General features: G+C 40.6%; 1 long non-coding RNA gene across 2 annotated transcripts; it reads right to left on the bottom strand.

The window, feature by feature from the left end:
- Positions 1–37,974: 37,974 nt before the first annotated feature.
- On the bottom strand, positions 37,975–46,370 carry LOC112947110. 2 transcript variants are annotated; one of them, XR_003249340.1, is made up of 4 exons: positions 46,052–46,370; positions 43,895–43,998; positions 39,785–39,888; positions 37,975–38,064 (listed from the first exon to the last, which is right to left on the bottom strand). It is a non-coding gene; the product is annotated as an uncharacterized LOC112947110 (long non-coding RNA). The 2 variants fall into 2 exon arrangements; XR_003249341.1 differs by lacking the exon at positions 37,975–38,064 and having other exon boundaries at positions 39,748–39,888.
- Between the last annotated feature and the right edge of the window lie 25,719 nt (positions 46,371–72,089).

Here is a 72,089-nt window from a genome sequence, read left to right as displayed (position 1 = left end):
GCAGGGAACACCTGAAAATTAAATATATGATTTATAAATACTGAATTATAATCAATTTTCGTAAAGGAGATTCATTTTCTCTTTTCAAAAAGCGCTTGTTCTGGATTGATTTTAGTTTTTTTATTTGTTATTTGGTTTTAATCCCAAGGCATAAAAAAGAAGGTTGAATGTGCTTGATGCTGAGGGATTCATGTGCTGTGTGACTGTTTTTGTGTCCAGCCTTTGTCCGACAGTGCAGGTGCAGATGGAGCCTAGATTCAGGAGCTCCATTAAACCATGGGCTTTCAGCAGGCAGTTGCACTGCAAAGCCTGACCCTTGCTGTGTGTGTGGGCCCGGGCTGTGCCGCGTCATTGCGCCTTTTCCCAGCCTGTTGAGATGCTGGGAAAGTAGCTATTTGCATCTTAGTGGTGCCATCTATGTGCGAGCTTATTGCCGTTTAAATATGGCATGTAGAGTGGTACAAGGAGTGTTACTGTTTTCCAAAGGAGSAGATTTATAGGTCTAACAGATCAGGACACAGTCTTGCCTTTGAATTGTGCATTGGCTAGAATGCAGATCATTCAATTCAAGCCATGCCTACCAATCAAAACTATTTTGATGATTTCCATTTTTTTTTTTAAATTTCAAAATACACTAGACTGCAAAAGCATAGCACACTCAACGTACATAACAGAATAATGACTTTGCTACTTACTCCTGTATAGCCTYGGGGTTTCAGACACTTATCTTGGGACTAATTCAGTATGAATTGCTTAGAATTGAGTACAACCAAAACTTTATAAAAACACTTAGTATTTCAATTATCATTTTTGTTGACAATATCTTTTGTCCATTTTTACTATTTTAAAATTATCTCATTTTTCATAGAAAAATGGTTATTTGCATAGTATGATTAAATGTATTATTTGTAATAATCAATTTCTAGTAAGGTTGCCTAGTAGAAGGATTGAAATTAATCTTGGGCTCTAAAGGAAGTCTAAATCATCCTATATTATCGGATTTATAGAGGCCTATATATTCTGTATCTAAGAGCTTAAGAAGTTAATATAGATATGACAATAAAATGATGTGATTCAGTTAGTGCACAATGCATTATTTTGCATAGCAGTGTTACAGCAAGGAAGTTACTACTGGACCAATGGAAGTAAAAGTGTTTGCAGTACGTTGCAACTTCAGATGCTCCGTCAGCAGATGAATGCCTAGATTCTCAGCCAGTCCTTTTTGAGCAGTCACTTGTCATTAGCCTGTCTGATAACTCACAGGTTTTTGTGACCGAACTACAAATGCCGTTATTTTGGAGACTGGAAAATGGACATTGGTGTTATGAATAATAATAAAAAAAAATGCTCTTACCTAAATTGAAAGGAAAAAACATGTATGTTCAGAGACCCGTTGCCTCGGGCAATGCAGTGATAGTTTAGACCACTGCAGTAGAGCTGAAAAGAAAAAGTAAAAAGTAACAGTTCTGGAACATCTTGAAGATGTATTTTGCTCTGTTTTGCTTTAGGGATTAAGAGGACATCATCCTGGTTTGTGCACAGCTCTGTTTACTCTGGAAAAAGCTTGCTTTGTAATTTGTGCACCGTGGTTTTGCACTGGCTAATAGTATTGCACTACACGGGTATCTTTTACTTTAAAAGGAAAAAAATAAAATGGGCGTCACAAGATTTTTTTTTTTAACTAAAATGTAGTTTAATCACCTTTTTAGATACTTGAAATTTTAAGCCATTTTAATGTAAGGACTTCTTAGTTACTACAATGCATGAATGAACCCATTGTCAAAACTTCATTCAGTCTRATATGACATCCTTTTAATGTCTGTGTCATCAAATTAAGATCAACTGCAAAAGGCTGATGAATCTATTCAGTACTTTCCAGGGAAGACATTTTCATTCTAATGGGGGGAAAAAAAAACACTGTACACTCGCACTGTGCCTCCCTCTACTTCTAAAATTCTCCTTAATATGGAAATAACTTGTGGAATTTGTCAAATTTTCCCTAAACTATGAGATAAAGCCCATACATAAACAATAATATCCTGTGGTACTTGGTACCAAATTAACTGACTTTTATTACYGCTGAATAGAAATGCCTAGTCTGGCTGTTTTTCAGAGTTCATGCTTCAAATTCCAGAAATAACAGTTTTGAAGTAGACCACTTCAAAGGTGCCCATTCATCATCAGAAAACCTTTTGACTCTTTACTGACTGTTGATCTTCAAACTCTTCCAGCATCTCAATTCCTTTGAAATCTCAAAGGAGGCACATTCTGTGTAAGGAGGGAATTTTGTGCAGCTTCATTGATTAAGTCACCATTTTGTAATTGAGATGTGTTTATTCCTGGAAGATTTGGGTTACTGCGGAGGGGCAATAGTTAGGAGATATTGCAAGAATATTTCATACCTTTGCCTGTGGGCCTGTGCCTGCCATTCAGTGCTGCTTAAGTAAACGAATGATACAGACAATATCTATACTGCAGCTGACTAGTAGTATCACTTATCATTAAATCTTCAGGTACCTGTGAAAGAATTTTTTATGTTCTGTCAGTTTTGTGCTAATGGAAACGAGCAATAGATGCAATGATTATTGCCCAAGTGGTAGAACCAATGTCCTTTCCTTCAGACTACATACATTTCTACAGTTCTGCAATAGTAACCTGCCAGTGATGGTCATAATCGTTCATACTTTGCTGTTATGTTATATATAATGTACCTCATCTGCTCATCTTCATTTTATTTGTCTTCATCCAGCTCCAATAGTAATTACAGTGGCACAGAATGAGTTCCCTAGTTGTCTTTCATTTTTATCTCTTGGAAGGCTGTATTTCAATTCAATTTCTTGACTTTCCGGTAAATGTGGGGTAATATGGAAAGAAGGTCATGAAACTACAGAATACTGTAAAGCAGAAGTGAAGTTTCTCATTGTTGGTAGAGGGAGGCTGTGCRGACACCTGCACATGCTACTTAGAGGTGATGGCAGACCCCGTAAATTTCATTCCTCAGGAATGAAAGATTTCCCTGAAAATTGTCTGTGCACTGCAGCACATGCAGGAATGACAGTGAGACTGTGGGTAGGTGGTGGCAGTTCCTGAATCCTGCCTGTTTCCCTCATCTCAGTCAGTTCACGTGTGGTGCAGGCATCACTCCAGCCCCAGCCTAGTGTTGGTGCTGCAGGGGAGCAAGTGTGGGTGCCTTCCTCCCACACTGCCTCAGTGTGACTGCTTCCTTCTAGCACTGCCCTTCCTCTGCAGGGAGATGGAAGACTGTTCTTGAGGGGCTTCCTTCCTTTTTCTCTGAGAAACCACAGAGTTCAACTAAACAGTCACCAAATGCTTATTCCAGACTTTCAGGGTTGGTAGCGTCACTCGCTACCGCTACTCGTCACTAGCGGCTACTCTTAATTCCACTTGCTGTTAAGGACTCTTTTCTGAGGATTTTACCTTTTACCATTTCTGTTATTAACGTGAATTTTTTTCACTTTCCCAGCCAAGAATTAACCTGCATAGAAAGGCTTGTGCACCTCTGTGATACTCAGTATGAAAAGTATGAAATGGGAAAATTGTACATTTGTTTTACTRTGCATTTGAGCAGGGATTCCTTATTTAGAGAGCATACCTCTTCTTTTTGAAGCATTAATAAATCTAACTGTGCACTTCATTTGCTCTTTGAAAGCAAAGCGGTATCCTCGAGACACGAGTGGGTTTTATGATACAGGGTGTGGAACAGCCTGTATAGATTAAATTCTTTAGCTCTTGTTTCTGTTATTTTAATGTCTTCAAATTTGTTTATTCCTTTCCTCAGCTGCTGATGCCTTCTATTCTCGTGGGTATTATGACACATCAATCTATTTAAATTTCAACACAGCAAGATGCAGCCAAGAAATTAAAAAGTTCTCTTTGGTGCTGGARGTCTCTGTGCACAAACAGGACACTACTGTTTCTCTGGCTGTTCTGACCAGTGTATGCAGTTATCCTAGCTTCAGACTGAGGATGCTGAGATTGCTAGTAACCAGAAGAGGGCAACTTTTTATTCAAATAGATGTATTTTTACACACACACACACACGCGCGTGCGTGCGCACACACACACACACTTTTTAACAGAAAATATTTTGTTGTTTTAGTAGAGAAATTGTTTATCCCAAGTTTCTCGTGGAACAATGTTTTGCTAGGCCCACCTTTCCATGAGGGGATCCAGGCAGAGCATCATCCCTCTTTCTTCCAGCAACTATGCTGCAGTCCTAAGCACTAATTAAGCTGAGCTCTTCTTTTTAGATCCCCCTTTGAAGTCTGGTTTCGCCTTGGGGAGAGGCTGGTGAGGTACCCAAGAGTCCTGGAGCTCTTTTTAGGCTCATATAATGGGGTGCACAAACCCTGATTTTGCCACTGCAGAATTATCGCACTGGGASCAAAGGAAAAGGCAGGTTATGGAAAATAAATTAATAATCTGCTACCCCTTTTCACCGTTATTACATGCTCACAGTGATTCATGCTCAGTCTGCCAGGCATCTCCGTAATCACCACGGCAGAAGTAGAGCGGAACCCTTTGGTAGTGCCCAACTGCTGGAGCTGCCAGTTGCAGAACAAATCCCATGGAAGTTGAGTTCGGAGGATGTGGTATAGGAGTGGAATTTCACATTGGCAAAGTTTTCACGACTTTTCAGAACTGCATTTGAAGTGCCATAAGTCAATTTTCTGTCCTGCCTGCTCGACCTGCCCCTTTTATTTTTGCTGCTACTGCTAGCATAGAGCTGCTGGGAAATTTAGAGGTGAGAAGTGTAGAATTGGCTTAAGCAGGCACCACTGTAATATATCCAAGTTATATATTTTTATGTGTATAACATAGAAGATTACCTTTTCAATACAATCCTGAGTGATTAAAATTCAGGGTGAAAGAGCTGCCTGTTCAGAGAGATTCTGGGCTGCTCAGCACAAATGAATTACCATCTTGTTTGCTGCTCCTCAGGCTCTCTTTAGAATTTTGCTAAGAACTGTAGAAAGTAACCTAAAATACAGAACTTGGTTTCTAAAAATGTCCTATATGTGCTGTGGGGCACGACAGAAAAGAGCGGGGGAGGGAGACGAGAAAAAAAAAAAAAGGAAGAAAAAAAAAAAGGTAAAATTTAAATATTCTTAAGATTTCTAACCTTGTCCTTCTGGCTCAGGAGATCTTTGTGTAATATCTACAGTTGTGTGGATAGTGAGGTAACTATAAAGGCAATGTACTGTCCAGCTAAGAACTTTATTCTTGATGAATGTTATATGTGTACTTTGAACATATTACTTTTTTTTTTCTTTTTTTTTCTTTTTAATTCCCTGGACTTCAATAACTTTGCTATGAATGATCAGAAGCTATAATCTCACTATCACTTATTCCCTACTTTTTCCTGTTATGAAATGCTTTTTCTATGATAAGGGTCACATGATTTTTTTTATAAATCTATATAAGTCAGCCTTTCTGCCAAATTTTTGTTTCAGTAATGAGAATTTAAAACAAGTATCTTCATTCTGTCTAATTACTTCCTTGGATGCTATAACAACTTTCTGAAAATTGTGCCAYTAGAAAGCATGAGTCTGAAGAGCCCCAAATTGGTAAGCACCGAGTATGCCCCATACCTGAATTGCTGTTTTATTCATTGTTAATCTGTAGGAAAAATAACCCTCAATACAGGTTTTGAAWATCTACTTGTAGCCAAGAGCTCTAGTGTGTGGAGAATTAAATGCTAAGAAGGATGGCTACTTAAAATAAGTTGTATGGATCATATTGGCAAAGATAAATAATAAGACTTGAAGAACTGGAAACAGCTGAACTGCCATTCAAATAAATTCTGCAGTAACGACACTACTAACTTGAAATGTTTGTTTGCCTGGATCGTGCAATGCAGAGCTGGTGTATTCCTTCAGTTCAGTATCAGTTTCAAACCTCTCATCTGCATTTGATGCTAACTGATACAGTCCTGTCTCCTGAAACGTTTCTCACGCTACCAACGTGGTGCTGGCTGGTGAGAGGAACAAGGTTTCTGCTTAGGTATCTTCCCACAGACACTATTGTTAAAATGGAATAGCTTTTCACTTAGCTACTGACTTGGAATAAGCAATGGAAATGTTTTCCATGTATTGGGTTCATTAAGTCTGAAGCTCATTGAGGCTGGAATTGTGTCTTCATTTGGGTAGCTCTGCCGTGCCGCACTGTGCCTGTGAACAGTGTCCTGTTTTGGTCGTTTTAATAACCAGCAAGCTGAGACACTGAGCAAGCCCAGGCTGGTGTTGTGAAGCCAAGCGAGGAGAGGGCAGCGAATGGGCACTGAGAAGGGCCCTACTGCAAATGCCCCCTAACCTGCGGGGTCCTTTCCATGTGCCCCTTTAGGTTTGTTTGAATCTCTGCTTACCCCTTCGATGCAATGTGACATGTTTCTAAACAGCTGGGAACAGCAGAGGCAATAGTTTATAGAGCGGGGTGGGTAATATTTGCAAAACCAGGTGATGGAGCCCCTGCATGAGGATTAGTCCAGTTAATGGGCTAATCTATGTAGAAAGGAAGTGCCCTATATATTTAAGAGGTCTGTTTCTTGCTCTCGTATTTGATTGATGGATGAAAGCAATAGGAAGAATTTCAGAGAAGGCACATTTCAAGGTCAGCRTAAAGAAAACATCTCTCCAAATATTTCCATTAAGCGTAAGACAATCTATAAAGCTTCTGTATCTGTGCCTTAATTCTGTCTTTTGCTACCTGTGCAAATGTGGTCAATCTAAAATAATTTGTCCTTTTTTAATGATCACTTTATATTGAGTTGTTATCAAATTATATAATTTCTCTCATACAGAAAAATACACGTCTGTTCGTGCAGTTATTTTCATTATTGTGCACTAACCCTTAGCATGAGAAGTTCATTTCTTATCAGCCTTGTTTTTCTTGCATGACTTCAGTAAAAATGTGTCCTTCCTTCTATTACAAAGGGTGACTATTAAAGCATTTTTGTCAGAGTTTTACAGGTGATTTACCATCCTGTTTCTCTAAACTGAGCTGAGAGCTAATATTCTTTTGTACCTACTGCCTTTCTCCCACTACTGTTTTTATGCTGTTCCTTCATTCTGACCTATTTTTGGAATCTGCATTTCATCCCCCTCATTCTCAGCCTGAGAGAGTCAGCGAAAGAAAGGCTGGCAATGGTAGAGTATTTGAGGAATGTGGTATAAAGGAGGAGGTTCAGTTTGGGAGAAAACCCAGTATTGATAATCTCACAGATTTTTTTTCCATATTTCTTCCATAACACATTTTTGTAGCTTCAGGATGCTGCTACAGAGCAACTGTCTAGTAATAACATCTTTATTTTCTTAGTTTCCTTTAACAGCAACCCACCAGAAGCTGTTAAATGGCATGATTGTTGATGTTCCAAGTCTATGATTTGAGAAGGGAAATTATGCAAAGATTAAACACAGTGATACCAGGCAGGTAACTCAGGAGGAAGACAAGGAAAGGCAATTTTACCTTTGCAGACTTGAGCTGAAAACAACCAAGGAGTGTGTGCTTMGTGTTTTCATGGGGGACAACTCAGTGAGGAAGCTGAACCTTTAACAGTAGATTTTTGTTGCTGTTGTGGGTTTTAACATTCCCGTTCTCAGCAAGACTAAGAGTTTGCTGCCGAGGGTTTGCTGCTGAGGTGTGGGTGCCCTCCGTGYGGCTGGAGCAGCTCCGTGCTGCTGTAGCATAGAGCCGCCTGTCGCGGTCACCGCGGGTGCTGGAGCTGCGCCAGGCTGCGTGCCCTGGGGACAGCGGCACCCAGAGCAGCGGACACTGAAGCCGTAGGGTGCTGCTCTTCTCGTGCGGGGGGTGGGGAAATGGCATGCAGCTGGGCGTTATTTTGAAGAGAAGAAGTAAGTTTCTCGCCATGAACTACCTTTGTCGAAGTCACAGCGCGTGGTCTGGGAAGTCCAAATGCAGAAAGGCAGGACTTTCCCCGCTCCACCTCTGTTTACATGTGACTTTGATACTGTATAAACAGCACCGAAGCTCCAGGACTTTCTGAACTGCTGTCAAACACGTGAGGTCTCTGTGAAAAAACGAGGTTGCAACTTGAAGAGTATATGATTCATGGATTTGACTTGTTTTTCCTTCTATTTTCTCTTTTAATAAGAGAAAGGRCATGAAAAAATTATCAAGGGCAGTGATGGGAATAAATTGATAAGAATATTTTAAAGGGTATGACTAGATAAGTATGTGGTTTATAGGCATAAAATCTACTTAAGAAAGCAACTTCTCTCAGCAGACTTGTTTTTTCTTTCCATGTTTAACTAGTCTGTATTTCTCACACATTTAAGGAACATAATTGACTGCTACTCTGAAAACAGGAGCTTTTGTCTTGTATGTTGCAGTGTGATCTTTAAATTGCTTTGCTTCAGTCTGTATGGTGTTCTTCAGTTGGAACTTTCAATTTATGTTTCTGCAACTCTCTTACCTCCCTGGTGTATCTATCCTGTGGCAGTCGCTGGTTGCATAAAGAGAAGCCAGCASTAAGAAGGAGACTCTGCTGAGGCTGGCTGAAGGAGCTCACCTTACAAGCATGGGCCTTCCAACTGGAAGGAATTKGTTGTCGATGCCCGAGGCTGTTGCTTCTGTTTCTTGCTTCTACAACTCCACTTGTAAATGAGAACTATGGCTACATTTAGACTTGCATTTTGCCAGAGGGCCTTTGTATTCCAACAGGAGGAATCTGTAGTCTGAACAAATCTCTGAGTATCTTATATACACACACATACACACACACACGTATATATGCACATACATATAAGGCTATAATATATGATTCTGTGATTCAGTATTCTTTTAGATTTGTTCTTTGTAGACAGCTATTTCCTGTAAAATAAAGTTAGTTATTATTTTCAACTTTTCAAATATTTTATATTTGAATATTTTATCTCCTCTTGCAATTAATAATTTCAGACTGTCTCCTRTGCTAAACCTTTTCTCTGCCTTTTGTGGTCTTCATATACCCTGTCCAGCAGACTGGTCACAACTGTTCGAAGTGTCTGACACAGAACAGCARTTGCTCTCTGTTCATGGTGGAGCTGAAGTTACATAGCAGAAATTGAGATTTCTCTGTTTTCTGGGAGTTGGGAAAATGCAGTAGTACATCTTTGAAGTATGGATGTCAAAGCAGGATTCAAGTTCCAGTTTTATAAGACGGTCTTTAGTATTTTAGGGGCAGGATCTTGCAGAATTGCAGTCTGATGTTTGGAGACTTTCTGTAGCCTGTGTATTTATATACATCATCCTGTGTAAAAATTGAGTCAGAAGTAGCAGCACTTCCTAGCAGATTCGTGCTGTGATTATAAAAGGGGATAACCAAATTGTAGCTGAGTCAGCAAATGGTTTTGCATTAATGGTATGAATAGSATCTAAGCCAGCAGTATTCATAAAAATAACTGGTTATCTGTGCATGWGTGGAACATGTGAGAGTCTGTGTGGAGGCAAATGCAGCTTGGAGATGCTCTGAGTGCACTCCTCTAGTGGCAGTGAAGGGAGGGTCTAAGGTATATGAAGTAATCATTTCTGTTCCCATTATCACTCCATTTTATGCTTCTCTATTTTCAAAATTTATTTTCTTATTTCATGAAACTTGAATAAATCACATTTTCAGTATTTGKTTTTTTTCTTTCTACTTTTATACATAGGGCTATTTTTGTAGACAAAAAAAAAAAAGTGCGGTATGGATTGTATGAGCTATGACAAAATTCCACTGCAGTGACTTAAGACATTTTCACTGTGTTTATTTTGTCTCTGGAGCCACTGGGGTTGTTGCAGATTCAGTATTAAGTCATTTCAGTCATTCACTCCCTGGCCTGCCTCAGATCTTATACTAAATATTTACAAGACAGAGAGCTTCTCCAAATCTTCAGAAGATTTGGAGGACAGGCACAAGCTCTGGAGATGAGCACAGGATCATACRGTGCTGGGGTTGAGGTGGCTGTGTTTCAAAAGCTGGACTGTGGGCAAACGGGTGTTGGGCATCTCCACGGGTGGAGACTCCCCAGTCTGGGCAACGCGCCCCTGTGTTCAACCACCTTCACAGTGCACAGGTCTTTTCTTATGTTTAAATATGTTTTAACTGTGGAATGATAGAGATCCTGGGTCTCGCTTTTAAGTCTCTTCTGTAAAACTAGTTTTTTGCTAGCATCTAAGGGGCAATTGTGCTCTTTTCCCTCAGTTAATAACGTGGAGRTTTATGTGCTCTCTCTCTTCTGTGCATAAATGTTGATTGTTATATTTCTTACTGGGAAATTTCTATAATAGTATTTTTTCCTGAACCAATGTATGTTTCTAGCTCTTAATATACATAAAATATTTATTACTCCTTGTGACATCCTAATAAAGGATTAAAATATTATTATTTCCGTACTTGTGGAGAAAACAAGAGGAAAATTAGTGATCTGGAGAATCATACAGTAACTCACCAGCGGATGGGAATGAAATYTGTGAGTCTTGATTATCTCTTCAGCTGCTCTAACTTAGAGCCAAGCAAACAAAATCAAAACAAACGCTGCCAGTGAATTGTACAGACTCTTGTCTTTCCAAACATACTTTGCAAATAAATATGAACTTATGTACCGGATATCAGAGGATCGTGGCATGTTTTGGCTGAAATTATCTAAAAATAAGTGATGARCTATAAAAATATCATATGTTGTTGTATATGTATATTTAAAAGAGTGGACTGTTAACATAAATAAAATTTATGTATGCAAATATTTATCTTGGAAGTAACACAGACTTGTTTTGAATGTAAACTGGAGTTCTGACTACTATATAAATTACTAATCCAGATTTATATTTTAAACTTACATCGTTTCCTTTTTTCCTGTATCTGTTGCACATGGAGAGGTGAGTGAAATAGTTTCATAAGAGCATTTTTTTTCCTCTGCAACTCAGAGCTTTTTATTTAGGGAACCTGCAGTTAAAACAAAACCCGTTAGATGGTGCCATTCTTTAACCAGAATTTTGTCTTCGTGTGGTTAAAACTAGCTATGTGTTATATCTGGCATTATCTTAAATGACTAAACCTATTCTTCTAGCATGTTGACTTGTATTGGTCAGCCTTAGTCATTATGCGCAAAACCTAAACGATAAATTAAACCTGTAGAATTTTTTTTGTTTCAGTGAGAGGATTGCACCATCCTGAAAATTCAACAAAAGAGAAGCCAATGGCAGGGCAGATTTACTGCCCTTTTTTCAGCTGAAAGCCATGTGCAATCTAAATGATTTACTTGTTTGCTAGCCCTGCATGGTGCTGTCTCCCGGGTTATCATTCACTTAAATGGCCAATGTAGTACAATGAAAATGATAGTGTGGTTACAAATTCACAGCAATTTACTGGTTAGAATCTGAAACTGGTAAATTATTTAATTTCCATTTTTTCAGTTACTGTTCAAGGTTGAAAACTTGGACATGGAATGTTAAAAAATAGAACAGAATTTAGCATCTTTGGAAGCCTAGGTTGTAAAACTGGTGATAAAATGGGAGACTTTAATGTGTATGTAAATGTAAAATACCTAGGCTTTTGTACAGCGCTTGACTTACTGCTGTGTGACAATCTGATAAAAAATTAACACTCTGCAATATCAATAAAGCCCATCTTAAATGGATTAAGTACTGGCTAACTGACAGATATCAAGAAGTAGTTGTTAATGGGGCGACACATTTGAAGAGGGGCATCTCTACCACAGTTGTGCAGAGAACAGAGGAGACCTGACTCCATACAAAATTTTTGGTTGGGAATAATGGATATAAAGTCATTTCTAGTATCTAAGGGTGACAAAAAAATTGTCAAGATGACAGATCATGAGGTGGGTTACTCATAACTCAGCCCATACCTGAGTTATGGCTCAGTTTAGTTAGTACGGGCAAATGCAAAGTGGTAGAGTTCAGACAAGGGGTATAATATGTATAAAATTATTCAAAAGTGAAGTTTAATGATCATCCTAACACACCATAAGATATTGTTGCTCTTGAAGGAAGTGCTTCCCTGCCCTTCCCAGTGGTAGTGGCCGTGTTGTCATCCCAGGCTAGGCTAAGCATTTCTTGGGAGGTTGGTTTCAAGTTGGGTCAGTTCCCTGATCTGGCTGAGTRTGTGGCCTCATAAGCTTCTGGCATAGTTAAAACTGGGAAATGACTAGACTACATACATATATAATAACTATAACTATATATATATGTCTGTATAAAATATGAATAGTCATGCTGCAGAGTAATGCAAAAGAGTTAACATCTCAACATTGAAATGTTGAGACCATTGTCAAAACAGCGATGGCATTTCTGGTTGTGWTTTTAAAAGGTTTTGTCTGAAGACTAGTTCAATGACTGGATAAATCTTTGATGGAAAGAGACTTCAAGTTCAATAATCTATCATCTGAAAAATGTTGAGGAAGGGCTTGATTACASTGTGTGTAAAAAGCCAACTAATGACTGGTAAAATTCACAAGCACATGGTATGTCTGTCTGAATCAAGATGACTCTTAGCAGTGCGGTGACTGCGTGTCCCCCCGGACATCGGTACCGCAGGGCTGGCTGCAGCAGGATGTGCTCGTGGCCGCTGGACGCCATGTGGAGGGTCTCTGCAGGTATCTCATCAGAGTCCTGATSCAGTCAATCAGAGAGCTCCCTCTCCACCTTGCATCGAGATGGGGTGAAACTCCTGCAACTTGTTTGTTCTAGTGCTTTTTCTAGTTCCCTAGTGGGAGTGATTGAGGGCTTTCATGTGCTTTCCACCTAATCCAGAATATAGATACTAATGCGTTAAGAAAGAGCCTATATATCATTAGCTTATATAACATCATAAACTTATCATCATAAATTTATTTTGTTTCATCTTCCTTTGACCTTTGTCTTGGCATTGAGACAATAGGGCACATGGTTACTGCAGTCTTTTCTTTCTCGATATTTCACATTCTATGAATGAGAGGATACATTCAAGATAGCATTATTAGGTTTTAYTTTCCTTAAAGCTCTAGGAAAATTAAGTTTTTTGTAGACTGGTCCCAGATTTTTTTTGTCTCTTTTTTCCACCTCTTTGGTTACCAAATGAATTACTAAACATCATAAATGAGCAAAGATAGGTCTTGAAATAGAGAAGGGGGAAAAAGAGAAGGAAGAAACAGGTCTCATATTGCAGTGGATATATTAATTCACAGCCTTTCACCTCTAGAGATGTTGCTTGTCAAGCAGCCTAGGTSAGATGAAGTGAGCAGGGTGCTCCTGACCTGGGGACAGGCAGGCATTTGTCCCAAGCATGGGCCGGCTGGAGCTGCAGGGCTTTACTCTGGTGGCCACCTCTGCCCGAGGGAGCTTCGGGAGCTGAGCAGGGCACGCGGGCGGTCAGACCGGAGCCGCCGTGGCCGGYGGCATCGGAGCAGCTTTCGTGGGGCACGGAAGCCTGTGCCGTTGGCACGGGCTGAGCGTGGCCAATGCTGCCAGAAAGTGCTGAGCTCTTCAGCTACCTTGCTCGAAACGTTGGCTTTTATTCTGTTACGTAACCTGAACATAGTGGTGCCAGAGGGAGTCRCAGAACCAGAGAGGCTGCTGCTAACAGCGACTGGTGCTTTCGTTTGCCTTTGGCCTAGGCCGTCTGGGTTACAGGCAGTGAGCTGGGTGAATGTGTGCTGGGCGACCATCAACTTGCCGCTTGTTGTTYTAAGCCTTAGAATCTAAGATACTCTTAAAATAAATGTATTATAGATGCAAGGGACTGGTTACTTCCAGACTTGTGTCAGATGCTTTAATTGCATTTAGATTTTTGCAGTTGTCCCTGATTTTATCCCTCTACAGCTCTAACAGCTTATGTTCCCCATGTAAGAGCACAAAGAGGAAAATTATATCACAAAGCTCTAGTCCTCTGCTTATATTTTTCAAGATTTTAAAAATCCACAATAAAGAAGTGTATTGAATACTCGTCACGTGTATTTTCTAACAAGCATTTGTCTGTGACATGGTTGTCATCTTTGCTTAGACTCTGCTTGCTTGACATAGTAGTTCAGCATCTGCTGGTCACTGCAGAATCCTATTAAATAAAGACAAGACTAAAATTTTGCCTCAGCTGACACCAATCATTGAAGCATATGCTGTAGAAACACAAAATGTAACTTTTTTTTTAATTAGGTGTTTAAAAATCAAATACTCATCTCAGTGGGGCAGTGGGCTTAAGGCAATGAAAACAACACATTCTTTGTCGGCTATTATTCTGTTCACAATTTTTTATACTGTTCAGCTGCGACATTTGTTGCAAACTCTGCTAGGCTGTTAGACATTATTGAAAGTGTTCTAAGACTACATTTTTTAGAGCTAATGGATTGTCCTGACCCATGTGAACATGCCAGGTTTTTACTCTAAAGAAGAGTTGTTTTGCAGAAATGTTTACTTTTAAAAAAATATTGTTATTTAAAATGCCATGGTTCCTTCAGATTTTTTATTTTGAAGTGAGGCTGTAGAATTGTAGTTGCATTTTGTTAATATGACGTCTGTGTGACGTGATCTCTAGTAGTATTTATGACCTGTGAAAGTCAAAATGGATGAGAGCACCAGCCGCTGAATGTGCTGCTGCAGTCGGGTACAGCTGCTCGTGCAGGGAGGGGAAGCAGAAGAAAAGAGTCCAAGTAAAGGCAGCACCGGTCTCTGTGTTGCACTGTAGCCACTTCCTCCTTTCTCTCATCTCAAATGAAAAGTAGTGCCTCCAAACTTGGAATTCCAGTGATTTTCAGAAGAATAATGGTTGCATCATCAGGAACTTGTATTTATTCTACTTCAGGTGCTGGATTTTCCACAATACTTTGTCACAGTTTCTAGTACTACGAGAGCAGAAAGCAGAACAAAATCAGCAGTGTGTCTTAATAATCAGAAGGGCAATGGGCAGGGCTGCATCTGCTTGGTTTGGGGTTGAAAAGATCATACTTGTTCTCAGTGGTTACAGCTTCAGTGTCTGGTATGGTTGAGTGAGTGAAGTTGTCTTTATTGCTACCGTTGATAAGTGAATGAATAGAAATGACTGGGCTAAGATTGACTTTTATTGACTGTAAAAATATGATGTAGGAAAGCATTATATTCCAGTACATCCCAATAGACCAGAAGTGATTTAAGGAAAAAGAATCTCCTTTACACTGGATTTCTAGTGACAGCCACATATGCCATTTGTAAGATCTCTTATTGAAAAAAAWATATGAATTTAGGGGGTGGGAGGAAGTGCTGTACAATTTTATTGGTAAATAAGATCGATTATTAAATTACTGCTGTATGATTTAAGGGCAAACTTCAGCTTGATGTGCTCATTCTCCTGACACAGTGAAGCGGGGAGTACAAATGTGCGTGTCAGAGCCACTGTCCAGATTGTGCAGTAGCCAGAAGGTGTCTTTTGTGACTGTCTGTTTATAATGTAACAAAATCAATAATTAGCAATCTTTGAAGAAAATCCTTGCTGACTGCATTTCTCTTTTCTTATTTTTTCTTCTGCTGACTCAATCCATCAGTTTTTATTTATCTAGATAGAAAATTCAAGCAAATGTACAGGGATGCATGTCTATTGTGAACTATTATGATATTAGCATAGAGATATGTTTGAAATGGAAAAAAATGCCAAAGAATGAGTGATTTGTGCTAATAGAGATGTTCTAGAGAAAAACAGTAGATCTATATTCACATTAGAGTTATTTAATCTGTTAAAAATTGTTACAAAGAGCAAATAAATATGAACAGACAGAATGTGAGGAAATTACTTATACTCTATAGTAGGACAGATGTTTGGGTTTAATGAAATAATACTTACAGAGAGGAACTTCTCTGCACRTATAAACCTCTTTACAAGAAGTTTATTCACTGGCTTTTTTTCATCAAGGGTTTTACTGGCATGTACCCAACACTGATGGGAGTCTGTGGATCAAAGCCCAAGAGTCACAATTCCCTAACACAGACTGCAGAATTTATTTCACACGAGCARCACGTGTTGGGAAACCCCTGAAGCCCATTTCATAGGTGCATTGCAGGGTGTAGGCAGGAGAGAGGACTCRCCTACTTACCAGGCCCCATCTGAACCTCTGAAGAAAGATGGGGCATGATCCAGTTCTTCTTCATTTCTATTTCAATGACTTTTAATGGATATTCACAGTGTTCATTTTTTTCAAAACACATTTGTATTATTTTGCCACCAGAATATATTGTACTGGGAAAGTAAACGTGAAGCATTTGCCAGGAGCTGCTCCAAAGGTGCAACATTATGGAATAACTTTTCCGCAATTTACTGGAAGAGTAATAAAGCCATGGAGGATGGCGCCTTTTCCCAGTAATATCTTGATATAAAAGAAAAATACTGTGAACATAGATACCTGTGGCTCATGCTAATACAGAAGTTCTGTAGACATGAAAATTTTTGAACCATTTTATGCATGCTGGAGATAAAAGCATGATGTTTTGGGCATTTATGTGGTACAACTGATTACTCGCAAGGAGTTGGGAACATATAAGCCACAACATCTGTCCCATTGTTGTCATTCTTGAGTAYGGAGACAGCCCTTCCCCTAAGTGATTCCTGAACGTTGGTTGCTTATTAATGGGAGAAGTTAGTGTGTTGCTGGGCTTTCTGCATGTGTTTATGTGGAGCCCTTCCTCCAGGTGGAAATAAGAAACAGCCCTCATAAGAAAATCAGTGCCAACCCAACACAGTGCACAAAGACATAGTGCTCCAATTGACAGTGGTCCTGGCTGGCAGGATTTCAATCTGAACAGAAGAACCCTTTGAGAGAGATTCTTCTTCTACAGAATACTGCAAATGCCCTATAAATAAAATCCCATGAGCCCTGTTTTTATTTTGGACACCAGTTAAAAAAGAGGGGTTTTTTTGTTTTTTGTCTTTTTCCAGAAAGTGTGGATCAGTCATATAGGAGGCAGATGGTCATAGTGGTCATACTCCCCTCTTTGTAACTGGCTCTTGGTTTTGGCATGCTAATGATTTCTTGTTCCCCAAAATAGCTTTACAGACAGGGTCAATTATATTTTTGGATTGTACAGCATGTAGAGCAATTAGTTGCACAAGGCAGTTGGTTTATAATAGAGAACACCCCTTCTTCATAATTGGCACCTTTCTAATATCCCATGTATAACGTAGGGGCATATCTTTACAAACAGCCCCTTGTATTAGCATGCAAATGCACTGGCTCCCCCCGAGTAGTTTTGCACACAGAGTCGATTATGTTTTTGCATTGCAGGATGTGTGGACTAATTARCTATAGCTAAACGGGGCACTTGGTCTTCAGATTTTGAGGTCTTACTGCACTAAGTGATTTTGAGAGACTTGCAAGGGCAGACTAGTAAGTAAAACTATAAAAAGGGATTGTGCTGGCTCGTCTCACTTGGATTTGAATGAAAAATGAGAAATTTTATGGTTATGTTGTTTCTTTATCCTTCCCTGGCTAGATCCCTCTGAAGTKGGAAGGGTCAAATGCCACACACAGCACTGCAGGTCCGGTGAAACTGCACGTGGGCTCTGGTAGCTGCGAAGTATCCCAGAGCCRGCGCCATCAGTAGCATATTTCAGATTCAGATAGTAGTTCAAGTGTAGTGTCTTGTTATCTGTAATACAATCAGAAAGTTAACTGATTTGCTGGTAATAAAAGCAGGCACTTTGGCTGACAGTCTTAGGAGTTTTTATTTTAAACATAAGCATATCTGAACTATTTTCACAGGAGAGCAGAAAAATGAAGGGAAGAAGGTTTTCATACATGATATTTTAAGAAGAGATTTCTCCTGAAAGTATTCTAAATTGAGCTCTAGCTCTGCTGAAAAGTGGTGCTAAATCTAGAGTTGAGTTTGGCCTGAAGTTTTATAAATTTCTATTTCTTGTAGAAATAGAATTTCTATTTCTTGTAGAAACAAGGCATCAAATGAAGGAGCAGAGAAAAGAGTGAATTTGCTGAACTGTCTATAATTTTATGGCAGAATAGTCATCCATAAAATATTGGCCAGCAATACAGCGTAGTTGTCACAACTATATCCCAGTCTGCTTAAAAAAAAAAAAAAAAAAAAAAAAAAAAAAAAAAAAAAAGGTTGTATTAGGTATTACAGAGTGGTTCCTGGAGGCTGGAAAGTTGTATTTTGGATGTTAGTTGGTATGCCCTTATAATGAGGAATGCTCCCTCCATTCATCCATTTATTTATTTTACTTAATACCCTTTCATATATGATCCTAGAGGGGCAGGGAGGAGATAAGAAATAACTTTACCAGCAGGGAATAAATAGAAATTACAGATTTGAAACTATCCTAAGAGATAGGTTCCTGTTCTGGCCTATATTATAGGTTTGGAGACTAAGTGATTGTATGTTCTTTTCACACCAAGGAGGAAAATCACACTTGTTCTTGATATCTAATAATGATACTGCACAGGACGCGCAGACTGAGATCAAGCAGAGAAGACAGATAGGTTTCACGCTGCCCAAGGCCACTGGTGCAATTTGTACACATTTCTGAAGCATCTTTAGAAGTGGGTTTAGCTGCTAGAATCACTTTACAATGCACCAGAAGCTGCAGAGTCATCGTTTACGTTGTCTTAGCAAAAAAGCCTTTGCAGTTGCTGCAATGTAGTCAGCGCTGCTCCTGCTGTACGTGGGGCTGCCCCTGCACTAGAATTGTGCAAGAATCTGAGAGTCACTAAAAATACTCAGTGAAATAACAGGTTGTGAAGAGCRGATAGTTTAATGGAAATGCTTTCCAAAATAATTTTGACAATTTAACTATTTCATTTGTTAATTTTATGTRCTGTATGTTCATATATAGGTATATATACGTATATATAGTATGAATTAGTAGTAAGAAAGAAAGCGAGATGCAACAGGTAGAGACTTAGCACGATCAACACTATCATAGCTGCTCTGATATTTGAGGAACAGTAGTAGCATGTTGTAATCTGGGGAGGGAAAGAAAAGGAAGGAGGAGAAGAGGAAGAGAAAAGAAACTGCACACTACCTATTTTTTAATCAAAACCTAAATCTTTACATAGTACTAAAATACTTTCTTGTAAGTCAGAATTGTTCCTCTATGTAAATATATTTTTATGTATACTTACGGAAGATGCGTAATAAGTTTTGTTATTTTAACAAAACTCTGGAAAACTCTAAAGTCATATCTTACGTCATTCTACATTTTGTCAGGAGGTAGTCAAAACTAACAGAAAAATTTCAAATTCATGTACTGTACTTTTTTCCCCGATAAATCCTGTCATGAAATTGTATAAGAGAAATTGCGAGAATTATTTGAAAACTGAAGTTCTCTACTGTTTCAAATTGTACCTCAAAGGTGTTTTTTGTTTTTCTGTTAACAGAAAAAGCCTTGTGCTTTGTTGAAGAGAAACGCTTAGCCTGGGAGATGCTTGTTGCTGCACTTTCAGGAGTGTGTTTCTTTTTGGTGTCTCTGAGCACTCAYGCTAAGTGTCCCTCTTCAGGGAGGCTGCACGAGATCACTGTTACTCTCTGCCTCATCTCTGTTTCAGGCTGTGTCTTTAGCAAGCACTGCTTAAAAAGATCTGTCCTTTGTGGAAACAAAGCTTTTATTAGGCTAGAACAACAGATACATCATATATATTATGACATGTGATCTGTCCATATTAATCAAAATAGAGTGTTTTAATCATAATTTGAAATAACTTAATTATACAAACTTTTCCCTCTTGCTAATAATAATCTTAAGGCAGTCGCAGGCAATGGAATCTATACAGCAGAAAATTGAGAGTGATTACTATATAATCAGCATTTAAATAAGATGCTCTCAATCATCATTACATGAATTTGCATACTGGTAGCAACTGTGTACCAGTAACTGGATTCAGATAGACAAGGGACATGTAGTTTTAGTAGAAACCAATTAGGTTTCTGGTTGAAAACGTTTCTCTGCTTATGTATTATATTAAATCCCATAAAGCATTACTGATAGAAAGCATAAACAGTATCATCAATTAAGGATCTRGTTAATATATGTAATGCACTAACTCTGAACTTTCCATTTGGAGAAGGCACAGACAAATAATTGATTAAAGAAATCAATTTTGAATTTCTGTAGGTGATCACACCACCTTTTCTMCCAGAGATCTGGATGATTTAGTGGCTGATGTCAACTACATATGATGTTAAAGCCGCTATTCCTGTATCGTTGTCTAGGGCTAGCTGGAAAAACACCAAACTTGTAGGTGTCTTGAGGGTAGCAGATGGTCATCTCTTTGTATCAGTGATACAAATGAGCATGCAGGTTTTTTTAGTGATGCCAATTCAAAAAAGCATATCTAGGTCCTCAGGGAGAAGTACTAACTTGATAGATAGCTTGTTTTCCAAGTATTTTTATTAAATCTTTATTTTATATAGAAACCTTGTCATGAGTTATTTTTGAATAAAATCTGTATCTACCTAAATGTGAATCTGGAGCCAAGTATGAGATATTCTGTCATATATCCCACAAGGGTAAGGCAGTGTCTCCCGAAATGGATCAGTATCTCTCTGTGCTTTATATCAATGATATAAATGAATGTATTCATTTACAGGTTCAGCTATATCCATGCCTGATGCAGACTCTCTCTCTTCTCCGGGGCTTGTACCACAGAAGAGGCAGTAGGTTCCAGAGGCCCAGGCACCAGCAAATTAAGGCCAGCTCTGGAGCTTTCTAGTTTGCTGGTGTTCATGATATTATTTTATTCCTTTGTGTCCAATATACTCATTAATTTCCTCTATACTGTATTTACACAAGGCTGAGGAGTAGCCTGATACCTGCCTCCTTTTTGAGAATTCAGCATTTCTGTTGTCCTTTTTCAGCTTCCTGGAGTGGGACATTCTCAGATGAATTCACTTCTCTGTGGGATGATGTTTTTCCTTCCACTTACTTACGCTACTTTGTGGACAAGTCTTGTCTTAAATAACATGTATGAAAACTTTTCCTCCTTATTTCTGAGCTGTTCTGAGAAAATAGTTCAGGTATTCTGTATCTGTTACACATGATGAGCATGCTAGATATCCTAGGTGGATTGCTCTCAGCAGGAAAACTCTATCCACCACAAGGAGCCTTCTAGAGATTACAGCACAGCATATCAGCGTTCAATACAAATATTAAGACATGTTTTTCAAAACTAGATATAAAACCAGTGTAATTTATTGCACAGTCACTGCACTGTAGATCAAAATGAACCTCTTGTTAACGGCTTCCCGGCTAGGGTGTGTGAACATGTGTGTTCCTGCATGGACGGGGAGCAGAGCCCCAGCTCCCCAGTGCTGGTCGTTCTTGCCTTTATATTGTGCTCATGCATCGTGYAAGAGTTACTGCACTTAGCTATTAAAACATCATTAAAATTGATTTAATAAAAGACAAATATGAATGTGTAGGGCCTCAACAGGTTCTTTGTTTGCCCCGCTATAGTTTGCAGCAGAATTTTGCCCATCATTTTATATTCAGCTACCTGAAAACCATGTGGCAGGCTGCACTTAAGGCAAAATCAATACAAACAAAAGCAAGGATATTAGCAATAGCTCAGCTGAAGGCTGAGGGATCACAAAGACATATCTCTAGTATAATTACACAGCAYAGATTGTGTTAAAGTATATATATACCTCTTGGGCTCCAAATACTGTTAATTATTATCAGAAATTACATCCTCAGCAACTGYTTTCCTTTTTGCTCAGGAAAAAATGAAAGCGATTGTATGTAAACTTAAGAGAAAGTTCATAGGTTAATAAATTTTGTAAATAGAGCAGCAAGGGAGCCTAAACTCTAATTACTATAATGTAAATTACCTTGGAGARCCCAAATTGGTGCTCGCTTAGCCTAGCCATTCCCTCCTCCCAGGAGTTTGTGCCCACTTTGGGGGCTGAACCCATGTTCCCTAAATTCCACAAAGACTGCAGAGCTTGTGAACAGTTTGTGTAGCTGCAGCTCTCTCCCCAGCAATTTCAGGGAATTCTTTTTCCTTCCAAACCCCTTCCTGCCCATCTAGTGTGATTATTTATGCAGATGGATCATTGAAGTGTCTCTAGTTGTTACTAACTTTTGTCACCATTGACATGTATACTTTAAAGGATGCAGTGACGAAACTATTAGCTAATTATATATTCATTTCTTCATTGCTCTCGTCATGCATTTYATCTGTTTAGATTGCAAGATCTCCAGGATAAAGGACTTAGTGTGTTTTACAGTGCCAAGAACAGTGTGGTTTTAAATGAATTCAGATATTATATGTTCTACCAAAATTTTCATAATGATAATTTAATCAGGAGTGATACAATTAAAAAAACAAAAGTAGACCCTTAAAAAGAACAATTGTAGGTAAGGATGTTATCTTTTAATTGTAGCTTCATTGGTGTAGAAGATTGATTCTTAATTAGGTTAGTTCTGTCAATAAAACGTCTACAACAAAATCTTTTATCAGACTTGTGGAACAAAACCTGCTGYGCGCCCGGCTGCGTTGCAGGAGGTAGCGCTGAGCTGGGAGCCCGGCCGGCTGCTGGGAGAGGCTGCTGCCCAGCCTGGGAACTGCTGCCCGTCTCCAGCTTCGGGGATACGAATGGCAGCGAGTTCCGAAGGTCGTGCTGGGCAGCGAGCCCAGCGGGGGCTGCTGTAGGGCTGCAGCATGTCCGCCCTGTGCCCTGGATGCAGGGTATGGACCAGCCGCGGCCGTCTGTTAGGGCTGCAAAACTGGCGTCTCTCCTGGGAGGGTKACAGAGCCCTGGCACAGGCTGCCCAGAGAGGYTGTGGAGTCTCTTTCTCTGGAGGTCTTCCAAACCCGCCTGGATGCCRCCCTGTGCCACATGCTCTGGGTGCCCCTGCTGGAGCAGGAGGTTGGACTAGATGATCTCTAGAGGTCCCTTCCAACCTCAACCATTCTGTGAAAACAAGAATGGGAAGAGGAACTTTAGGAGAGTCTGGGAAGGATCCCAGATACTTCCACATGTTTTATTTCACTGGGACGTAGGAGCACAATATTGCTGAGCATAAAGAGGAGTTAGCAGAGTCAGTTAAAATTCAAGCAGGAGATGCCAGGGAATGAGCACTCTCCACAATGCTACCAAGAATTTCTTTAGAGGAGTTTGTTCCTCTTGTTTAAGAAAAACACAGTGATAAAAGTAACAAAAGCAGTAGTTCATGGCAAGAATGAGTTGTCATATGCAATGCATTTGCTGTTTATTGTTTTTAGACGAGGGTCTCTTTATCACAGGCACGAATAGTTTTTGCATGGACCAGGAAAAGGAGAACTCAGTTGGAACAGCTCTGCAAGCAGGAAAACCGTGCGAGCTCTTACAGCAGTTTCACTTAAGAGATGCTTATTCCCCCCCCCCCCCCAACCACGGCCATGCTGCTGCTGCTTTCTGTTAAGAGGGGATGTTAATTATCAATTTCTAAGGTAGAACGTGAGCGTTTCACCTGGCTCTTTGCAACTCCTCTGTGCCATAATCCTGTCCCTCAGGAGGCACATGCTGTTGGTGCTCCCGAACCTGACATATGGGGTTGTCATTCCCGTGCTTAGCCAGCATTGATCTTTCCGGCACTGTTAATGGSGCTCTGTCTCTATGCACAGTCCTGGCTTCTCTCTGTAACTGAGCCTGTGAAATCCATATTTGGTGCAGATACAGGCGTGGTGTTTAGTGTTCTATTTTTCGTCATCAAGATCAAGATGCTTGTTGCTGTGCTTTGTGTGGACAAGCTCTGTTACTCYGTGCTGCTCACTCTTAGATCAAATGTAAAGATACGTTTGCTGCTGACCTCATTTAAAAGCCCTCAAGAGGAAAAGTCTGAAAAAGTTGATATAGTTTGGCATGGTTATTCATTATGCATGGGAAGTGCATTGCTTTATTTTCATTAATTTTACATAGAAATGAGATACAACACAACATGCTTTTCTCATTTTTGAGAGCTTCACAAAGCGTGTGTTATGYTCGGTATTCAGAACCACTTATAGATGAGCAAATCCAAAAGCTTCCTGTATTCCCCAACTCATCAATCCATGTTTAAAAAGAGGATGGGATTATCTTTGTATGAAAAGCTAGTGTTCTGGTACTACTTATGCATTAATATTTTGTCTAAAATTGGTTTTGTTGAATGACTTGCAACGATGGGGAAAAAAAAATCATGTGGGCTAAAAATACCTTTTCTTTGGCCCACGAAAGAAATTGAGAGCTGATGGTCACAATGTGAATGTGTAGGCTCTTRAACACAGGAGGGAAGGCATAGAAGTGGAGCTCCAGCTATCCTAGGCCACTGATACCTGACACGAGAACTGTCACAGATAACATAAGGCCACACAAACTGTTGCAGGTGACACATGGYCTAAATTGTTGAGTTTTATTTTTGGTACATTTGAGAGATCCAACATGGTACTGTTCTTATTAAATAATGACAAATTTCTTTCTGTAGTGAGAGGTCACCACATTAAATTTAAGACTTTTTAGGTAATTAGAGAAGAGCAGAATATCTTTGGTTGTTGGAATGTACCTGCAAAGCTGTAACAGGAAAAAAAAATATTGACACTTCAGGTTGTTGCTTGATTAAGTATGAGGCTTGATAAGAGTAATATTGTTTGTGCATATCAAGAAAGAATATCAAGATAAATGTCCTGGGCTGAAGACAGAGGCTCCTTTATTGCCTGTGGAGACAGAAGCTGGGGAGAACAGGGTTTTCCCTGTGAGCATTCCCAAGGAAGACAAAAGAGCCGGCAGCAAGAGGCTGCTCTCTGYTCCACACACCCTTCTTTCCTGCTTCCCGAGTCCAAAGTGCTCATAGGGGCTGTTCTTTTTCCTTCAGCCTTAATCCAACTCTGAGCTGGATTAGCAGAGGCGAGTTCCTTTGTCGAAGTGCAAGCTTAGGAAGGGGAGCCATGTGGATATTCCCAGCTGGGAAGCCTGCCCTAAGTCCCCTCGCTTGACACACATACACAGTCTGTTGGCCGCCCCGGACCCCTGCCCATCTGCTGGCGTGGCATGGTGCCCGCTCCCCTGCGCCGGCCGCGTCAGGAGGCGCCCCTGCCAAGGACGGGGTGGGTTTGATGGGCRGCTCATGGCACGGCCGCCCGCTCCTCTGTGTGCGGCTCTTTCTCTTCGAATAGTCTAGCAGGTTAAAGGTTTGTTTAATCCTGCTCTGCTTATAAAGATACATAGACAAAATCCTAATCTGATTGAAGCTGGTGGTAGCTTTAGTCATGACCTGTCTGGAAACAGATTTGAAACCTGTCTTCTCTGCACTGCAARTCAGGCACAGGAAAAACAGGCACCGCCAGCTCTGAGTCCTGCACTTTGCAGGGTCGGAGCAGGGCTGGACATAAATGGCAATCCATGACAAGCCAGGCAACACGAAGGAGCTCGGTCTCAGCATGGTGAGCCCAGGAGAGTTGAGGATGTGCTTTTACTGAGTGCTTTTTGGTTTTGCACAGTTGTTCAGTCATTTGTTTCTTCGTCTGTATGATGTAGTATGAATGAAATGAAAGTATCTGACATCCTGTCCAGCATGCAGACAGCTTGTGCMTCTTACACTTATAAAGACCCCACATCCCAACTCATGTATGTGACATACGTGACAAAAGACCCTTCTGCATTTTGGGATGTTCATCTGACTGAGAGTTTTGTAACTTCAGCTTATCTGCTGTCTTGAGGCACAGCAGTAATGAGTTTCTCAGTGTGACACTGCAAAGGATGAAGCTGGGAAGGTAGCCTTCTGCTCTATTTTTTTTTCCTTTTAAAATGGTTAGAAATGTTTTCAATTTACTTAAATGACATTTTTCTTTGGAGTTTTCATAGTATGGTTAACTACAAATTCTAATTTATCTTGGTTAAAAATGAACAAAACAAAACGTTGGCATCTTCTCAGTTGAAATATTGGTGTCAGTTAGTTCTGTAGGAAGTGTTCTCTGCAGGTGTTGGTGGCTTAGGGTTTTACCTGACGGGCTGTAACACAGGCAGAAAACTACGTCTGGTGTTGTGGTGTAGAAGGTGCTGTAGGGAGAGAAGTGGGCTGAGCCTCCCGGGGCTCTTTTACTGCCTCTGCTGTTGAGCTGCTTTATGACCCTTAATCAGTCACTCAACTTCTGGGTGCCTTCGGTTTTCTTTGGTATTAATTAACTAAATTGTAAATTATGTAGAAGCAAGATTTGTACTCTGAGCTTGGCTTGGAATACAGGTGCTAATGAATCCCAAGCAGTAACGCCGAATGTTTCATAACGAGTGTTTCATTTAGCTGAACATACTCTTACCTCTTTCGGCAAGTGCTCACCAGCTGATTTGCCTAGGTAAAAATAGTTGAGTTCTGTAATATATGGAGAGCATCATGACAGATATCACACATTTGTATTATCACTCATCTGTTTATCTTTCCAGTCCATGTTGAAATAGAAGCAAAATATTTTAGATCCTCTAAAAACAAAGAGTATCTCAAAAAGCAGAAGGAATCTGTTCTAGCTTCAGAATAGCTTCCCTCATGCCTAGAGATGAAAAATAGCTCATTTCTTTTAGCTAAGATGTGTAACTGTAGCAATATGTACATAGGAATTACATTGTATGTACACATATGATGTAGAAAGTATTTTAAAAAGAAAGGTTTCATACATGCTTATAATTAGATAATTACTTTTCCTGGTTTCACTGTAACATTTATTGGTGGTCTAGATATAGCCAGTATTACATGGAAACCAATAAAACAGATATTTCCTTTAGTAAGATGAGCAAATGGCCACTTCATCTCTGTTTGTGAAAGTAGGTCAATTTTTGCGGAAGGAAATTTGTGCTTGGAGCTGCAGTTCGCTGCTTGTGCAGTCCTGAGTCCCGCATATCCTGGACCTTGCCAGCACTACAGTTCCTTAACTGCTCGTCAGTTGTTTTGGGTATCTGTATGACAAATTTGAGTTGCATGTAGAATATCTTTCTCCATCTGCAGTTCAGATGATTGACAAAGGTATTTCTCTTTTTCTAGGTTTAGGATTTTACCAGTTAGAACAGATTTTTTTCCCCCTGAAAGTCTTCCTAATATCCTTTTAAATATATGCTTAAAAATGCTCTGAAATTTGTATGAATAGAAAATAAAATACAATGAAAATATAAAACATGGGTGGGAAAGAACGAGGACTTTGCACTACTTGGAAACAGGAAGTTTTAAGAGCAAAAGCAATAAAATTCATATAACTTTCAAATGCTTTTTTTTAAAATGAGTCCTCAATTTGTAGTAGATAGCTTTTATGTGGATAAATCAATCTTTGCCTTAACATCAGAATTTAGTTGATATATTTGATCTTATCTTAGCTAATGTTTTTTTCGTCTCTTGAAGTACTAAGGATTGCTGATGGGTTGATCTCTGGTCTCAATTCAATCACTGTAAAATTTCCCATTTACTCTTACTCCTCTGTTCCAGCTCCTTTCACATTTTATTAGGAAACGTCAAGGTTTTTGTCCCATTAGTACAGACATTCTTTCTCGTGTGTGTGACTACAACTTGAAAGCTGCCTGGGGAGTTTTTGTCTATGGAGCTGAAGAGGCCAAGCTGAGAATATGGTGGGAGAGGTATCTCCTTCTCTGCTCCCTTAGTGGCCACCCAAGAAAAGAGCAAGGTAGAAACAGCTTTTCCAGTCTACATCTGTGGCAGGTATCTACATATATTACTATAATAWTAATAAATGTAGAAGAAACACTTTTTGAAAGGGAAAATTGGGCTTATTTAGAGTGTGTTTGAATGAATAATGGAGTAATCCTGCTAAATGAAGAGTTTTCTGGGAGAAGCATTGTAGCATTCTCTGGTTTCTACCCCTAAGAATGGTTAATCAAATTAATCCTTTAAATTACAATGTGCATTCATTTGAGTTAATGTGTGTCAGAATGCCTAGCTGTGCAAGAGCTRCAGTAGCCCAGGTAGTCCAATTCCTGCGTGTGACCTGCATACAAACTCAGTTTCCCACAACATACTGAAATCTTCACTGAAAAAGGACAAARTAACAGTAACATTTGTAGAAAGATGGACACACTCTAATGTCTGGTGGTGTTTTTGAGGAGACAGGATGACTGTTTGGGTGCCTTAAAGTTTAATGATTTAGAGGAGTCTGATGCAAAACAATATATTGATAACATTATTCTCTGATGTTATCTAATGCTAAAGAGCTGCTGCATTCAGATATTTATTAAAGAGCTCTTACAAATAATAACTGGTATTTTCAGACTTATGTGCACGTGTATGTGTATAAAAATGTTGGTTGCTATGGAGTCCCGACTTTTACATGGTGCTGATATACCCAAACTTTGCTGTGTGCTGAGCGCTCTGTGTAGCTGCGAGCTCTTGTTTTAGATCTCTYGTCTAGCATTTGGGAACTTAAAAATACAGGCAGTGCTTGAACGTGTTAGGGGGATGTCTCCGCAAACTAAATAAGCTAGATCAACCCCCTTTGATGGGCCCCCTTTTAAAAGGTTATATAAAGAACTGTTTTGTTTGAATGAATTGCCTGCTACTTTGTGAAAATCATATATAAATGAGTCCCAGATCAATACTCCTGAGGCTGCAAAAGAAAAGGAAAAAACATAAAAGATAGATCAGAAGCCACATTTTAGCAAAAATGTCTCTTAAGTGCTGTTGTCTGACACTATGAACTCCAATCAATGTGTCAGTATTTTGGAATTTGAAAGGAAATAGGGATCAGACCTGACAATCCAGAGCTGAAATTTGATGCTCTGGTCTTTTTGATAAACTGACAGGCAGTGAAAATTGCACACGTCTGCAGGGAATCAGGAGGAAAAAAAAGAGACAGTTTTGTAGAAAGTCTGCTTATGATTCACAAAGACCTGCATTTTATCAAAATGGATTGCTTCTGCAGTGTGTGGCAGGTTGCCTTCCTTTCTCARTGGAAGCTTTTACAGCTTGTAAACTGGAGAGGTTTGTACACATCCACAGTATCCTGTGGGTTTTGTTGCCTTGCAGTTTGATTGCTCYCCCATTCTTGCAAAGGAAGAAAACTTGGTAAGAACACATTATCTAAAAGGAATTACAAAATTTACCTCCATTTTTTATTCTTTTAAWTAACTGTTTACATTTGACAAAATGGGTTTTAAACCTGATCTTGTCAGTGGTTATAACTGAAAAGAGTTCTTCATTCTTCGTTTTACACATCCATTGAATTTATATAGTATTTTTCATCTGAAACTTTGAAACCATGCTGCAGACATTCAGTCTGACAGTATTTTGTTTTCAGAGAGAAATATTTTCATATACTCATATTGCAGACTGGTTACCCAAAGACTACCCAAAGAGTGGGTGATGTGCCCAAGGCCCCATCGCCATGAAGTGTCGCACGTGGGAACAGAACTGCGGGCTCCTGGCACCCAGAATGACATTCCAGGTGTTGGAATGGCCACCTTTAAAATACTGGCCCCAAAGCCTGCATCCTAGTGGGCTTACATGTGCTTTGTGTAAGAGAACAARGAAGTTGCCTTGTGAGATCATGCTGCTCCATCAAGTTGAATATACTTGCTGTGAGAGCAGCTAATACTTCTGAGTGCTTCACCCGGTCTGCAATGTTGTTTTAATGGATAATTAATTCCTGGAATTTATGGTTTGACTTTGTCCATAAAATACAGGGATTGAAATCCCTTTTGAAAATAGCCTCTATTTTACTCAAATATTAACTGCTATAACTTGATTTTGTTTTAGACACATAAACCTTTTGCAGTGCAGAGGAGCTGGAAGGCAACAGCAAGGGAAGATAGAGCAGAATGTGGAAAGGACAAGGGCTGTGGGGCCGCAGAAGTTGTGAACCCCAATCTGCTTCTGTCTCACTAAAGCTGAAGTCACATTTGTGTCAGTGAGTTGTGGATCTTAAAATATGAAAATCCCTTCTGATGTTGTCATCACTGAGCAAAGGTCTTGCTTAACTGCACTATGTCTTTGGCAGAAGGGCAAAAATAACCATCTTACCTTAAATAKTAACTATACTGTAAGATATGGGGGAAAGCATCTGGTCTCCCACCGCTTGTGCTTTACCACCCATTAGCCTGATTTCATGTAACAGAGGCAGTAGCTACAGTAGATCTGACCTATCGCAGCCACTAGAAATTCTAGCCTAGCCTGATGCCCCTGGACTCCCTATATAAATCAAGTGCAGTTGTGTCTGAAATAATTTTCTGCCAAGGCTAATACAGCTGTTTCATTCCTATATCATATCAGGCAGTAAGYAGGGGATGTTGTTTATGCAGCTGGAAACCTTTTGCTTGCTGGGCTTGCCGTGGCCGGAGCATCGTGGTGCATAATGTCATGTTCTACATAGGCCACTTACGGGGAGAATCGATAAGGGAAAAGTAGGACTTGTGTCATCAAGCAGGGAGGAGTGGCAGTTGGCTGCTTTAACTCCGTTACGTTGTGTTGTGATGTTTCACCGGAGATAAAATCCACCTACATCTCTTTCAATCAAGGAAAACCACTGCTACAAACATTTTTATTCAAAAATAAATAAGCGAAAGGTGGTTGGCTTGGTGTCTTTTCCTCTTAATGTATGTTTTCACCTTGGGGAATGGCTGCTTGTTATTGATTTATCTAGGAAAATATATAGCCTAGAATATATTAAACGTAGTAGGTCTTATTTGAACTGGCAGCACATTTAAATTTCTAGCTCGTTAGTGGAGGATAAAGCGTTAGACACTTTCAGTTTTCTTTTTACAGATAGATTTCATAAAAAAGGGAGACATCGTTATGTGACTATTGATTTCCTAGTTTGCTTGTAGTTGTACCCGTGCTCTGCCTTGCTCTAATTTTAAAAGAATAGCTTTAAAGTGCATGCAGAAATGTAGTTGTCTGTATCTGAGGCGAAATATTTATTTTTCATTTAAAAGCTTTCAAGCATATTTATTATACCTGTCTTTTAATCTCCTTTTTGAAGATTTGACCCAGAGGATCTGCATGAGTTGACTGTCACACTGACGTGCTTTTGCTTCAATTTTGGCCAGCCTGACAAGTGAAAAATAGATGTCTGTCATGTGACAAGATGCTGAATATAAATTCCGTTAACATTTGCTCCTGAGAGATGGAAAGGGAGAAGAGATGAGGGTTGGCGAGGGAGTGAAGGCAAAAGAGAAGTTAGGGAGGCTGGGGGGAAAAAAAAAAAAAAAAAAAAAAAAAAAAAAAAAAGAGAGAGAGAGAGAGAGAAAAAGGGTGTTAACTACACTGAAAATCTGCAAGCCAGAAGCAGACCACTGACCAAAGCAGCAGAAGCAAACAAGGCAGTCGTATAAATCTCTGCAGTGGTAGGCCAAGCTTTCCAATTAGTAAATAAAAAACAGTGCTGATGCATCTTTATGTTACCATATTTAGATATGTTCTCAAATCAGCTTGATTTCTGTAATGGCTGTGCAAACATTCTGTTTTTAGAAGATGGTTTTGTGYAAGTTTTAGTGTAAAAATCACAGCTAACCCCTGGAGACTGAGTGCTTCCATCCAGCACCGCCTTTGCAGGCCTGCAGCACTTGCTGTTTATTTTTCTGCAATAAAGACTCTGTTTGTTTTGTTAGTCATATAACTGAGAGGGGCGAACCCTTTCTGAATCTATTTGTATTACTCATGAGCATTTGTCTGCTGTTGCTATTACTTTGTTAAGCTAGTGAAAGCTCTTAGCTTAAACCATCCTTAGAGAAGTCTCTAAGGATGAGATCAAGAGATGTCTCTAGTTCTGCTTTATTTTGGGGGGGAGTTGCACCTGTTGAGGATTGAACTTGCAAGYGTTTGAGAAACTTCTCCTAATTGTGCAGTTAAACATATCTTTGTTTAAACATATGAACAGCAAAAATATATATATTCAATAGCAAACAAACAGGAAAGATTTTTTGACTGCCTCTATCCAAAGAAGCTTATTAAAGGTCAGTCCCTTGTCAGAATTCAAYATAACAGTACAGAGGATGAAGATAATATGTGAGGCTACACTTCAGCGCTGCCTCTGTGATTGCCAGCATCTGTTGTGGTTTCCAGACTTGTCCAATGAGATTTGCTAATACTGTTGTGTGTATGTCATGCCACGCTGCTGAATGCAAATATATGGAGCATGTTGCATCCAATATAGCTCACCCTCGGGGAGAATCCTATTGCTGCGCTTCCCTTTATACAGCCCAAGACGTATTGTGAAGATAGCACAGGCATAAATGGAGTTGACCCGAAACTCAGATAGGGTGTTTGTGTCAGCCTGTTTGGACACTGCATAATAGGGAGTTGGTTTCCGCGTTCGGCAAAATTCTGAGGTAGTCACATTGGGATTTAGACTGAGACTCTTGCCATAACGAAGGGAAGATTGGCAATGATTTAGAAAGAACGCCTTCCCCCTTGGCCCACTTTCTCCATTTTTGACCCTTCTCCTTGAGTGGAGTGTTCTAGCTTTGGTCTGTCCCTAAGTAGTCTGTATTGCTCTTTTCCAGTAATCACTGAAATGCTTTTACAATCAAAGTAGGGAAAGGTATCATTTGGGACCTGGAAGTAGTGAAAAAGACATTTTGAGGAGCAATGTTTCTCTTAATAAATAGCACAAATCAAATGTCCGGAGGATTACGCTATAGCTTTGTGACTCGTGCTTTCTGTTTGAGTTCATAAAACACACAGATTTGAGCTACGATTTTAGTAGCATTACCCTCAAGACAGAAGAATCAGAATGGAGATATTTTATTCTTTTGTACTTGATGTTGATTCCTAATAATTCATTTTCTAGAGAAGCATATGTTCCTCTGTGAGCTTCTCAAAGGGAAAGTAAATCCCTGAGCATCTTCCCCTGGCTGGTCACATTCACTTGCCACACTCTCAGGTACTATCACGATAGGTGTGGTACAGAGGAGAAACCCTATCTGGTCCATAACTTTTGTAGTGCTCTAAAATTCTTATTTTTTGTCTCAATCAAGGTTTGTTCTACGAAGCTGGTAGTAGAGGAGGAACTAAAGGGGGAACTAAAGACGGGATGTCAGCTTTAGACAAGTCCTGGGGTTTTACTTTTATTATTAAAATGTCTAGCAAACAAGTTATCTGTAAAGAGCATATTGTGACCATAGTATGTTTTGTGTGTAGAATGTACATCTCCTGCAATGTGTTAATGTCTGCCTTTATCATCTCTAGTAGGCAGAAGTTTGCCCGAGTTGTTTGCCTATGACAGAAATAGTTTCTTACCATGCTGACACCTTTAGAAAGCTCGCATGTAACCGAGTTAAATGTCATTAGCTCACGACTGTTCACAAGGATCAGGCAACACAGCAGTGACCAGACTGTCTTCCCCCTCCCTGTCTTCTTGAGGGCCGTGCAACGCAGCGCGCCGTAAGTTCTGGCCCTGAAAGCAAGTGGAGCACGAGGGACGTGGCCTCCTCGCCAGTGCTCTAACCTGTTGTCTCCACTTCTCATGGATGGCTTTGCAGCTAAATCTTTGCCTGAGTCCAGAGCAGGTGACTTTCCTTGAGAGTCTTGTGCAGCTGACACCGGATTCTGATTGCATGGGGTCTGATGACCTTYCCGTAGAGAGGCTATGTTAGATGGGGAGGATGGACAGGCTGGTGAGCAGAGGGCTCCTTGCCCCTTYCCCTCTGCACTGTTCACCTGCAGAAGAGCTAAGTAGAATGCTACGTGCACCGCTAGCCTTCCTAAGGCTGAACTTTTGTTTAACAGTGGGGGTGAAAAYGACTGGCCTAACCATAGGTGAGACAGGCCTGCCGAGACTCACAGCGAGGGAAACGTGAGTGAATCGATACGTGCTACGGGATGGCCTCGTGTCTGAAATAGCAGCATAGSAGCAGCTTAGGCTTGTATCCGTGCAGCAGGAAATGCTTTTTGCTCCACTGATAACTGTTGTTCAAACAGGGAAGTATTTGTTGAGAATAATTTTGTAAAATACAGAAGTTTCTTTTTCATTATCAAAGTCAGTCAGATGTCTGTAAATCAGATGATTTACAAATTGTTAGAACAGTCACGTGTGTCACAAAACACCAGTCCTGCTGTGCATGCACAGGAAGGTCCTGGAGTTATTTAGCAATTGTGTTTTACTTATGAAGGAAATGTGGGAACAATGATCTAATCCATTTGGTCTTAATAGTGGAATTTACTTTAGAATGTAAAAGATGTTTTAGCCTATTTAAATAATGGCTATGATTATAGCACACTAATATGGTGCACTTTATACTCCATAACATGTTATGAATAAGCACGCTGAGTGATTTTTTTAGTATGTGTAAATGACATGGAAGCACAAAGGATGCATCTCAGCTGTTTTTGTCGAGCTGATTATAGGGCTAACTGCTATAGGAGGAGACTGCAAGAGCTTTGTCGAGAGGCGTTGATTGATTAGTAAAGAGTGCAGCAGCAACAGACATAACATTGCAGTTATAGATTTCCCATACTTTATCTTCAGGGCTTGTAAGGATACGGCGGTGATCAGATGATGAGGTTTTCTTTCACCTTGCAGTAACGTGCAACAAATCAAGGTATTCTGCAGTGCCTCAAAACAGCTTCTGCAGAGCCCGGAGTAATAGGGAACTCCTCCACGATCACGACTTGGCACTTAGACATTGTCCTTCTCCCATTCTCTTTTAGTGAGAGTTGCTTGCAACAATAATCTGAAGTAATGTCCCAAATATAGAAATAAAGTGGGAACCGCATGTTCAAACACTTAGGGATTCTATTTTTGTGAAATTGAAAATGTGATTGCAAAATCCTGTRTGAAGCATGTGTGCGTTTCATTGCTGCTGATAGGAGGGAAGGTTGGCTGAAGAAACATGTGTCTAGATTCAGAATTACGGTACATTCAGAATCCAGTACCTTGGTCTGTAGTTAGGAATCATTTGTCAGAACAAGGCAGTAGCTCTAGTTCACAGACAGCCCCTCTTTAACAGGGAGAACATGGAAACACATCCAGATCAGTCTGTGATCASAGTAGAGCAGAGTTGGTAATTTTATGTGGAGTTCAGATCCTGGCTGGGAAAACACCCTATTTCAGCTGTAGGAGGATGAATCATGTAGTTGCTGATGAAAATAAGGTGGATTCTTATTCATTAGCTGTTATTTTGCTGCACCCCCTCCCAAAACAAACATCTAAATAAGAACAGAGAAAAAGAACTGGCACCTCAGACAAATGCTTGTGTGGAACTTCTTTTGAAAGAAAGGCTACATGCAGGCTACAAATGTTCTTTGCACATTTTCACTTTATAAAATGTCTTTCAGATCAAGCTAGACTCATCTAAATTGGACATAAGTTGTCTGAAAACTTTACTTTAAAAGAGTATATAAGTAGGTTGCTTAACAGCTGCTGTTGAAAACACTGAACTTTCTGTGGTTTTATGCTCATTTTTCAAAATATTTTCTCCTCTATTTGGCTGTGTGAAAGATCTGTACAAACAGGGGAAATCCAGAGCTCAAACTTCACAAAGACTTAAACACAAGGAGTAGATACAATATAAGACAAATGCAAGAGAATGTTTATTAGGCAGTATTCTGTCTTTAAATTGACAGTGACCCTTTCATATTTACATYATTTTTGCTCTGAATTTAATTTTAAAGAGAGATCCTCTTTTAATCATTTGCATTATAAATGAAGAAGATGAGTATATGAAGTTCTTCACTAAAAATGTCTTTTGTGTATTTGTACATAGATGCATTTTAGAGACTATTATAGAACAGTTCAGTTTTTAAGGAAGGATTTTTAGGAGGCAAAGGAAGCTTTTTGGAAGGATCRTTACCTTGTGCCAAGCTACAATTTAATTTAGCTGTCGTATTCTTCACTTCCTAAGACTGCAGTGAAATTTAACTCTGAAATAYTGAATAATTCTTTTGTTCCAGTTTAGTCTTGGGTGAAGGGAACTGTTCACCTATACCTGTAAATACTGTAYCTATACCTATATTTGTATGCCAGTATCTTATCCCTGAAGTCCTTTTCCATGATAAATGCTGCCATAAGAGAACAGAGGGTGAACTTCTTTTTCCCTTTGGCACGAGCGGCTCTGCGGTGTGAGCCAAGGCCGGGGACAGTGCCGCTCTCCGAAAGCCCCTGTGCTCGCCGGGGCTCGTCCCTTCCCTCTGCACAAGTTGTCCCTGAAAAGGCCTCACAGTCGGCACATCATTGCTCATGATAGTTTCCATTTTCAGCAAGTATCAAAGAAAACCCTTTTGTTCCACATCCAGCCCCCACAGTGACGCAGCGCTCAAAGGTCTCAGTGGTGAAGAGTTGAGGGAATTTTCATGTGAAATTCAAAAGTGTGGCCAGTTCCTCAGCTGGTGTAAATTAGCATTGCTCTGCTGAAGCTTGTGGAGATTTGGCAGGTATAACACTGGAGGATATAGCCCTTGCTTTTCCTTTTAGTAATAACCCAGAGTACGATACAAAATGAGCAGTTTATTCCATACATGGAATGAGGGGAGGTGGCTTCAGGCCAGCTCCCAGTTGTTCAGGTATTTGCATTAACAAGCAGGTGCCCGGGCTGAAACTGCTCAGTGAGGAAAACAATTTTGGAATCTGATAGGCAGCAGAAGCATCAAAGTCACACAGCTATAAATAAATAAACAATGCTGTGTAATTAGCTATTTTTGTGATAGAAAAAAAATGAAAACACATGTTGGAATAACGCACTCCAGGTTTTGCATAGGATTTAGCAGCAGTGTGTTTCAAATATCTGCAGAGAAAATCCTTTTCTATTGACCTGATAAGAAAATAATACAAATTCTAAGATCACTTGCTTGCCAGAATATCCTCATTCTTTAAGAGATGAAATAACTGTATTTATGCATATGCATATATATATGTATTTAAACTTTAAAATTACCTTTAGCTGTTGTTCTTAAGGAGATTTCTGAACATTCAGTTAATGTGTAATAGAGAGTGTTTCTGGGGCCTGTAGGGTTCAGACTGTTCCAGTCTTAAAATGAGATTGCATTTGTGATGAAAGGCTGCAMCTATTGTAAAGCGCCCAGGAAAGCTTCGAAACAGCATAAAACTGGAGATGCAAATTCTAGTGGAGACTTCAGGTGAATTTATTAACAATATTGTTCTTGCTAGGAATATGATCAGAAGAAACATTGAACGATTCCCTCTGCCACAGCAGTGGCTGTTAATGTCATCCTGGGGCATCGTTTTTGTGCTGAATCTGAGTGGAGAGAGGCTCATGCACCAACACTCTGTCTTGGGAAGGAAGGAATAGCTGGTTGCTCCGGGTGTGCACTGAGCCCTGGAGTCCTGCCTGTGTGCCAGCTCCTCCCGGGCACCCGACTCTTGCCATGGAGAGCAAATAAAGCAGGAGCTGCTTTGCAAGTAGGTCCCCTCGGGTTGCCTCAGGGCTTTGGTGCATTAGCAGAGCGTTCCAGAGGCGATGGAGGAGAATGCTTATTTATCTTGGCTTCATTAAATTGCAAAAGAAAAAAAAAAGAGGGGGGGAGGAAAAATAAACCTAATATTTCTGACATCCACAAAAAACATGTTTGCATCTCAGTGCAGTGCAGAAACACTCTAAAATAATCAACTTAGCTAAAATATCACCCTGCAGTAGTGCCAAGATAAGTTGTGTTCCGTACGACTGTTGGCTGAGATCTGGAATTAGCTGAGGTGGGAGGCGGATTCCCACTTGGATGCCCAGCCCCGCCTCTGAATCCATGTCTTTTGTTCAGTTATTTGCTCCTTTCCTCTCAGTAAGTTTATTCCTTTCCCTCAGTACCTGTCTGCCTCTCTTACATTTTTTTTCCTTCCTTTCTTCTCTCTTTTTTTTTTTTCCTTCAAAACTTCAGATTTCACTCTTGCCCTAGCTGACTCTGTTTTTAAGTTATTCCCCAGAGCCTTTAGTGTAATATAAACAAGAGGCTACAAATGGAACATTTTGTGTTTCTTTCTGCTAATGGGATGTGAACCTGCCTGGCAGGGTTGGAAGCTGCTGGCGCTCGGAGCTGCTTTGCTGCCTCCTCTCTTTTGCTGTGCCCTTCGCATACGGATCATCCTTCCTGGGAATGGGGCAGGGCTGCTGCAGGAGAGTTGGGTCCATTGCACTGAGCAGATACTCAAGGCAAGTGCTGCCAAAATGCTTCGCTTCTGCTGTGATGTTTGGATTCCTTATGGAGACCTGTAGAACGGAAAGGGTTTTATTATAACCACATTAAAGGAGATAATTAGAACACTTCAGTGAGAAATATGTTTTCTGCCTGATTTCCCTTCTGTTGAAGACCATCTCAGGTCACTTCTCACTGTTCAGCTCTTGCTGAAAATATATTGTCTTGCTTGGGCTCCTTGTTGGGTCGTGGACGAGCAGGAGCAGAGGAGGAGCCTTCTCGKCTGAGAACCAAGCTTGCTGCAGACCCAGCCCTGTAGCACCAAAGAAACAGCAGCCCTGTGTTCAGGAATAGGGTGGTTCYGTGCGGCAAGAGTCGCTGGTCTCCCTTGGCGTGGAGGGGTACTCCAAGGTGTTGATTTTTAACCAGGATCCCTTTCAGGCTTTGAGTGGAACCCGAAGCTGCTGGGGACTCTGACATTCCTGCTTTAGTTCTTAATTGTGGAATTTGCTGCCCCTGCTGCTGCAGTGGAATTCAAGGCTGCTGACCTCCGGGGCCTGCACCCAGGTCTCTCTGCTCTGTAAGGGCTTAGTTAGGAAGGGGGAGGTGTTAGGAGCAGGTGGGAGATTTTTTTGAACTTGACTTCATGACATTCTTGGCACATAATATGCAGAAAGAATAATGTGCAAGCATTATGTAGCTTATCCGTGTAATTGCAGGGCCAAGGACCAAGTGACAAACCAAAGAATTACGATTTTGAGACTACCTATTTCATTTTATGCCAACCATCATAGTAGCCTGTTGCATGAGGAGATACTGGTTTGGACATAGGCTGTGGCTGAGCAGATCACAGAGAATGATTTTCCTGTGGAAATGTTAATGAAGGTAAGGAGAAAGCAAGACATAATGCAGCTATGAACAGCAGCCAGCAGGGATTCTGCTTTCCACTGCTTCTGTACGGTTTTGAGACACTGTGTCTTTAATGATTTACATCTCTGAAAAGGTTTTTAGAATGGCACATGCAGACGTTTTTCTATTGGAGCATCACCAAAAACTCTGAGTAAACACAATATGCAGGGAAAAACATGACTTGAAAACACTATTCTGTGTGTGTGTGGGGGGGGGGGGGGGGGAAAAAAAAAAAAAAAAAAAAAAAAAAAAAAAAAAAAAAAAAAAAATGGGGGGGGGGGGGGGGGGGGGGGGGGGGGAGAGAAAAGAGAAAAAGGGAAAAAAAAAGCCAATATACTGCGAAGGATTTTTGCCCTTTCTTGGGATCATGACACTTTCTTAACTTTAGGGCCATCCAGACTGTGTTTTCTTTTCTGTTTAGAGAGTAAGTAGAAAAGGATCTGGGTGAAGACTGATAACATGGAAGCAAAATGGAAGATTGTATGACTAAAATACCCTAGAAGTACCCTGGAAATTGATAATGCTTCTCTTTTCAATTAATACCTCTTCAGTTGCCTCAATGTGGTCTTTATAGCTAGCACTGAAATTCCCAATTTTATATAGATTTTGTAAATTTCAATAAATACAAAAACAGACTCAAGAAGGTTCTGTTATGCAGTGCCATGAGATTCATACTCTTCCCCTCCACCCCTTCCCTGTTTTGCCGGAGCTGCTTTGTAACACATTAAATGATACAACACAGAGATCTAATAGAATCTGAAATAGCTTGGGTTCTTAAAAACATGTACAAGTCAGCGCAAAATGCATATTGCTGAAGCTCAGTGCCATTTCCATATTCTTCCCACATTGTGCTGTGTATAATAGGCTTCCAGGAATGTTCATGACCTTAMAGCTGTCCCTTTTGTTTACAGTCCAGTGCTCTGTCCTTGAAATATGTTGCACACAGGCATGAAGACAAAATCATGGCTTTAGGCCTCAGCCTCCATCCTCTGCAAAAAGAAATAAAGCAAATATAGGAGTCATTCCCTTCAGTACTGCTGCAGTTCCATATGTGTGATTAAAACCTGATGAAAAAATTACAGGTAGCAAGAAAAAAAAAAAAAGAAATTTGAAAAGGAACATAGCTTTGATCAGGAACTTCTAGGTATAAAGCCTGTTAGCATTTTTTGGTTACTGCAACCAGTTTTCCTTCTGGCCTAAAAACTAGCTATTTTTGTATTTGTTTTTAGAAGAGGAACTTTGTCATGCTCACACAGAAACACACTGTTTTGTATTTTCGTATTCGATGTCAGAGTAAGCAAACAGCACCCATTTACTCTACGACTTCACTAGTATAATGGTGATGATGATGTCAKGTGTGCATTTTTGCTGCAGATTTCTCTGAGAAAATGTATTCTTTCTACTGATATTCAGCTTTCTGGCAGCACCTCAGACCTTCCCTGTTCAAATGTGTTTGCAGGTGGTACAGGCCTGGGCTTTACATGGTGTCCTGGTAGCCAGGGACAAAGTTGCAATCACTAATTATTTTAGAGCAACTGCAATATGTGAGTTTTCGGTGTCAAATATCTTGATAGCAGTAGGGCCATGCACAAGTACTACTTAATGTCACACACACCTCTTACCTAATGTGACGGGTTATGAAGCTGCCTGGGGGTAAATTTGGTGCAGTTTGTACCTGAGATGTGACACAGGCACCGTGTGCGGAGGCCAGCCCAAAGCCACACAGCTGCAGTGTGCAGGCAGGGGAGCTCTGCGCTACAATCAAGATCCTGATTTTAGATTCTCCAGAACACCAGTGTTTCCCCKCAGTTTTCTTTCTGCACAATTTATCAATTTTGTGAAAGAAATCTAACAAATGAGATGGATGCCTGATGATTATATAGTAAAAAATTAATTGCATGACTCAGTACAAAATCCATGTCTTTATAGTACAGTTCAGTTTTTCTAAAATGAGAAATACTTGGGAATGTTCAGATCCATATTTCTGTAACATGAACTTCCCAAGTGATCTGTAACCTCAGAAAAGGGGATGTGCTCAGAGGAGCCAGTTCCCTTTGGAAACACCCAGCGCCCATTCCCCAGTGCTGGAAGGCGCCGGTTGCAGCTCTCAGTGTTCCTGGGCTCCGCACTCCCGCGCTGCAGGGGCCTCTCCAGCTGTGGGCCTGCCTGTTTCTCCACCGGCCTGGCCCAGCTCCAGGCACCATCTTCAGCCTTCGTCCTGGCACAGATTTTCTGTTTGACACCATTAGTTAAAAGTGTGATCTTTCAGCTCGCCTTCCGTGAGTTTCCGGGACCAATAGTRCTGTGCCAGGGTGCTTGGGAAGGTTAATTACCTCTTTTTCCTGCCTTCCATCTGGTGGGCTGGTTTCAGCCTTACAGTCACTAGCATAACCATGAAATGTGCACAGACTTGCAGCCGGATTTCAAAAGCAATCTCTCTGCTTTAGCACAAAAAAAAAGGGCTTATTTAGAAAGAAGAGTCAGCTCAATTTTATTTGTCTTTCAGTGCTAACAATTATTCTTTAGGATTTGGCTGTGTGTCCTGGCAGGATTCTGAGTTGCCTGTCTTCAAATGCCCCTTCAGCTGAAACGATCTCTTTCAGACACGGGCTGTCCCTCTTTGACCTTCTCAGGCAGTGCCGTTCAACTTCAGGAGGTTTGCAGATAAAAAAAAAAACAAAAAACTTTTCTCTGTGTAGGAAATTTGTCCTTTTCAGTGTTCCTCTTGCTTCTCTTGTTTTTTTTTCTTTATTGTTGGGTTTTTTTTGGCTCCTCATTTCCAGGTAGAGTTCATAAACAATATACTGCCACATTTCCTAAATGGCCAGAGCCCTTTCCATTTCTTATTGGGTAAATAAGTAGGAGTCTATGGTATTTTAATGAAGAGTAAAAATACAGTCCTTTTCCAAAATAAGTTATACAAGTTAAGAAAATAACATTGGGATATAACACAGAAAGCAAGAATGGCAGGAGGATAGAATATAAAAAGTCACAGTTCAGCTTCATCAAGTTATCTAACTTCTAGAAATTTTCAATTTAAAAAAAGTACGGATTTGAGTTTATTTGAGAAGTAATTAAAGAATCAGTATCTGATGGGGAGGGGTTTAGACCATTTCGTTAACAATGCTACAACAATTTTTTTCACCTTTCTCTTGATCCTTTCAGTTGGCTGCCCTTTTTCATTGCATGTCCCAGTCATGTAAAATTTCTACACATCCCTGTACTGGGCACATCGCTAAGGAACTGCGAAAACCTGCTGAACTTAACAACTCAATGTTACACATAAATCTGTGTATAATGTTACTGTTAATGCAGAAAATGGAAAGTCGAAAGCAGTAGCATTTCTGTGGGCAGCATTTAAGATGTTTAGGATGCTGGAAGGGAAAGAAAAAAGTAAGGGAAGCACTTGTCATAAGCTGGAAAATAGATTTAGTGCATTTAACGTGACTAAGGTAAACAGACAAGATCAAACAAGAGCTGAGCAGGCTTGTGTGTAACCAAATACCACGTGCAGCGCAGCTGCTGAAAGGATTTGGTGAGAGGGGAAATGGGACTGAGCGGAGAAGAGACACGGTGACATAGGCCGAGTTCAGCACTTTGTGATGACACTGGAGATTGCTCTCGTTTTGGCAGCTCATCTGTTTTTTTTCCCACTGAAAATGAGCTGGGAAAGTACACCATGTGCATCCCTTGCACTTTTGGAGGCAGGGTCTGCAGATTCTAGATCCAGCATGTTTTTGGCAACAACTCATGTCCATCTCTTCATGCACAGTGAGTCTTCAGGGTGGAAGTTAGGAGTATATGAGGCAGGACTATCTGTATTTTTATGCAGAATTTTATGCAGCATGTTGATATTTTCCCTTTTTGACTGCTTGCTTTTTTAATGGAATAATCTACCTTTTCTATTACTTTATTCCTCTGTTTGTGTTGTGAGGTTTATCTTTATTATAAACTTACCATATGATATATTAGGCTATAAATACAGGCTGCACTAGCTAAATGCTGCTATCATCCTGTATGGATGTTTTCAGTGAGCAATAAATGCCAAGTGAGGCTGCTTTCCAGTGTACTGAGTACATCCGCACGTCACAAATTTGCTAACACCTTGTAAATTGACATCCTATTTGTATTGTACAGTAACTTCCTCATGCAAACAAGCCCACATTTAACTTCTTTTTATATTCACAAGTAAAAGTTACTGCTCTTACTTACTGGTGGCACAAAATATTGTTCAAGGAAGTGGAAGGCACAGAAACTATCTGGGTTTTTCCATTCTTTTTTTTTAAATACTAAATCCATCATTTAGCCTTCCCCAAGCATATCCCTTGCCCATCCACTGTGATCACAGCTCAGCCTGAGATAGCATTCCAGACTAGCCTACTGTCATTTTCAAACCCTACAGGGTTGAAATTATTTTATTTCCAGAATTATCCTTACAGTGAACATCTTTTCCTTTTGTATTTGTATTCCATTAAGTGGAGGAATTGATGACAACGAAAGCTAAGGCCTTAAGGTCAGCTTGCAAGACAAATGTGGAAACATGTCAGGAAGTTTTGTGCATTTCTTCTTCTGTTTTATCAACTAGAGCCTTGATAAGGATGGATAAGATCTCAAAAATGTTCTCAGGCTATCTCTTAATGTTGTTATAACCCACTATATTTTAAGGTAATGAGCCAGAATACCTGCAAAACATACAAGAAATGGATTGCAAGGGTTGTTCTTTATTACCCTTTAAGTAGTAAGGTAAGGACCGTCTGCATAAGTCATCATGGTGTCTTTACATCCATCAACTTGTAGTTGGTTATAGCTACCACTATTTTTCCAGTCCTTATCTGTGGTGTTGTAGTCAAGAGACACTATTTTTACCCAAGAAAGGGCCATTGTTCAGATTTAAATATCATCACAGCAAAAAGCAGTCAAAACAAAGCCTGCTGAAAACAGCCTTCCAGGAACCACAGTAAGTAAAACCAGCGACACAAATCCCTGTTCTGGTACCTTTGTGCTTGATTTGCAGCTCTGTAAAATATATTCACTTGTTCTCTGCTCAGCAGCACAGTCCTGTATCCTGACAGCTGAGTAATGTTCTGCTCACGTCTTCCCTTGTAAAATGAAAAAAGTAGATAATTTAATATAGATGTGACAAGTACAAGATAGATTTCTACCCATCACAGTTCACTGCTTAAAGCATTAGGTTGAAAACCTCCTTTAAAGATAACCAGATTCTTAAGTTCTCCCTTGCCACCCTCCCCTCAAAATGAGACACAATAAAGGGAAAACTTTATCCTAAAAATTAAATTTATGATTTGATCATTTTCATAGGGAAAAATCTCATATGTATATTGCTCCAGAAAATAAAACAATATCGTTAATTCTTGCTTAAGAACAGGTTTATTTTGTGGTGATCTAGACACAATTTTTGAATGTTTGTAGGGAAATTTCTTTTGATATTTCTGGACTGGTTCCCATCATTGGTTTTCTATAAATTTCTGCTCTTCCCTGAATGATGGGAGCAGATCATTGCTACTTCTTGCAGCCATCATGGTCAGACACTAAAGTGAGCTTACTGCTGTCTTAGACAGAGTATGTCAAATTTGTCACTCCAAATTACAGTTCGCAGGGTATGCAGGCTCATTTCACTGGCTTTTTAAAACAGACACTCTGAACAGTTCTCCTACCCATGTATGCATTAGTAATGGATGATACACTTAATATGCTGAATTATTATTATTAGGAAAATGTTTCAAAAGTACTGAGCAATAACCTATTTTTTTTTCCTAAGTCAACAGCAGACTTATCATTGACTTCAATGGCTAAAATGTTAGGCTGATGTTAAACATTTAAAAACACATCTCTTCCTTTTAGCCATTGTCCAGAATGTATCTTGAAACCTGCAGTTTTTAATGCCCATTTGTCTSTGCCTGCAGGAGTAACTTTGTGCAGTTGCAGTTGAAGTGATAGCATACATGCAGCATCTATCAGATTTCTTCAGCAGACTCAAATCTCTCTACACGGAGGAAAGAACTCAAATTCAAAGGGGAATGAAAATGACTTTTCTTAATGTTTTCACCAATATGCTGCTCACAAATTACCCTCAAAGAAAGTAGTTAAGAAGAGGACTAATATCTTTAAACCGAAAGGAGTATTTTAATCTAAGAATGCTTTAACAGCATTACTAAAAAATTCATAACTATTGACTACTGTTTGCCCAAACTTGCAGGGCTGTACTATTGACTCTGTGTTCAGCCCTGCACAGATGGAAACTCCCATTCACTTTGATGGGAGATTTGCCTGGGGTAGGACTGCAGAACCGATGCTTAAGATGTTAATTAAATGTACAGTCAGCTGGCCAGAAAGTAGTTGGTTGACTCATAAGGACAGATCTCCTTGGCTTACCTAAGAATTTTTCTTACTATATAATTAAACCACAAAAAACCTTACATCAAAGTAGTGATAAGGGCCTAATGTAATGCACATAACAGAGGAAATTCAGGCCAACATTCCTTCCTTTGATCACCCAATTGGGCCAAGCTYGTACATAAGCTATGGGTCTGGATACTCCCTTTCTCTAGCAGTGGTGGAGGTGAAAGAGTTAAAACCGATGGAACTGGCTCGATTGGATGAACTGGTTGGGAGGTAATAATTTTTGTTGCACATACCTGCAGAATCCCTCTGCAATTACAGGCTGGGAACAGACATCTTTTGCTAAAAGGTTTTTTTTTTCCAGGGTGTGTAGGAATAAACTCAAAAGGCAGCAAACCTCTGTAGCTTGTTGGTTTCCCCACTGAATACCGTTCCAAAGACCATGAATTTCTGAACCTGAATGTTTCTTTTCTTTGGATGCTCTTTTTCTAACCTGGGAGAGATTCAGGAGCAGAGGGAAGATTGCTGCCCCAAGGGTGTAAAACTGCCCAGGTAGCTGTGCTTATGGAAGGCATTGGGGTATTAGAAGTCTGGGAATAGCACTTCTACCTGTAAGTATTTCTACCTCTCAGAGCAATAGATCCTAACTTCAGAGATGCTTTGAAACATTCTTTCATGTAAAGTGGTTATAAACAAGCTAGAAAAACAGGAGGTGAAAGAAGCTGCAATGGTGTGTCAGCAAAATGAGTAAATTTTCAAAAAAAAAAAAAAAAAGAAAAAAAGGACAGTTACCAGTGGTTTGTTGTAAATAGGGATGATATATCAAATGTGTCTCCACAGGGGTCTATCCTAAGCCTGACATTGTTAAATATTTTCATTAGGAACTTCAATGATAGAATAAAGAGTGTCCTTATTAAATTTGCGGATGCCACAAAGCTGGGGAGGCTCCAAGTATGGAGGAGAACACGATCAGAATTCCAAGTGATCTTGACAAATTAGAGCAATAGTCTGAAAAAAACAGGATGCAATTAAAGACAAGTCCAGTTTCTGTTCTTAGACAAGAAACATCATTTATAGAAGCAAGAATGTGAGAAACGACTAATTTACAGTCTTGTAGAAAAGAAGCTAAGGATTGCAGCTGATTACAGTTTGATCATGAATGCAATGCTGTGCCAGTGTTTAAAAAAAAAGTGGGGGGAGAAGCATATTTAGATGTACAAGCAGAAATGAAGTCTTCAAAATGCAGAGGGCTTCCTTCCATTTTACAGCCCTGCAAAGGCCTTAGCTGAGTTAGTGCTGAGTCTGACACTTCGTGGAAGAAAGGACCAATACAGAACAATATGATGATCTGTGAGAGAAGATGACAACGTTTGGGGTTGTTTAGACTAGAGAATAAAATACTGAGGAGAGACATGATAACAATCTTCAAAGACGTAAAAAGCTGATGCAAAAGCAAAGGAAATAATCTTGTAGACAGGACAGAAAATGATTAAAGTAGAAAAAGAAAAGTTTGATCAGGCTCTAGGCAAAAGCATTCTTGGACAATATAGATAAACATTGATTTGCTGTGAAGATTTTAGAGTCTCTACCTTCAAATTTTAGCACAAGATTAGAAATATACCCATCAGGAATTAGAGGAGCTCATGGTGTTTTGGGCAGGGAACAAGACCTCTTCTCCAAGGTCCTTCCAGTCCTGTTTTATAATATCCTGTGATCTGTTAGTAAAGATACATATAGTGCCTTTAGGACTCTCTCTTGTTCGCTCGTTTCATTCCTGAGCTGCTCCAAGTTCTGAGCTTCCAGTCACGCTCCCCTGGCTTCCCAAAGGCTGCTCTGTAGTCTTGAGCTGCAGCGTGGCCGGCTCCCCGAGTTGGGAGCAGGGTGAGGGCTCTGCGGAGCGGCACCTTCCCCAGCTCCGCAGCYGCCCCACGGCATCCGGGCTAGCGCCTGGCCTGTCCCGTGGCCCCGCCGGCCTTGCCAGCTGCTTCCTGGGATCCCAGCAAGCTGCACGGCTGGATACACAGGTGAGCAGACAACATCTCTAAACATTCCAGTTCTCTTGTTTTTCTTCTACAAATCAAATTAATTTTTATATTTATTTTGTCCAAATTCAAGGGTGCCATTCTAATCATGTGTAAAAACACTTCCAAGGTTATGTAGGAGCTTGAGGATCTAATATCTGTCAGGAGAGTCAGACAATATCATGAAAAGGACAACCAAAAGCAACATGGAAAATGTAGGTATTTCTTACCGCACGGCAGGTACTTGGCGTGGCTGGCAATTGCGGCTAGGCAGCCTGGCCCATGGTGACATTAGAAGACGTGTAAATTAATCAGAGCCTCCTTTGTAAATGGTGGCCTTGAAGCCTTTGTGAGCAAATATCCAATGAGATACTGTTGAATCAGAGTCTGTGTGCTGAGAAGAGRTATTTATTACACTGAACATCTGACCAGGCTGATGTTGCCTTGGCTGCATGGAAAGCTGCTTTTTTTTTCCTATGTGCAAACAGCAACCACATATTTTCTGTCAGAATGACCTTCAATCTAGATTACAGGGAACATCTAAACAAGAACATGTATGTTTGTCCTCTGTGGCATCTTCAGCAAATTAAGTAAAAATTACTTCCTGCTCTCRCATGTCCTGGAGGATTTAAAGCTACAGCCACTACTAAATGAATGGTTAAACTTAAGTTGTATGAGGTCGTCGAAAAATATAACCTGTAARCAGCAGAAGACTGAAAAAGATGCATGGTACTTACCATTGGACAATATAGCAGGTGTATTTAATGTGAAACACATTAGCTGGATGGAGCCAGGTTGTTTTATTCYTCTTGCTTCCCTTTCATTTTAAAAGAATCCTGCGCTTTGGTTGCAGGCAGTGGGAGGCAGTGAAAAGTTGCCCCARTGCTTCTGCCTACAACCTACTTGAAGCTCTTAGGTAAAGGCTTTCTTCTCCACAATGAATGATTTTCCTCCTGTGAGTCTCCTAAGAGTGAAAAAAAGGGGGGAACAGATTGCAGGGCCTTAACAGGCTTTTTTTTTTTTTTTTCCCTCTAGGTTGCAGGGCAAATTGTACCTCACCTGAGTTCTTGAAACCTCTCTAATTTCACAGGGACGTCGTGGCTGTAAAAGAATAGGTTTTAGAGAACTTAGGGTCTAAAAAGCTTCCTTGTGTCTAAAGTGCTTTACACATGGAGTGGCTGCTGAAGCAATTGGACTGGAATGGTGAGTCCATTTTGCACGGCTGCCCTCCGCTCGGCGAGCACTTCTCGTGCCCCACTGAGACCAGCTGTGAGAGAGGAGGGGTGGAAACRCATGCACACACGTACGGAAGAGATAAGCGCTTGGAAAGAAGGGATTTGAAAGGGAGAGAAAATGAAGCAGTACCGTGTGTGCTCCCTGTCCTACATACTGCTCTTCTTGCATGGGGGAGAGGGTTTTCTCCAGGTTGGAGAACGCTCACTGAGCTGCAGTCACTTCTGGTCAGCACTAGGACATTAGCTTCAAATAACTTCGTCTACATCTAGAGAAAATGAAAACGCAGGTTAAAAACAGTTAAAGGATGCATACCAATTTATTAYTATTCTGTAGTCTTCAGAGATAGATTATGTTTCTGTGGAGGATGTTATAACCGTACCAAGTTGTACCAGCTAAATTTCTGGCCCCATATCATCAAATTAATCTACAATATGTAATCAATATTGACCAGATATCTTTAACTCAAAGCATAATGATGTTCTTTAGTAAAGGGTAAGTCTGACAGCTCTGCCCAGCGCTATCCATGAGGCTCTGTCAAAAACTATTCTAGAAAATAATCATCAAAATATTTGGTAAAACAGAAGTGCTGCCAATGCAGCAGTTATTATAAGCAGTGTGAGAATGGGAGCAAGAGCAGGACATGTCAGGAAAATATGTTGATTCTGCAAAGTCCCTATCTTTTGCAATAAGGATGGTGTAGTGACACGACAGAAAGCTGAACAGCTGTTTTTCTGAGCATTGGAAAGCTAGTGGAATATAATTTTAGGGTGTCTTCTGTGTCCGAAAAGAAGGCTGTTCAGTGCTGCTCTTGAATACTCTTCTATTTCATTTTCAGGAATGTAAACAAGGCTACAAATAATGCACCAAAACTTCAAATGTTACTCTGTTTAGGGGCAGCTTGCTGTGCTTATGGTGGTAAATATATATTGACTTGTTTGTTTTTCTAGTCTTCTGCTTCGGTTTTTGAAAGAAAAAGTGCAAAAACTGAGTAACAAAAATGCAGTTATAAAGTTAATATTTCCTTCAGAGATCTTGTATATCAAGACTTCTCACATTTGCCGTTTCGGATCAGCTGGGATGACAGAAATTATGTAAACTTATTTGACCTTTTCTGATGTATGAACYGGTAACCAGTGTTTGCAATGTTGTCAGAGTTTATATTTTTCATCTGAAGTAACTTTCGTTTGATAGTGGCTGTAAGGTTTCTCTCTACAGCTGTTGATGCTGTGCTTCTTACTGGGTGGAGATAAAGAGAAGATTTTCAGATACTCTAAGTTGTCCAAACTCCATCAATTCTATGCTGATTTAGAAGAGCTGACTTACTAATTGTAATCACGTATATTTTTTCTAATCAGTAAGGATCTTACGTTAAAAATAATGTGAGATTTCTATCATCAAAGCATTAACATTATGCATTATCTTTGGAAGAACATTAATTTATATGTTTATTTTCATTTATAAGGAAATGTATAATCAATTCTTTCTACCCAGTTCATTTTAATTAGGTAAATGGCTGGATCTATATTAATTATGACAAAATCTTTAATTTTATTAGGTAGATACGATCTAAACTCAGCTGGATCTTGTTCATTGAAACTTCTCTTTAATGAAAGTTCTTGTTATCCAAAACTTGGACCGTGTCTCCCAATGTGCGTCATTTGTGTTGAAAATGTATTACTTACATGTAAAACATGTTGTTTCCCTCCCTTTATCAGTTTTATGGGTTTTCAAAGTAATTTACCCACTGCATATGCTATTCTCTCCAAATTCTGTCCTGAGTTCTGGGTTCCTTCCAGTCATTAGAGATACTGTGTGGGTTATGTCTTTTTTTTTTTTTTTTTTTTTAATTTTTCATTGAAGTTAGGTTCTGCTTGATGCCAAATTTAGATATTGCATTGCCGTAAGTCAGTAGCAGGATCTGGGCTTCTGTTGCAAACTTAATAATTTACGAAAATCACTGACAAATTAAATAGAGAATTTTAAGATCGCTGCTGCGTCTTGTATCAGTTGYAGCTGTTGATGGGTGAGATCCACCAGTGTCTGATTATACATAAGAACCTCAGAAATGCAACAGGGGTCATATTATGCTTTACACTCCATTTGTTATTTCTCTTTTGTATTCTTTATACCCTTGTTCATCAATTTTAAAGAAAATGATATGTGTATGATTTCAGATGTTATATGGCTCATTAACTACAATAGAGCTGACAATCCGATTTCAAAGCCTTGTTTCTTAAGCCAGCAGTTGTTTAGCGCAGCTTAGGATACTCCAGACCCCAGCTGTGCGGAGGAATAAAGGAATGAGAGCCCTCCTTGCTGCTCCTCTTCCTGGGCTCCCCAAGGAGCAGCAGTTATCCTTGAAAGCTTCTCTCTTAATGCAGCCTTGGGATGAGGAGAGCCCACACGGTTGCCCCTAGGCAGAGCCGAACGGTTGAGGGCTTTTAGAAGAGTGGGGGGCCAAGGCAAAGGAAAGGATCTGCAGTAATATTTAGCTTAAATTTCAAAGTTCATAAACGTATTAATGTTGCAACCTCTGTTGTGGCTCACATAGATATTCCTAAACGTATGTAAACCAAAAGCAGAGAGCTTGATATAGCTCTAGCAAGGACTCGCTGAAGACAGGGGATGAGATCGCTTTGAAAAGCAAATGAATTTAAATGGATTTGTGCCTGCTGCGAGAGGAGAGGCAGCTAACAAAGAGGAGTTCCCAATCTGCAGTGAATTAACTAGGGAAATGCAGTTCACCGGTGTCGGGCTCTCCTGAATCCAGACCTGTCACTGTGATGGAGAATCTCTTTTTCATGAAGGAGAAAACACCCTCAGAGTTGAGGTAAAATGGTTTTTGTGGCTGGCCACATCAGGCTTTGCTGAAATACCAGCTCAAGCACAGAATCCTGACCTATGACTTTTTCTGTGAGTATTTTTGAGTCAGAGTCTTGTACAGTCTCTGGTGATTGGAACCTGAAATGAAGAAACTCGGCATTGCTACCAGCAGCGAAGTGCCAGGCTATAAATAGTGTATTTCAGTCAATTTTAATCYAGAGAGACAGCTTTAATCTCATGACAGCTCCTTCTTATCTTTTGACTGCTCTGTAAACTGTTTCCTCAAAGATCACTTCAAACAGATACACAAACACATTAACTTATTAAGTAATAATTATGGTAATACAAACAGCACAAAAAGTGATAGAACATGTTGAGAAATATATACATACTCATCAAATGCTGAGATTTGTAATAACCTGCTCCAACTGCGCTTTTATTGCAGCTATTCAGTCTAGTCTCACCTGTTTTACCTGTTGCCTTTTTATTTTCATGAAATGATAAACTACAATTACTTTTTGGTGTTTGGCCATACTAAGTTATATCATAAAATACATTGAAGGTATGGCCTAGGAGAAGAGCCCAGTTTACCCTGATGTTTACATGGATGCCCAGCTTTAAGCACCTGGGTTTCCCCTGAGTGAGCGTTGTGGCTTGATCTGAGTCCATGAAGTACCCGCATCCCAAGAGGAGAAGAGCTGGGAGCTTGGGGAGGGTCACACACGCACGTGGGCCCGCCAAGCTGCTGCTGCTGTTGGCAGTGGTGCCATGACACATGTGTCCTCTCAGGTGTGCCTGCCAAGAGGCAACGTTGAAATTGCAAGGGGAGCTATGAACCCCCCAAACACCTCCACTGGATGTGTCACCAGCTCATCCCCTTGCTTGGGTGGCAGGACAGCCCCTGCCGTGCTCGGTCCCTCCCGGGCTGCCTGGCCAGCAGCCCTGGGCCGCAGGACCGGAGCAGCTGCTGCCTGTCAAGGGAATCAATGACTCAGCGCCGGGCCCCGGCGTCCTGCTGGTCACTGCTGCCAAGTGCCGAGTCATCGATTTCGCTCCCTGCTAGGCGGAGACTGCTCTGTTCCTGTGCAGCAAGCCCTAAAATGCTGCCAAGRGACCACATGCAGCTGTCAGCTCCCACTGGCAGGTCTCGATAGGAGCACCCCAACACATGAATTGTATTGGGGATGGGGAATAAATCTGCCGTTCGCCCCGTGTTGTCTTTTCAGAGTGCCTGCAACTCAGCATGTGCAACTACAAATCATCCCGGATACCCAGATCCGCCTAAATGAGGCGTCGTGCTTGACATAAGCCCACTAAATATTTTTTCTTGTTTAGTGGCGAATAGAGCACAGCATASATGGCACACAGATTCACAGGCACCGAAACAAATCCAACAGCATGCACTTGTCATCAAGAAATATGTCTAGGAAAGCCTCTATAGCCAGGCAGCTTCAGCACAGCATGCTAGTCCCAACCAGTTCCTCAATATTCGCACAAAGGCATCGCCATATATAGTGCACGTTAGATGTGCTGCTGCCCTWTGATTTCTCCTTTTAAAAGAAATCATCCTTACTGCTGTGTTTTATTGTCCCCAGGTCCCAAATATCTTCTTTATTTAAAGAGACCCTGGGATTCAAAAATAGAATCAGAAAGGGGTCTTTGTGTGCCAGTATTAAAATCTTGTGAGTCATGTTTTCCCAAATCCTTTGCAAAATTCAGCTAGATTTCAGCTCACAGCTTGAACTTGGTGAACACTGTGAAGGTGACTACAAACAATGATATTCATTTACGATTTGAAAAGCTCATTTAGGCTGAAATGTGTGATATAGTCGCATACATCTCTTTTCTGTTCCATTTACAAAGAGCCACAGAATTACCGAGTTGAACAATAAAGCTTGCAGCTTTTGGTGCCATTTTCAACATGCAAATGAAGCAAGTTCTGGAATCTGCAAATCAGCTTTTACTTACTGATTTTAATCTAAGAAACAGTGAACTTCAAAATAATAATCTCACTATATTACATTTGCCAGGACTTCAGACCCATAACATTGTCATTCCCTTCAGAAATAAGGAAATATGCAAATAWGTAGTTATTTATAATAGCTGCAGCTTGCTATGTTTGTAAAATAATTATATTTGCCAGTTAATTGACCTTGTGTGCACAATGTATGTGCAAGAAAAAGTGATGCATGAAAATCCAGAATAATATTGGCTTGGCTTTGAAAAATATATTAAATGTTAATTTTTAAAAGCGGTAAGCAATTGATTGCTGCTTTAACAAACATTTCTGCTTTCTTTTGGCAACCATGCTGCGTTAACATAATGTATTGGGAGTTGAAGCAGACCGCATGATTGCAATGTTTGCATGGTAGTAAGTGTGCTTTTGGTTTAATTTTAAATTTTCATCTCAAATGTTCTTACAGAAGTGCAGATGTTGTCCTATTTGTCAGTCTTGTTAAAATCTTTGTCGTGTGAGTGCCAGCGAATGTAGTAGCACCTAATAAATTATGTAAAGTATTGCAGTGTGCTGTACTTGTATGACCATTTCAATATACTGTAATTGTTTTCCAGCGCTTCCCCCACAGGTTAGTCTGGCTTCCAGCAGAGGCAGAAGTGAATAACAAGCCAATCAACATGCAAAGTATTGAGCTGAGCACAGAGCCACCAGCTAAATGTGAGATTAGCGTGTGGTCGCAGCCAGGACAGTGACTCTTTGCACTTGCCTTTCTCAGCTCTGCACATCCACTCCCTGTGTCTTCCGAGACCCTTTTCTGTTGGTTACTGGTCAAAATAAGTACAATTCAGAAAACCCCTGTGGCAGCCAGGAGCRTTTGGGGTTGAGGTGGAGTCCCAATTTTTTTTAGGATTCCTGATATTCCTGCTAGTTATTGCAAGAGGAGGTGGATGACTGCCCGTAAGTCTGCTCTGTTCTGCAGCAGTCAGGTAGCTACAAGTCAGGAAGCTCTGGGTTCTGCCSGTGTCGGCTGGTGCCTCTTTGGGAGACATGCAAAATATTTTGTGCTGTATCGTTTCCAAAATGGAATATTTTGCAGTGTYGCTGTGGTGCCAGCACACCCTTCTGATGGGAGCTGATCTGTGCTGATGATTATGTAAGAATGGAAAAAAATTTTTTTTAAAAAGGCAGGAACTTCTCTTCTCTGAATTTATGGCACTGAAGTCCTTCCCTTAGCAACCCAGGGAGTGAGCTGGCTAGATGGCAAAGTACAAGCAGGAAGAAAGGGCAAACAATGGCAGGGAGAAAGAAAAGCACATAGAAAAGTCAATGAGAGTTTCTCTGAAAATATAAGAATTAACTGGAAGAAGAAAATCCTTGTGAATAGTACTCTCTGCTTATAAAGAAATCCTTCAGTGTGTGTTCATTTCTTTCTATTAGATGAGCTTGTCTAGAACATATACCAAAGCCCTTTAATATCCCATTATACTGTATTCTAAAGCATTCAGGTCTAATACTATTACTGATAAAGAAACCAAAAGCATATTTACAGAGACTGAATGTCTATAAAGAGCAGATCAAGCAAGTCTCTGGAGAAAAGAAAGTCCCATATCAGATTATTGTGTGAAAAAGTAGCATGCTCGTCTCAATTACAGCACCAATTGGGCTTATTTAAAAAGGAAGTCGTTCTGGTTTTGTATCCTAAAATCACTTTTCTTAAGCCTGTAAACATCCAATAAATTAAATTTTAAGATAAGATCCATTTTGCAAAAACCTATTTATGAAAAGCTTCAGATAATAATTAGAGGGGGTTTAATAACTGACACACATTAAGTTCAGGGAGCTTGATCCTGCTCCAGAACTGCTCCTGCACCTCATGTGCCCCGACAGTTTCCTGTACAAACTCAGTTGCCCACGTCTGTCATTCCTGCACCTGCAAGGTAATGGCAGAAAACTTCTGATCATGGTCTCTCCAGGTCGTAAAGGATTTAAATCTGTAATAATGGTTGTCAGCTCTGCTGCCTAACTGAACCAAATACAGGAGCCAAATACAACCACAGAGATACAGATGCGAACATCAGAAAGACACAAGGAAGTCAGGACATTTAGCATAAACCTAGAGCAGTTTGGTATTGTCAGCGTAACGTGGAATAACCCCAAGTGTTACCCAGCACCTGCTGCGGAGATGGCGATGGCCGAAAGCAGAAGCATTCACACAACGCAAGTTGTATCCCATCCAATGAAAACCACCAGTTTATTATTTGAGTCTTTACTAGTGAGATTTAATTTAATCTTTAGGAACTTCAGGGCAGGTTAATGAAGGTCTGCTCCTCTAATAGACACAAAGTATTTAAAATGGGTCAAAGCAAAACCCTAGACAGAGCACTGGGCACTTTGGGCCTTAAAATCCTAAACAAACCTCACGTGTTCGCAGCATTTGGCTGTTGTTGCTCTCAGCACCCGGGCTATCAGCAGTCACTGCTGCACTGTGACCGAGTCTTCTGGGTTGTCCATCGTCTGGGGCAAATAGCCTGGTCACAAGCACCACATATAGCTTATTAGAAGAAAACATAGCCCAAGGGACAAACACATCTTGTTGATAGGCAAGTTRCATCTCTGTCTGCACACTGCAATGTGCAAAAGCATAGAAGAAGTTAAGGAAAGGATGTAGGAGGAAAAACACAAACATATACAAGCAGAAAGGTCTCTGAAGTAATATATATATGCGTGTGTGGAAAGTAAGGATCCGATCGCTTGTATTGAAACTATCTTTAAGAAGGAGAACAAGAGCTCAAGAATGTGCCTCTCTCCATAGGTCCTTCTCAGGTGACATGAAAAAGTTTCCCGTKGCACCCGCTGCAGCCGACGGGATACGGTGCTAATAGCTGCAGTCGCGGGCGCTGCCTGCAAGACAAACAGTCAGAGGGCCGTAACAGGGAGAAGCCAAGAGCAAAGGGCTTTGCTTTGGAACAAGAGGGGCTTAATATATGTGCCTGACAAAAAGTTAGCMCTTAAATACCTGTATAATTGCATGCGTTATATTTGTGGAAGTGTGTTATTGCCACTGCATTGCTATTAAAATGCAAAACAAGTGCAGGCATGTTATGTTTATTAAACCACTAAAAAAAATGTTTAGACAACATTATGACTTGGGTTTCACAAGCGCAGAAGTGGGCAGAGGGGAAAAGGGGGAGGAATTGGAAACCAAATTCTCATTTCTTTTGTGCCTAGTTATTGAAACATATAAGGTGGATTATGTAGTCCTTTGAGATGTCTGCAGTAAGAATCTTACATTTTAGAATAAATGATCTCCAGGTGCTTTGCAAATTTAACAATTTGATATTCAGTCTTAAGCACAGGATCGCTGCATCTGTATCTGAAATGTTCAAGGGAACAATACCTGTTTTTTCCCCAGCAGAAGCTGCGGGGGAAGCATAGGTGGGCACAATGTGATTATGCAGAGTGAAATTAGGCCAGTTCACTGTGGCTAATTCCTTCTCTCTTACGAAAAGTGCCACAGGATCTTTAATGCCACAGATGATTAGGTTGTCAGTTTTTTGTATCATCTGTGAGTTGGCAGCTCTAGTAGCTTACCCAACAGGGTGTCCAGAGCATAGGGATAGATCTGGGGGGGCACATGCAGCATTTCCGCTCAGTTCTTCGTGATCCCCATCAGTGGAGCTGTAGGTTCAGTCCCTTCTCATTCATGCTTTCAGCTCAGTCACAATTTGCATTTATTAAATGCAAATCCTCAGCCTTTCCATCATCATCATTTCCTTCCTATTCATAGATCATTTCTATCTATTGTAATACTTTTTTTTCCAGGGATTTGAATAATTGACACTGAATAGCTTGTGCAATCTGGACAAAGAGTCTTAAGCTATCAGAACAGCTTTATCTGAAACAGACTTGCAAACAAGTGAATAGGAAAAATGTTATTTGTGTTCTTCTTGTGTTTTGTGAGTGAAAGTTATGCAGGAATAGGGATATTAATTAGAGTTTTATTATAATTTCAGTCGCAGGTATATTCCACTGCAATAGCCAGGTGCAACCACAGCAGCTGAAGGAAGCTGCTGTGCCTGTTAAGTGAGTTCTCCTTGCAGGTAAAAATGAAAACATTTTAATTGTCCTGTTAATTTCAGATCTTCACATTTTGCAGGTTTTCTCAGATACAGGCTGAAAACCTGATAGCAGTGGACTCATTTGTTTTTCTTTCAGCTCTCTCCTCTCAATACAAGTGCTAACTTCTGTTGCTCATACGCCCATCTGGGTAACACACTTTCCTGTTTTTCAACTTCTTCTTTCACAATTCCTCAACCAGTCAGGCGTCGTCAGTCCAGCATTATATCTGGATTTTTAACTTGAAAACTGTATTGCAACCTTCTCTTTGCTATAGAAGTATTAATGTTGTGCAACATCTCAAATTGTCTGTTCTTGAGATCACTAGATAAAAATAGCCCATTTGGAGCCCAGGAAGCTCTGAAGAGAGCTGTGAGATGGGAGTTCACTGCAAGCAGTGTTAGAGGGAACTTCAGCATGGAGCAATATTAGATTTTCTCAGACCCTTGTGCAGCAGACGGAGAAGCTCCCGATGCTGTTACCTCTCTGCTTGCATCCATCTAAGGATGTCAGCTGGAATCCTGCCCCAAAAGGCAAAATGGGAAGCACTGACATCTGTGTTCCTTGATGTAATGTGCAGTGACCCAGCTGTATGGCAGAGCTTTGGCAAGGCCTTGCTTACAGTCAGTGTGGAAAAAAAAGGGATAGAGAAACAACTGGTATTTAGGTACATTTTTGGATGACATTAAATTTTTGCTTCATTTCAGTTCCAAAKGAGATAATGCATCTCAGGCTTTGATGAATAAATATAGATTCAAGACAGGAACATTTTATTCATACATTTAGTATTTTAAGAACAAATTTCAGTGGATCATCAGAAATGAGTTTGCCAAAGCAGTTTTTAGGCTTATGAGACAATGAGATTTAAAATATGTTCTACCCGTTTCTTTCCTTTCCTTGCTCTCCACTTTGCTGGTCATTTCCATGCATTCACTACCAGACTCCTCATTTTTCCCTTGCTGTCCCATGTGAATGGGGTTCATAGYACGTAGCCTGAGTCTGTGTGAAAGCGAGAGACCATTTCAGATGTGGGCCCCTACTGTCCAGCCCCACAGCTTGAGGACAAGACCCAGGCAGTTTTATCCTTGTTTTTAATTCTGCCTTGACAGGATGGTAGCGGAGCCCCGCTTACGCTGCAGCCTTTCCCTTGGCTCCCAGCATAGAAACTGCACTGGTATTTAACAGTGTACATAAGAGCAAAACTGGTTTCTRGTATTTAACATTTGTGTTGGTGTGTTTGTCTTAAAGTCCTTTTAAAAGGGCGATAACACATTCTTGTATTTCCTATTAAAAAGCAGTATGATAGTAACTTGATTGGGTTTGCACAGAACAGCTGCTGTTCTAGCGAATCCGATGGGGGAAGCGCGAGCACCAGGGTGGAGCCTCCTGGTGCTGTGCTCTGGGGGCTCTAGGGGTTCCCGCGTCTGCCGTTCGGTTTGTGTGACGATTGAAGGACGGCGGCAGCGACACTTCCTCCCTGGCCGCCTGGAAGCAGGCGGCAGTGTTCAAGCTGCCCGATCGGAACGTGATCCAAGGCTGAGGATGCTGAAGTCACCCTTCCCCCAGCACTCACCCGCGCACACGCGGTGTTATCTCTMTTTGCCTTACTAATGTCATTGTGCAATATTCCATTTTCCTCTCTTTTCTTGTCCCTGAGGTCTGCAACAAACCCCCGCTGGACCTTTTATCCACCCTCTAAGTCCAGATTAATTTATTATACTCCATCTAGTTTTTGAACTGTTCCTCTAAATGTGTGATGGGGCTCAGGGCTGTGCAAAGGGGATTCAAGGATAAGGGGAAAAAACATCCTCAGGCTGTGGCTTCCAGGGAAAGGTTGCRATACAGTACGAACACCTCTACTATTATTATGCATGGCCATGGAAAATGATGCAGGAGGAATGACTGATTAGAGCTCATATTTAGCTAAATTAACATCTCAAGTCCATTTTTACGTGTAAATCTGAGTTCATCATAACCTAAAAGCAAATATTTGCCTTTAATATCTCCGATTTATGCATAGAATACAGTGTACTGTTCATTTCCTTCTTAATTATTATTATTTTTTTAAACAGCTTCCAGGCAGAAAGTCAAAGCCTGCTGTGTTTTATATTATACTCTGCAACTCATTTTCCTGTTTTTTTTTTTTTTTTAATAAAACATCTAATTAATCCATGTAACCTGAATACTTTCTATTTAAACTCCGTGTGCTCATGAAAAGAACTGAATGAAAATATCGTTGATTTGTTTTACCTATGAAAGTAACAGCTAGGTAAAAAGTATATAGAGAGAAAAACTTGAATGCTTCATCACTTTATGGCTAGCACGTGAATGATAAGTGAAAGCAGATAATGAGGGTAACTYCAAGTGGAAAAAGTCTGATAAAGTTCTTAATATGAAGGGGATATAAGGCTGCTAATTTCTACTATCTCATTTTTGTATTTTCTTCCACTGTGTGTGTGTGAGGGGGGATCTCAACGTGAGCTGTTTACATGGAGGAAGCTTGAAAGCTAGTTGCGGCGCAGGCCTCTGAGCTCCCTTGGGCTGAACACCGCAAATAACAAGTTATGCCGAAAGTTTCTTGTTCTTCATCTCTGTCCAACTCAGCATCTTCTCCTGGGGAGAACAGAAACAAGAGGTCTCGGAACCACAAGTATTTAGAAGTTGAGAACTTGACTTCAGGTGGCSAGGTCTGTAAGAAAGGATGGAATCAGAGCCGTGGGCATTCTGACAAGTTACCATCAGCACAGTTTTTAATTGAATGTTCATTGGGCTTTTTCCATGAAATACCAGCTGCTCCTTAACGCCTTTAAAATTATTACCCAGACAGTTTCCAGGAACGACGAGGTTGGAAATCGTTACAGAAAATATTACCATAGTAAAAGTAGAAAGATGCCTCCAAACAGCAATATTCAAAACCTCACGAGGGAAAGCTTACTTGCCTGTGAAGCTTTCCCAGTAGAAATATTATAAATCATACATAAGTCAGAGTATGAATGAGAAGAAGGAAAATAATTATCAAGATACAGTTTAGAATTGCTTACAGTATTCACAGTTTGGCACAGACAGATGCGAACGGGATCCGTGTTTGTGAAGCTCAGAAACATGGCACCTCCCAGCACCTGGGTGGAAGTTGTGCATCCTCTTTTTAAAAGAAGATACATTTCTCTGCCCTGTTTTGTTATGGCAGATGGATAATCAGACCTTGATTTTTCCCAGGAAGACTCACCTTTGAGGCAGTGTCACTTTTACAGGTTGATTTAACCTGTTCTTGCAGCTGAGCCACCRCATGGCTATGGCAACACTGCTCTCCTCCGACACAGTCGACCGATCCCATTTAAAGCCCAATGTGGAATATCAGCCCAATGACAAATTCCCAGATGACTTAAATCTGAGCAACAGTCTCCCTGTCCACCCCACTGCATTAGCTACAAGATACCATCTACCCTTGGCAATGACTGTTTACATTGCATATACAAGTGGGCACTTCTGGAAATACCCAGAGCCCTCTATGTTACCAACACGAGTCAATTTTTAAATTGCCACCAAATCGWGTACCTGTATTTTCCTATAGAAATGTATTTTCATGTTGTATCTACAAAAGTCTTCTGTGGATRCACTCTTGTCACCATATCTCATTGCTAACTACTGGTTGCCTTCATCTCCAACACGTTGTATGGAAAAAGTCTTTTAAATCAAGTATTATACACAACTTATCTTGTCCATGTCTAATTGTGGAAAGCCTTACTGATAAATACTGTTTTAAAAATAACAGCCTTTATGATTTAATCTTTTTTTTTTGTGCATATCCACAAAAAAAGGCATAAAAAATCTCAGTAAAAAGCTCCACATTGTGGAATCCCTTCTAACAGCAATGTCACCTTGCCAGCTGAAGCTTGTTTGCCTGTGGATTTGCACTGTGCGTGCAAATTAGCTGAGTTTACGAGCACATGGGCATATCATATATTGATGTTTTGCAAGACTTACCTTTCCTAACTTTTTTTTAATTAGGTTCTTCCTTCTGCATGCTATCTGTAGCAGATTGTAACTACTATGTAGTAATGTCAGCCCTACTATCAATGGTGACATATAGCTTTAAAAAATAAATTAAAACCAGCTTATTCCTTGATTGACATATAACATGTACCARATTATTACTGGTTTGGATTAGGTGGTTCATTTTGTCCATGTGGCCAAAGGCAGGTGTAATTTTATTAGGAGTTAAGAGGGGGAAGGAAGATGTAAAATAATAGGGTAGAAGTTGACCTAAAGTAGGGAGTGGAGAGGATCTCAGTCACCTGCCAAGGTGGCTCCACATGGAGCCTCCAGAAAAGATTGCAGATGACATGAGGGTTGTTGTTCCAAAGGTTCATGTTTTAATTTACACAAGGACAGAGGGGTGAATACGAGGCTATTTACAAATTCAGCTGTGCCCTATTTCAGCCTCAGACAAAGTCACATTGCATAAAGATAATGCTGTATGCCTGATTCAGGTAATTTCTGACAGTTTCCATTTCTCTCTTCTCAGCTTGCTTTGATATAAAACAAATCCCTCACCAATGGTTTGGGTTGTGTATTCTCTAAGCCTTCTGCTCAACCAAGTACAGCAAAGACCARCAAATATTAAAACATACACTTCTTCTGTATGATGAGCAGGAGAGCAGTTTCTTCGTCTTTAAAACCCTGGATGAGCAGCTGGCCAAGGCTGCAAGATGGCACAGGTGCTGGGAAGCAGCTACCACCTTAGTCCCAGCTGACAAATCAAGTAGGTTTGCAGCCTAGAAAGGGGAGTGGGTTACAGGCTGGGGGCTTTGGTAGGTGCTACAAGATGCTGTGCTGGGAAAGCTTTGGGTGTTGCAGATGGCTGCATGGTGCTCTCTGACCTGCAGGAGGTAGGTGGTTTAGTGGTTGTCCTCTCTTGTTGGGTTGAAAATGAAATTTAATTCTAGTGGTTTTTACATGGGATCAATGGAGGAAAGTGACTGCAGGAGAGCTTTCTAGTAAGAGCTGTGTGAGATAAGAGTTTACTGTTGTGGTGCTTGTTGGTTTTCTTTGTTGTATTTTTTGTTTTCCTCCCTCCTCACCACCCCCCTTGGTGCAAATGAGCTGAAGTAGCAAAACTTCTGCTCTGGGAATTTGAACTGAGATAATATTGTTTCTTCAGTTTTCAAAAAAAAAAAGTCTGAGGCTTAATTGTATGCAAAGGCTGTGAATTTCTATGAATTTCTCTGACTTTGACCTACTTTAAGTTCTAGTTCATTCAAAGTTCATTTAAATGACTGGTTCTGAATTAAAGTTTTGTAATAAACTGAGAAAGCAGGTTATATTTGATGCCTTCAACAAATATGTTTGCCACGTGCTTGACGCTTCTGTGGGTAGAAAGGTCTGAGAAGAAAAGCCTGAGAGCAGCTCAAGAGCTTTGGTGCCCACCACTATATGATGCTTGAGTGAGACTGTTTAAGATTGAAGGGGAAAGCTTTAGGGTCATACCTGTTAAATTTAGCATAGTTAACACTGTTTTTCTTTCCTTATGTGAAAACTTATTGAGAGTTAAAGGTGTTACACCAGTCAAAACTCTGTAGGTTTTACATCTGTGATAATTGAGCAGGTGACTTTAGGGAGAATTGCAGTTTAGTAGAGAGGTAAACACAGCTCTGGTAGCAATTTCTCATTTAACAGGAACTAACCAAAGCCAGACCAGCTCTGTGCTTTGTTCTTCCACAAAGTCTCACCAGTATTGAGGATAAGTGAGTCAAATACAGAATGTCATTGTTGAAATTATGTTTGTTTTTGTTAAAACAAATGTAATACAAGGTTATGTAGTAGTATATATATGTGTGTGCATATCTTTGAAGCTGTTTTCAGAAACATACTTCTAGTGTATCTGATGCAAAATGTTTCAAAATAAGCCTGTAAAACAGTTATTTACTGATAACATTTTAGACAAAGCAGTTTGAAATGCTACTTTTTAGTATGCTACTTTACAGCTGCTCTACTGAAAAAAACACTTACAAACAGCACTTCAGCATTTCAAGGCAATAGTTAAATCATCTAGAATTAATATCCCAAATGCCATTTTTTTAACTGGTGCAGGGACTACTTATTTTAAGCATATCCAGTAAAATACATATTTTAAATGATATTTTACAGTTCAGTAGCTTCTCTAACCTGAAGATCCCCAAGTGGTTCATGGAGGTGAAGTTAGCTTAAGAATAGTCCTGTGAGCACAATTATTTCTCTTCTACATAGAAAATGAGCAGTGAAAACTGGTGGTTTATTCAGGGTTGCACCCAGGTGCTGGTGGTTAGGGGAGAAGCTGCACTTTGTGCCTCCCCGTTCTGTGCTTTAACACTGAAGCCACTATTACACTTTCCACATAATTCTGTGTTTGAGCAACAGTGATCTCAGTGGAGGCTCAGGAATTTGGAGCTAATTAATGCTCTGGCACTTTTCAAACCCTCAGCTGCTCTTTACCTCTGGTTCCAGGAGGCTCCATGTCTTCCAGCGATGTGTCTCTGAAGAGACAACAAAGAAAGGCAAATAAAGGATGGGATTTGCTAACCTTGTCTGACAAAGGTAGCGGCGCTGGGAAGTGCTTGCTTYGGTTCTTACAGGCTCCTTAGTCTTTTGAAACATTAAGCATGAAAGCTTCTAAGATGGACCTTGTCTCTTTTAATTAAGCCCTAAGATCTCATGTATTAGAAGTTGTTGTTTAGCACAAGTCCTCTGCATCCATCTTCCTCTGATAAAAATAAATCACTTGGAATCTCTTAAAATCAAGCATTTTGTAGCAGGTCAGTCTTTGGGTCTCATTAGCAGCACGTGGCCTGTCAGTAGCATTTGGGCATCAAAGAGCAGCATGTTTCAAGAAACTGGGATGTGAGGACATTAAACTGTAATATCACCTAAATGGTCACCCTTACTCTTAGTCTCCCTCCCAAGGCTTATTTTGTTTACACTTTGTGTTGGTATTTTGGTATGTTCCRGCAAACCAGAAGTGGGACTTCATGAATCAGTGGATATTTACCCCAAATGGGTAACTTTCTGTGCTAGAAACAAAGTATAGAAAGGACTGATTGATACTGCCGTGTTTTTGGGTTGTTTGGTAATGCGGAATGAGATTAGGAAGGTAATCCTTGGAAATATGATGTTTTATGGTCCTTAGCATTCAAATCAAGCAATCTGTGGCTTTAATACTACCTATGTATACATGTGTGCACAAATATATATATATATATATATAAAACACATGCTGCTTCAGGGACTGAATCCTTTGGGTCGTAAAGCAAACATAATCTCTCTTTAAAAAATATCTCTGAGCAAAATTGGTGTGAGGAACAGAGGGATGAGATAATTTTACAGTGTTAACAGGGCTTAGTATATGAAGTACTAAGTGTTGCTGTGGTGCTTGTAAAACATCGTGGCTAATGCTTCAACTTGTTTGACRTGGGAGCCTTTTCACTCCTTATATTCTGGTGTATTGACAAAGTGGGAAGCAGCCTGTTGAATCCTGGCCCGGGGTAGATAGACATGTGAGGCAGAAGGGTTCCTGGTGACTCCATCCTGGCTGGGGTTCAAAGCGGGGGCGCAGGGGRGACCTGCGGTGGCTTGACCAGCGAAACGGGGGGAGACAGCAGAGCCTTGAAGGGGAAGAACCGAGCTCCTCTTGACATCCATCATTAACTATTAATAGAGATTCATTATTTTGTGCATTTGTCACAACTGGCTCTTAGGACAGGGTGTCTACATGCTTTACTAATTATCCCTAAGCTGCTTGGAGGCACATCCGTGAATGCCAATCACTTATTGCCCATTTGCATGCTTGGGGGAGGGGGCCGGGGAGCTGCATTTGATGCTATAAAACACACTGGAGTTAATGCATTAGCATTTCCCTCAAGAGCATCCTGTGTCATGACTTGACAAGTCCATCTCTGTCCTAAATAAACCTGACCTCTTGCATCCTTTGCAAGAGATGGGAAAGCTAAACAGTTTCCTTCCAGCTGCTTGAGTTCTTTGGAGTAATATTAATCACCGAGTTGAATTTTAGGGTTTCTTTTAAAGGATGAAATGATACGTTAATGATAAAGTTCTGGGTTCTTCATGTAATATGAAATGTCAGTGTTTTCTTTTTGCATAACCCACTTCACAGCGTGTCAGGAAGCATTTTCCTAACAATCCATAAGGGAGCATAAATCCCCTGTTTGAATATATATGAGTTTATTATACTGCTTGCCTTGAGGTTTGAAGCGCCGTGTTTTCCCTGGGTAGGAGGGTGGGCAAAGCTCAGCGTGGGTGTCGCGGCGGTAGTGTTAGCTCCCCGTACCTAATGTGAGCTGTCATGCCTGAGTGTGCTGTGCCACCGCCGCCGAGGTGGCCCTGCTTTGTCATCCTTGGGTGGGTGGCTTTTGTGGCGAGATGCTTCTGCTCGGTGAATCAACGGCAGCGCACCGTGAGTGTCGGGYTTTCCGCCCCCAAACCTTCCCTTCCCCTTGCGCCTCTGACACAAAGCTGCGGCAGCCTTAGCAAAATCAAAGGCTTTACTTGTAAAACTGTGGCTTAATTGAAGACGTGCAGCGTTTGTTCAGCTCTCAGCTTTTAGAAATCACTTTATTTGACATTCTTTTTTTTTGTCATTCTGTCTTATATTTATTATAATATTTAAACAGACCATTGATAAGGTGGCAAGTGCCAGCATCTTGGTGAGCTTTAAAGAAGTTCCTTGAAAACTTCTTGTTTCTTCAGTGATTCTCTTTATTGATTTGACATATGTGGGCAACTTGTACAAAGCAGCCTTCAGTGAATCAGTGAATGGCTCCTGCAGGTTAGAGTTGTCCAGCTGTCTAGACGTGTAGGCAAAGTCCCCAAGCATGTGGATGCTGCTGCACAGCATTGTGCTTGAGAGGGAGCTTGCAGCCTTGATCAGAAGTGGGATAAGCTCCTTCAAAAGGAAGAGTGGAGAGAAGCTTGRTTTACTGCTATGGAGAATGTCCCAATGAACTTGATGGCTTTCCTGTGGTGTCCAGTTCTTCTAGATGTTGCTYTCTGGTTCCTGCAGACTCTGCTTTGGTGACTTTGCAAGGTGCTGATGGGGCTGGAAAGTCCCAGGTTGTTGCTTTAACATGTTGCTGTGGGAACCAGTGTTCTCTTTCATGCAGGAGCATGTAATGCTGATAGTGGGCAGCTTTGCTCATTCTCGGGTGGATCAGTTACCAGAAGACCAAATTTCACCTGCACTTAAAATGTGCACCTCCCTTCCCCCCCCCAACTAAGGTTGCCCTCAAATAAATGAGGACTGTTTTAGCTGTGATTTCTGGGTATCTGCTGTAATACCACCTGGGAGTTATTTATCCTGTGCGTTTCAGAAGCTGCTTTTGTCAAAGGAGGAGGAGGTGAGGAGATGCAGCTTCSTATATAGTAGGAAATGCATGCTGTGTATGCATGACAATATAGGTCTCCAAGGTTTAGTGAATCTGGAATTATGCCATTTGTTTCACACTAATTGAAGCATGTGTCTAGAAGTGTGCAGTGTAAAACCCAGGATAAATGGAAATCATAAAACAAGGGTACTGCATAGCCTGTCTTATTAGCAGACAGACAGTCTTTGCTATATGTTTTGTGCAGGAAAGCTCTGTTTTTTCTGTGCATACCTGTATACGTATTAGAGTAGCAGGATTCATTTCTGCTAAGCCAGCCTGAGACAAAATACAGACTTTCATGGCTTTTCAGTATCTTTCCTGTGTGTCCCTTGTGCTTGTAGAAGATAGCAGATGCAGTTCAGTGCTGCTTAAATTGTGAGTCCAAAATAGGAGGTGTTTGGTTTTAAGCTCCTTCTGTAGAAGAAGACATCTCAAAGGGTAAATGTTGTATCTTAAACATGGCTAAACTGAATTGGTTTTTAGGCTGGATTCTCTAGTACGAGCTTTATATATTGCCGTTTCAAACAGCAGCTGCTGAGCTGGGGCAGAACATGGCTGTAGCTCAAAGCATCCTGCATGGGAGGGTGCATCTCTCTACCTGGTAGATACAAGAAAGTGTGCAAGAAGTAGGTTCCTGTGGCCATGAAATACCTCATTACATTACCTTTATTGTAAATAAGTGTGCATGATATCACATTGTAAATGTTATTACCTTAAAGATAATTAGTGCATTTGTTATCTGAAATTAAGTTTCATCATCCTAGGCAAATGCATCTATGCTCTTAGCTTTGGGCTCAGATTTTTATGCACTGTTTCTGTTGCTTTTAAATTCAGAAGTCTTTTTAAAGGAAATAAAGTTATTTTCATTACTATGTCTTGAGCTATGCAACTGGATAGGAAACCAATGAGCAATTTGGTTAATGGGTAGATATCTTGAGAATACAATGAGAGAGAAGACACCTTTGCTGTGTGTCTGTTCTGTGCAAATCAGTGAGGCATCCAGTCACAGTTAAAAAAAATAAAAAAAAAAAAAAAGGAAAAAAGGAAACATTTTCTCTCTCTCTCTCTCTCTCTCTCTCTCTGTACGCCTCAGTGCATAGCAAGTGGTGTGTGCTTTGCTTTTTAGGCATGATTCACAAGGCACACTCATGTGCAAGTGACTCTAGGTGCAGCGGGGGGATGGATCTGGAGCATGTAAGGCCATATGCAGTATGCAGGGAAAACCTTTCTTTCTTTCCCAGCAAACAATGTCAAACAACAATGACAACGCTGCAGTTTTATTGTCAGGGAAAGAAGAGTCCTGGGTCAGACTAAAAGTCCATTTAGGCCCATATTCTTTTTGCGAAAGGAGCTAGTAGCTGATACTTAGGGAAAGAGTAGGAGAATCGGGATAGATAGAGGGCATCTACCCTGCAAGCAGCACTTTGGAGTCTTCCTGAGTGGAGGCAGGAGCTGAACTGGTGTGATCAGAGCAGCCAGCAACGTGTGGAGGCTCTGTCTTTGCACGAGCTTCTATATTGCCTCCCTAACAGTCTGACAGTGAGTTTCCACAATTTAATTGGGTCCTGGTTTAAAAAAATATACAGTACTTCTTTGTTCCTTGTTTTAAGCTACCCAGGTAAAAGGTACACCATAAAATTGTTGAGTGAGGAAAACCAAATACTTTATCACAGGCACTTTCTCCCATTTTTTTTTTTTTTAAAGCCCTCCAGCTAATCCAGGCACAGTTACCACTTTGGTAGTCTGAAAGATTCTAATTCTCTTTTTGAAAGAATGCTATTTTCTATCTTTAAGCAGCCTTGTTGGCTTTCTTGCTAGTTTTCTGTGCTTTAAAAAAGAAAACAACTTGAAGATCAAAGGAATCATTCAGCAGAGAAGTTCATTAGAGAGGTCAACTGAAAGCAGAAGTTAGCCCAGCTCCACAACCAGAGCTGACAAAGTATAAGCATGAGCAAATAGGTGGCTTTAGGTGTTGTCTTTCAAATACCGACAAGATGGTAGAAGTCTTCAAGATACGACACTGTTTCTGCTTGTTTAATAGAAAATAAAAGCTAAAAGGTCTGGTGAAGCTCAGCATGGAAGTTACTGTCAGCCTGTTCTATGATTTCTTTTCTTTCCTTGTCTCATTCTCATGCATTTATATTTATTTCAAATGAGTTGATTATAGCAGCCGATAAATGATCTGTTGTCAGTTGTAGCCTGTGTTTGTCATTGGTGCAACTTCATTGTAGTCAGTGATGAAATTTTGCCTGCTGTGTGAGAGAAAATAAAACGCACAGTTGTGGTAGTAATTAGGGTTGAAAATCAATAGTAAGATGCAAAAATAAGAAAGTCAGTGAACGAGAAAAAGGAGAGAGTTGTGAGAACGGAACTAACAAGGGACGAATAGAACAGGGGATGCAGGAGAAAGACCAGAGGAAAAGGAGCAATTCTGGTGTAACAGCTACAAGCACTTTGTGTGAGAAGTTGCATTGTGAGCATAAGTAAAAATGTCTTTTCTAGTCAAAACCTTTTTTCCTGTGTGCATATGCGTGTGCAGAGAATGGAGCTGCTAATGGTGCTGGAGCTCCTCACGTTTTTTCTGCTTCAGTCCCTTGGTGGGCACGATCCTGGAAAATGAAGGCCTTGGCTGTGGCTCACTTTAGAATTCATGAAGGATGTTCCTGGATCGGCTAGAGCCGCCTGTCACAGCTCGCAACAGCGCTGCACCTGAACGTCTCTTCATTTGCCTTCAGACTATTCGTTTTATGGCCTTTGAGACAGAGTATCTGGGGGGTTGGATGTGGCCAGATGGCTGAGCACGGAGTAACCCTTTTCCAAGTCGCTCCTAAAAAGCACCTGTACTAAAAGGGTGGAAAATTGAAAATTCTTGTTGGCTCTGCAGGGGATGACTTGTGCTTGGTTTTGATGGAGTGGGGTATCTTTCTCCATTGCTGATTATGGAAGGGCTTATTGCTGGCTGGGGAGCAGAGGCAGCCAAGTGCTCCCTTCCCTGCCTCCCTCGGCTTCCACCTCGGCAGCCGCGGCGGCGGAGCCGGCGTGTCAGAATGTCAAAGAAATGCTCGGGCAGGCTGCTCTTTTTGTGTAATCTCTCTCTAAATATCAAAACCTGGGTCATAGAAAAGACAGTCTTTCTCTTTAATAAGACCACTTCCAGCACTAAGCTGGTACAACATGACAGGCAAGTACGACAACCTAATTAAAACATCTTTTGTGCAACGCAAATGTGCAAAATGTTTTCTCCTAAATAAATAGCCTTCAGTAAGGTATGTGTAGTAGTATGCTTAGTTATTAGGCTGCGTTGTCAAATCACTTTGAAACTACATCTGCTTTATTTTAAATAGCAACCAACAAAGTATGACCAGATGGCAGAAGAGCTTAATATCATGCCCTTTATCTGCCCAGAGAGCAGGAGGAAAAAAATAAAGCAAATGGCTAGTGCAAGGAGGGGAAAGCCTGTTTCTCTATCAGTGCAGGCAGTTCTGCTCCTACTTGGCATGTCAGTGGAATAATGTAAAAAAATAAAAATGAACGGTGCACAGTGAAATGCCCATCTCCTAGCAGCTCCTGTAGGAAACTGCTTCTGGTGGTGTTAGTTAACTTGGAGCTAAAGCAAACCTTCCCTATCAGATTCCTGATGAGCGTATCTGCAAGGAAGTCCCATCTCGCAGGGAGTCATTAACATTTTTGTGACGAGGCAGTAAATGCCTCTAACAGCCGATACTGAAAAACTTTAGTGGTTATCAAGTTAAGCAAAACATCCAGCAAGGACTTTTCTGTCTTTTTCTAGAAATGCAGAAATGCATCATCTATCCAGACTAGATGATGTTTGGCATGAACACCTAAGGGCTCTGTGGGAAGTGAGGAGGCAGTCGGCCGCCCCCAGCCCCGTTTGGCAAACGCGGCTCTGTCATGCTTGCTCCTGCACGTGGCCATGGAGGTCTGGAGGCAGCGGAGCCTGTGGAGCTACCCTTGGGAATCAGTGGGCTCCAGTGGCACTGCAGACACTGGCCACACTGGTGGGCAGCTGCGGTGCCAGGAGTGCAGAGCTGCACTGGCCGGCGGAGCTGGCGGCCGCCTCCCGATGCGAAAGCACTGGCTGCACGAAACTCTGCGGTGGTTGGCAAGGGGTATTAACATTTCAAGTGGTAGTGATGGTGGAGTAAATGGCCTCTGTATATAAGCAGGTCAAACTTAACATTTATGTTTGGTTTTACATCCTAACATTTAAAAAATTAATGTGGAGGAGGATGGAGCAGGAAGAGGGGTGACGCTGTGCAGGGCATGTGCCTTTGGAAACCTTGTGGGTCTGAGCCCTGCTGCCTAATGAAAACTTTGCTTTGTTCTTCGCACAAAACCAACTGCTAGCCTCCTCAAATTGGGAGTTGGCTTAATCGTGAGGTTTAAAAATAGTGTACTTCAGCTTTCCTACTGTTCTGGTTTCACAACATTTTAAGATAGTTTTGTCTTATTTTCAGGCTGTTCTTTGCCACTAGAAGTTCTGGTACAGCTATTTGGTGAGGTGGGAGAGAATAGTTAAAATTRTCTATTGCACTACTGTGATATCAGGGTTAAATGTACTGAGAGCTGCCAGTAGTACTTTTCAGATACCTGTTAATTTGAATTTTCAGAGAGAAAACTTCTGAGTTTTGAATTTTTGAATTTTCAGAGAAAAAATGTCTCTGAAATCAGGACAGAAATGAAGATATTTAGTCAATTCAAGGAAAGTCATCAGTTTTATTGATTTATTTTTTTAAAAAGGGCCCTACAGCCTTGGGCCTGCTGTGCGCTGTCTGGATGGCCTTTCTGACCAGGGGCTTGTGCCTTAACCCAGGGCTGTAGCCTGCWCTAGGGCTGCAGAGAGAAGTTGTTCTAAGGAGAAGAGTCCCCTCGGGCAACCTCAGGAGGTACCTGATCTGAACTTGTCGAGGTTAATGCTTTTGCCTCCTCTCTGGACAAGTGTGCAAGGTTTTAATTTATTTTTCTTTAAGTAAAAACCATTATGAAACATTTTGTAGTTTTCTATGAGCCATAGATACATAGTGATAAGCTTTAATGATGGTATTGTAAAATATATTTTCCTGCAGACATAGCCAGTTCTTTAACTTGGTGGAGATTTTCTGTATAGACTGTAGGGTTTTGTGCTGAGCTGAGGGCAAATCATAAACATGTAAAATTGGGGAGAAGAATTTCAAGTGACCAAATCCTCAGCTGGTGTAAATTTAACAAAGATCTGTGTGTTTCTTAGGACTCTTACGACCTTT

The sequence above is a fragment of the Nothoprocta perdicaria genome, unplaced genomic scaffold (genome assembly GCF_003342845.1).
Source record: "Nothoprocta perdicaria isolate Ctin4 unplaced genomic scaffold, notPer1 scaffold_22, whole genome shotgun sequence".
Taxonomy (NCBI): Eukaryota; Metazoa; Chordata; class Aves; order Tinamiformes; family Tinamidae; genus Nothoprocta; species Nothoprocta perdicaria.
Note: the sequence above shows the minus strand (reverse complement) of the source record. Positions and strands in the feature narration are given on the sequence as shown.